Consider the following 63536-nt stretch of genomic DNA (forward strand, 5'->3'; position numbering starts at 1 on the left):
CTGATGCTCAGCTCCTCACAGGCTCTGCTGTAAACCTGCCCTCTCCCCTGAGGACATTGTGAACTCAATTCTCCCTCTGTGATAAAGGTACCTGGCATGGGGTCAACAGGACGGCCCTTCCCAGGTGTTGGACCTGTGTCTGAGTTGGGTGCCTGGTCTGGATGCCCTGGGCTGTGTTCCCCTTCCCTACCCTGCCCCGTGGGGGTGGGAGGAGGGGAGATAGGCTTTCAGCTTCATAGACAAGTTTGCTCTCCATGCCAGTTTTCTTGCCCTGCTGTGACCCTCGGCTCTGGCTGAAGTTTCATTCCTGCTTCTATTTCTAGGAGGAGGGCCATGCTCCTTGAGAAATAAAACAGGCAGTGGAAGGGGTGCCCTCCACTACCTCCAGTTACCACCCTCTAGCCTGCCACCACCAGCTTAAACAATGGGTTTTAGGGAGTTCCCCAGCGGCACAGTGGGCTAAGGATGCTTAGGTTTCACTGCTATGGCACAGGTTCAATTCCTGGTCCAGGAACTTCCGAAAGCCATGGGTTCAGCCAAAGTGGGGGGAAATGCATTTTAATAACCGGTCAGCACAGATTTTGACCTGGTGGCGCCACCTGCACTCTGGGGTTCTGGGCTGATGCTCTGAGCTGCTCTGTGCCTTGCACTGAACTCTAACCCTCGAGGTCTCCCCCATCAGTTTTGTGTTTAACCACGACAGCCAAGTCTGTTTAGCAATAGACGTGTACAATCCTAAACGACCAAGTCCTCACATGCAGCACACTTTCTGTGTATGTGTGTGTGGGTGGGTGGGGAGCATCCACTTGTGTGGACACTGTGTGTGTACACACACGCACACATACGTGTAAAATATTTTCAGTTAGGAATTTTCTGCCCCTTTTATATTTTTGCATTCATAAAAGTCACAAACTCCTTAATAATGTCCTAATTACAGGCGCTCAGTTGACCGATTCATGTAGCAGCTTTGTCAGTTCTGAAATTCTGCCCTGGTTTCAGAATTCAGTTGACACCTTTTTGCAATTTTACTGACATAACGGCGGATTGACATCGTTGTGTTAATTTCTGCTGTACAGCAAAGTGACTCTGTTCTCATATATATCTTCTTTTCCATACTCTTTTCTATTATGATTTATCTCAGGATTCTGAACCTAGTTCCCTGTGCTCTGCAGTAGGACCTGCTGGTTACAGAATTCTCTTTACTATTATTTCTTGATTGTTTCCAAGCACTTAAAATTCTCTGTGGAGTTCCCATCGTGGCTCAGTGGTTAACAAATCCGACTGGGAATCATGAGGTTGTGGGTTCAATCCCTGGCCTTGCTCAGTGGGTTAAGGATCCGGCGTTGCTGTGAGCTGTGACGTAGATCAAAGATGCGGCTCGGATCCCACATTGCTGTGGCTCTGGTGTAGGCCGGTGGCTATGGCTCTGATGAGACCCCTAGCCTGGGAACCTCCATATGCCATGGGAGCGGCTCCAGAAATGGCAAAAACACACACACACACAAAAAAAAATCTCTGTAATTCCAAAATAAATATCACCAGGATGCAAAACAGAAAGAAAAAAAAAATCAGAACATTCCCTAATTAAATTGCTTGTCCATGGGCATGTCCTTGGCTTTCCTTTCTTTGCGCTGAGTGGCTAAGGGTACACCAGGCACGGGTCAGTTTCTGACTGCCAGCTGGTACTTATTGGCGCTGTGCTGTGTTCCTGGACATTCCGATGAACTGTCCAATCTTGCTGCAGTGGTGCTCTGTCTCCCCGGGGGTCAAGGGCTCGGGAGGAGAACGGTGGGAAGGAAGGGAGGGGGGTGGGAGGGAGTCAGAGGGAGGAGGAGCTTGGACGCCAGCCAGAAGGACTTGGATGGTGGTCGCTGTCAACAAGGAGCTGTTGACGCTTCTGAGCAGGGAAACATCAAAGAAAGAGGGAAATAATACCCTATAAATAGTCCCTGCTCTCAATCAGAGAGCTCCTGAGTGATGGGGTCCTAGCATAAGGGCAGCCAATTCAGAAGCGGCTACTGTAATCAGAGCGGAGGTGATGGAGTCCTGAGTTGGCATGGCAGCAGAAGGATAGGACATTGTGATGGAAAAATAGGAGTTCTCTATGGCTCAGTGGGTTAAGAATCCAGCATTGTCACTGCAGTGGCACGGGTCCATCACTGGCCGGGAAGTTCCACATGCTATGGGCTCAACCTAACTCACCCCCCACTCCCACCCCCACCCCCTACCCCCGCCAAAAAAAACAAAAACAAACAAACAAACAAAAACAGAGGACTTGGTGACCTTGGCCATATGGAGAATAGAGAGAAAGAAACTAGCCTTTGATGTCCGCCCATCCCCTGACCCCCAACAGCCGATCTTGAGCAGGACTGGGGAGTGACCCCACCACCAGCAACAAGGAAGCTGGAAAGAGGGAAACCAGTTTTTTGTAATGAAGCTGATCCCTTTGGCTCTAGAAGGTTGAATCTGAGCCAAAGGCTAGGTGGAGAATTGAAGATCTGTAACTAGGGAGCAAATCAAGTGACAAGATTAGATTTATACATATAATGTATATATAATTATGGAACACAGTATTTCAAATACATCACATGTAGACCAAATAATAATAAATTTCCATGTACAACAGGACTTGACTTGGAGAATAATCGGCTCCTGGCCTAGTTTCCTTTGGACTCCCTCACCCTGTACTATTCTGAAGCATATTCCAGACAGGGAGAGATTTAAAAGGATGAAGCACAGAATGGCTTCAGATTTGGGACGACCTCAGAGACGGTGAAAGCAAAACGTCTCATCTAACAGATGAGAAAAGCTAAAGATTAGAGATAGTGATTAATTTCCTCTAATTAAAAAAAATTTCCAAAAGGCCTTGCCAAGTTTTCCTCTTTCTGAGATGCAGTGAGAAAATGGATATGCCAGGTTTTCAGAAAGCGAAGATGGAAATTTTAAAATCACTGTAAACATTTTACAAATGACTGTAAACACACTCTCAAAAAGCAAACATTTGTTTTATCTGGACTTCATTTGTCATTCTGTCAGATAACACCATGCTTGCCATTATAAAACAGGCGCTCACACCCAGAGCAGAACAAGAGAACTGTGTTCCCTTAATGATTGTTGGTCGTTTTCCCGCTGTGGCCCTGGAACCTCTGGGGTCACATTACGTGTGCCTGGGAGACAGCAGAACAGTCCTGTCTGTCTGGAATCAGCTTACGTACGTGTGGCTCCCAGGAAAGTCACCTTGAATGACACATCACCTCTTGACCATGGAGCAAATTCGTGTTGATGTGGGAGCAGAAACTATAGCAAAGCGGAATTCACGTCGTGGCTCAACAGAAACGACTCTGAGGATGCAGGTTCAATCCCTGGCCTCGCTCAGTGGGTTAAGGATCTGGCGTTGCTATGAGCTGTGGTGTAGGTCTCAGACATGGCTTGGATCTGGTGTGGCTGTGGCTGTGGTGCAGGCTGGCAGCTGTAGCTCTGACTTGACCCCTAGCCTGGGAACCTCCATATGCCATGGGTACAGCCCTAAAAAGCAAAAAATAAACAAATATATATATGTATATATACATTAAAAACAAGGAAGTAAGGTTTCCGTTGATATTAATTTCACAGAAGGAAACAACTGGAATAATACTCAGCCGGCCCCCTCAAATAGTATTGTTTTATAGAAATACGACAGTTCATGAAGCCAACTTAGATTTATTAAAGTGAATTAATCGGTGTGAGTTATGGTTAAATATGTAGGAATGTTCTTCATGAAGATGCGATGAAACCACATACATATACACACTGTCTTTTTGAAAAGAAATCTGATTTTAAAAATATGCTTGGGATTAGAAATACAAATAGGGAGTTCCTGTTGTGGTGCCACGGAAACGAACCCAACTGGGAACCATGAGGTTGAGAGTTCGATCCCTGGCCTCGCTCAGTGGGTTAAGGATCCGGCATTGCCGTGAGCTGTGGTGTAGGTCGCAGATGTGGCTCGGATCTGGTGTGGCTGTGGCTGTGGTGTAGGTCGGCAGCTGTAGCTCTGATTAGACCCCTAGCCTGGGAACCTCCATATGCCACAGGTGCAGCCTTAAAAAGACCAAAAAAAAAAAAATTTACAAACAGTATTCAAAGTATCTTATCAAAAAATCTGATTTAAAAAAATGTGCTTGGGATTAGAAATACAAATAGAATAGCACTGAAAATATCTTAATGACTATCCATAGCATTGCATAAGAATGTGTATATAGGCATAACTGAGTCATTTTGCCCTGCAAAAGAAAATGACACAACCCTGTAAATCAACCATACTTTAACTAAAAAAAAGAGAATACAAATGTAAAGATAGCACTGCATATTGCAGTCTTATAAAACCACTTGCAAGTTCATTAAGGGGTACGACGTGGAAAAGAAGCTTGCTTCAATCTGGCAATAAGGCAGTTAAAAGGTGAAATCAGGAGTTCCTGCTGTGGGCAGTAGGCTAAGAATTCAGTTGAAGGAGTTCCCGTCGTGGTGCAGTGGAAACATATCCAACTAGGAACCATGAGGATGTGGGTTTGATCCCTGGCCTCGCTCAGTGGGTTAAGGATCCGGCGTTGCTGTGAGTTATGGTGTAGGTTGCAGATGCGGCACAGATGCTGTGTTGCTGTGGCTGTGGTGTAGGCTGGGGGCTGTAGCTCTGATTCAACCCCTAGCCTGGGAACCTCCATATGCCGCAAGTGTGGCCCTAAAACGCAAAAAAAGAGAGAGCGTGCCCCTCCTTCTTGTTCTCTATTTTTGTTCTTCCTTTCATGAGCTGATAGATAGATAGTCTTCAAAAAGGTAACACCTTCAATTGGGAAAAAGATATTAGCAACACCAGGGCCAGTGAAAACAAGCTTCCATGACTGGTCAGTAAATTGCATTCAAAGTATCTTATCAAAAATTCTGATTTAAAAAAATGTGCTTGGGATTAGAAATACAAATAGAATAGCACACCACCGACCAGCACTGGAGGGCAGGTGTGAGAAGGAAGGTGTTACCAGGATCGAGAAGCTGAGATTTAGAGAAGCAGCGAGAACCAGGAAGGAGGGAGGAAGAGCAGGAGCCCTGGAGGCTCCCCTCCAGCCCCGTGCTGGCCTGGGAAGGTCCATATGCCACAAGCGCAACGGTTAAAAAAAAAAGAAAGACCACCAACCACGTTCTCATTTACTTTCTTCCTAACAGTCATTGATTTGACAATAATCCCGATACCAATGTGCACACAGCAGTAGACATGAAACAGAAGAAACTCCACCTTCTTAAAAAAAAAAAAAAAAAAAAAGGGAGTTCCCTTCATGGCTCAGCAGAAACAAATCTGACTAGTATCCATGAGGATGCAGGTTCAATCCCCGGCCTTGCTCAGTGGGTTAAGGATCCGGTGTGGCTGTGAGCTGTGGTATAGGCTGGTGGCTGTAGCTGATTCGACCCCTAGCCTGGAAACCTCCATAGGGGTCTGAACAACCTCTAGCCTAGAACCTGCTAATCCCAACCTCCACCTCCTTGAGAGTATGGCCCTAAAAGACAAAAAAAAAAAAAAAAAAAAAATTCATCTGAGTGGGGCTCCTGGCTGCGCAGGTTTCTGGTTCTGACAGTGACTACAAGGAATATTAGTTGGGGAAAAAAAAGGCTTTTCCCAGAGAAAAGAATTTTTATTTTATTTAGTAGTTCATTTTCTGATGTCTTTACGAAAATTAAAAAGGAAAATAAATACAAGACTGCTGTATAAATGTGACAGTCTATTAAAATTGTTTACATCATGTTAACTTTTTGTTTCCTGTACATGGTCTCATTGACTCAAACCAAATGGTAATAATATACAGAAATTTCACTGATGGTGCACAGTACAAATTAGGCAAAGTGGTATCACAAGTCATTTTTGAGAATTACTTTTATCATGCTTTCTAATGATGTCCATAAGATTAGCCCCTGTAACCAGGTCATTCTGCATCTGTTTATCTTTCTGCTGCTCCTTTCTCTTCTGCTCATGCAGGTAGGGGGAATTTAACAACTGAGGCGGAAGAAGGGATCCGGTGGGTTTCACCCGTTTTGCAATATCCCAGAAGAGTCTCTTGGAGTTGTTATTGATGAATGTAATCGCTGTTCCATTTTGACCTAATCTGCCCACTCTTCCAACCTGCAAGCAAATGCAAAAGATGTTTTTTAAATGTTCAAAGAAGTTTTTTTTTGGATTATCATTTTATTTTAAAAAATTTTTTATTTTTTCCATTATAGCTAGTTTACAGTGTTGCGTCAATTTTCTACTGTACAGCAAAGTGACCCAGTCACACATACACATATACATTCTTTTTCTCATTTTACCCTCCATCATGCTCCATCCCAAGTGACTAGATATATAGTTCCCAATGCTATATGGCAGGATCTCACTGCTTATCCATTCCAAAGGCAATAGTTTGCATCTACCAATCCCAAACTCCCAGTCTATCCCATTCCCTGCCCCTCCTCCTTGGCAACCACAAGTCTGTTCTCCAAGTCCACGATTTTCTTTTCTGTGGAAACGTTCATCTGTGCCATGTATTAGTTTTCAGAGATAAGTGATATCATATAGTATTTGTCTTCCTCTTTCTGACTTCACTTAGTATGAGAGTCTCTAGTTCCATCCATGTTGCTGCACATGGCATTATTTTGTTCTTTTTTATGGCTGAGTAGTATTCTATTATGTATATATACCACATCTTCTTAATCCATTCATCTGTCGATGGACATTTAGGTTGTTTCCATGTCTTGGCTATTGTGAATAGTGCTGCAATGAACACACGGGTGCATGTGTTTTTTTCACGGAAAGTTTTGTCTGGATATATGCCCAAGAGTATAAAATCTTAATGTCTCTTCAGAGAAAGTGAAGACTAGTGTTTAAAGAGGAGAACATTTGTTCAGATAGCATTTTTTGAATTGCTCATCTCCGTTTACTTGTGAAATCATTTAGTGGGCTGCCACTAGTGTATTTTTAAGGAAACAGCCCAAAATAGAAAATAAGAAAATGATCACATATAATAAAAGTGCGTATTGTTTGGGAAACGTGTGTTTCAGTTGTGCACGTGTGTGTGTAGGGGGTTAATGACACAAAGATGTGGGTTAAGATAAAAACGTTGCGAAAACTACTGCATTAAGAACAAAAGTACTAGCCACTTTATGGCGCCTAAGTGCCCTGAAATGTGAGACTGAAGCAAATTTATTTGTGCGTAAAGTTATGTCTCATTTGACAGAATTGCACAGACACATATTTGTGGAGACCAGTGATAAAGAACAAAATTTACAGGTCTCCAAATATACTGAGAACTTCTTCAGATGGGGGGAAATACACAATCACCATCAATTTCTCCTCCTTAATCAAAATGTAGAACTCAAAGTCAATATTCAGATTATTTAAATGAATAGATGGTTCCTGCCAATATACAGAATGTTTTTAATGTAAAAGAAGAAACCTCTAAAACAGTTGAAAGGGGTACCCTGTAGGAAATGAACCTGGGGAGAAGTTAGGGAGGGGAAGGCTGTTTGTTTGGTATCCGCTTTTATTTTCACCTGATTTGTTTATGGTATTGAGTTGTTCCCCCCAATACAAAAATTAATATAAAAAATAGCTGCGAGAGACAAGATGGCGGAGGAGTAGGGGGACACGCTCACCCTCTCCCACAAACACAACAACAAAAAAGCACATCTACAGAATAAATGACTCGCACAGAACAGCAACCAATCGCTGGCAGAAGAACCTAAACTCCAATAACGGCAAGAAGTTCGTGACATTACGGGGCAGAACAGGAGAAAAGAGGAGAGTGAGAGAAGGTGAATCCGAGCGGGACGGGCGCTCCCGAAAGGGAACTGCGGAGGAGAAAGGGATCCCGCACCCTGGAAAGTCACCTACACGGGGGAAAGATCAAACGAACTGGAGGAATCTCCAGATGCAGAGAAGAGCGTAGCAGTAAGTCGGAGTACTGAAAAGCCGATCAAGAACCGAACGGACCATCTGAACTACGGGCACAGTCACCAAAAATTGAGACGCCTGGGTGGGGGCTGGGCACCGAGTCCTCGGCTCCAGAGGTTAGTCCCCGGGCTGGGGGGCGGGGCGGAGCGGAAACTGCTTGGGAGGTCTAGAAACCTTTTGACGGGGCAGAGACTGCCTGGGAGACTAGAAAACAAAGCTGTCGCAGAGGAAGGGAGCAATACTCTAGGGGCAGGGAAGTGGAAAGCCGCATCAGAGGGAACCTGGGAAAAGAGCCTGGTCTGCGCCCGTGCTGGGGAGGGGAGAGAAGAAGGGGTGGGTCCCCATAGAATACCCCCCACGCCACAGCAAGCTTACAGGCCCGCTAGCTAGCTGAAAGCTGTGCTTCCCAGTGCATCCCCTCCCCCCACCCCCGCCACCCCCTACGCTCTCGCCGAACCTGGGGCTGCCTCCCATCCAGGAGGGCTGGCCTCAACAATTGCCTGAAGCCTACCACCGCAGGGGCTGTTCCTGCACAGGCCTGCTTGCCCTTTGGAGGGGCTACACTTCCTCAGAGCAGCACCAAACACCACCAGCCCCCGAGAAAAGGCCTGCAGCCCAGAAAAGCTAGAACAAGCCTAGCCAGGCCGTGAATAGATCTGCCTAATTCTCGGATGGTTTTTCTGAGTCCGGCTGCCCCGGGGAGGAGCCTCTTGGATTTCCAGCAGCCCTGCTACCCGCCCAAGCCCCCAGGGGGTGCCAAGCTCTAGAGGATCAGCTGCATAGGACTGTCAGCTCCAGGCAGGACCCCCTACAGCCCAGAAAAGCCGCAACAAGCCTGACCGAGTCGGGAAAAGATCTCAGACGGTTTTTCTGAGTCAGGCTGCCCTGGGGAGGAGCCTCTTGGGTTTCCAACGGCCCTGCTACCTGCCCAAGCCCCCAGGGGGTGCCCCACTCCCTCGGAATAGCTGCTCAGCACCACCAGCCCCCTGGAGGAGCCCCTGCAGCCCAGAAAAGCTGCAACAAGCTTGGCCAGACTGTGAAAAGATCCGCCTACATTCGCAGGCCAGCCTTCTGAGTTGGGCTGCCCTAGGGAAGAGCCTCTTAGGTTCTCAGTGACCCAGATAGCTGCTCCAGCCCCCAGGGGGTGCTGCACTCCTGAGGAACAGCTGCCCAACACCACCAACCCCCTGCAAGAACCCCACAGCCTAAAAACACCAGAGCAAGCTCTGCATGACCAAGTGAAATCTGCTACCACCGTGGTGTGGACCTCCCAGTCCTGTCTGCCCTCAGGAAGTCCTCCTTTGCTTCAAAGAAACACTGTTAGCCCCATCAACACTCCAGAAAAGCCACACTGCCTCAAAAAAGACTGACCAACAACACCAGCCCTCAGGAAATATTCCACGGCAGTGACAAGGCAAACACTGCCCGATAACGGAGAGTACAACTCCCGCAGGAGAAAGAAAACAACAAGCAAGATGAAGAAGCTGAGAAACCACCCCCAGTCAAACCAACAGGAGAACTCACCTAAAACAGTCAACAATGAAACAGATCTCTGCAGTCTGACAGACCTGGAGTTCAAAAGAGAAATAGGGAAAATACTGAAGGAATTAAGAGAAGATATGAACAGTAATGCAGATACCCTCAGAAAGGAACTAGAAAATATAAGGAGGAGCCAAGAAAAACTAGAACATTCATTGGCAGAGATGCAAACTGAACTACGGGCAGTAAAAACCAGAATGAATAATGCAGAAGATCGAATCCGTGATATGGAAGATAGAATAATGGAAATCACTCAATCCGGTCAACAGACAGAAAACCGAATCAAAAAACTGGAAAGCAATATAAGAGACCTATGGGATAATATAAAGCAGGCCAATCTATGCATAATAGGAATTCCAGAAGGAGTAGAAAAAGATAAGGGGATGGAGAATATATTTGAAGAAATTATCGATGGAAACTTCCCAAATTTAAAGGATACTGGGTTTAAGATACAAGAAGCACAGAGGGCCCCAAACAAACTGAACCCAAATAGACCCACACCAAGACACATCATAATAAAAATGGCAAAAGTTAGTGATAAAGAGAGGATCCTAAAGGCAGCAAGAGAAAAACAGAATGTTACCTACAAGGGAACCCCCGTAAGAATATCAGCTGATTTCTCTACAGAAACACTACAGGCCAGGAGGGAATGGCAAGAGATATTTAAAGTGCTCAAAGGAAAAAATATGCAACCTAGAATACTCTATCCAGCAAGAATATCATTTAAAATAGAAGGGGAAATAAAAATTTTTTCCAACAAACAAAAACTTAAAGAATACAGCAACACAAAACCCAGGTTAAAGGAAATATTGAAAGGGCTTCTCTAAACCAAAAAGAAAGGAAGGAAAGGGAAGAAAAAAGAAAAGAAAAAAAAAAGAGGAAGAACTAGGACTGAGGAAACTGCAATCAGAGAGCAGTCACTCAAATAAGCCAGCATACAGATTTAATCATGAACATGCTTCAAACAAAATAAAATTAAAAAGAAAAAAATTAAAAAGAGTCATCAGGAGTTCCCGTCGTGGCGCAGTGGTTAACGAATCTGACTAGGAAACATAAGGTTGCGGGTTCGGTCCCTTCCCTTGCTCAGTGGGTTAACGATCCGGCGTTGCCGTGAGCTGTGGTGTAGGTTGCAGATGCGGCTCGGATCCCGCGTTGCTGTGGCTCTGGTGTAGGCCAGTGGCTACAGCTCCGATTCGACCCCTAGCCTGGGAACCTCCATATGCCGCGGGAGCGGCCCAAGAAATGGCAAAAAGACAAAAACAAACAAACAACAACAACAAAAAAGTCATCAAAACCATAAAATGTGGGCAAGGGATGTTAGGAAATAAATAACCCTTTTTGTTTTTTCTTTGTATGTTTCTCTTATTAATTTTAATATAGTGATGAAGTGTTTGAACTTACAGGACCATCAGGCTAAAACACACAATTATGGGAAGGGGTTAGCATACTTAAAAAACAGGGCAACCACAAGCCAAAACCAAATACTGCATTTGCAAAAAATGAAAAAAAAAATACACTCAAGCAGATAATAACAGGAGACCATCCAACCAAAAAAAAAAAAAAAAGGAAGAATGGAGAACCATAGAATCAACTGGAACACGAGGTTCAAATGGAAATAAATAATCATCTATCAATTATCACCTTAAATGTCAATGGACTGAATGCCCTAATCAAAAGACACAGAGTGGCTGAGTGGATAAAAAGGCAAAAACCTTCAATACGCTGCCTACAAGAAACTCACCTTAGGACAAAAGATACATATAGATTGAAAGTGAAAGGGTGGGGAAAAATATTTCACGCCGACAGACATGACAGAAAAGCAGGAGTCGCAACGCTCATATCAGACAAAATAGACTTTAAAACAAAAGACATAAAGAAAGACAAAGAAGGACACTACTTAATGATTAAGGGATCCATCCAAGGAGAGGATGTTACTATCGTCAACATATATGCCCCAAATACAGGGAGCACCCAGATACATACAACAAATATTAACAGACATAAAGGGAGATATTGATGAGAATACAATCATAGTAGGAGACCTTAATACCCCCCTCACATCAATGGACAGATCCTCTAGACAGAAAACCAATAAAGCAACAGAGATCCTAAAGGAAACAATAGAAAAGTTAGACTTAACTGATATCTTCAGGACACTACATCCAAAAAAAGCAGAATACACATTCTTCTCAAATGCTCATGGAACATTCTCAAGAATCGACGACATATTGGGACACAAAGCTAATCTCAATAAATTTAGGAGCATAGAAATTATCTCAAGTATCTTCTCTGACCACAATGCCATGAAATTAGAAACCAACCATGGGAAAAGGAAAGAGAAAAAACCTACTACATGGAGACTAAACAACATGCTACTAAAAAACCAATGGGTCAATGAGGAAATCAAGAAGGAAATGAAAAACTACCTTGAAACAAATGATAATGAAGACACAACCTCTCAAAATCTATGGGATGCTGCGAAAGCAGTGCTCAGAGGGAAATTTATAGCAATACACGCATTTCTCAAAAAAGAAGAAAGAGCCCAAATTGACAACTTAACCCTCCACCTAAATGAATTAGAAAAAGAACAAAAAAGTCCTAAAGTCAGCAGAAGGAAGGAAATTATAAAGATCAAAGAAGAAGTCAATAAAATAGAGATTCAAAACACAATAGAGAAAATTAATAAAACCAAGAGCTGGTTCTTTGAAAAGGTCAACAAAATTGAAAACCCCTGGCCAGACTCACTAAAAAGAGGAGAGAAAGAACCCAAATAACCAAAATTATAAATGAAAAAGGAGAAATCACAACAGATACAGCAGAAATACAAAAAAACCATAAGAGAATACTATGAACAACTATACGGCAACAAGTTTGACAATCTGGAAGAAATGGACAATTTTCTAGAATCTTACAGCCTGCCAAAACTGAATCAAGTAGAAACAGATCAACTGAACAGACCGATCACTAGAAATGAAATTGAAGAGGTCATAAAATCACTCCCTACAAATAAAAGTCCAGGACCAGATGGCTTCACAGGTGAATTTTATCAAACATATAAAGAGGAATTGGTGCCCATCCTCCTTAAACTCTTTCAAAAGGTTGAAGAAGAAGGAATACTCCCAAAGACATTCTATGATGCCACCATCACCCTCATTCCAAAACCAGACAGAGATACCACCCAAAAAGAAAACTATCGGCCAATATCATTGATGAATATAGATGCAAAAATTCTCAACAAAATCTCAGCCAACCGAATCCAACAACATAACAAAAAAATTATACACCATGACCAGGTTGGGTTCATCCCAGGTTCACAAGGATGGTTCAACATACTCAAATCAATCAGCATCATACACCACATTAACAAAAAAAAAGTCAAAAATCATATGATCATCTCAATAGATGCAGAAAAAGCATTTGACAAAGTCCAACATCCATTCATGATCAAGACCCTCGCCAAAGTGGGTATAGAGGGAACACTCCTGAATATAATCAAAGCCATTTATGATAAACCCACAGCAAATATAATCCTCAATGGGGAAAAACTGAAAGCCTTCTCACTCAAATCTGGAACAAGACAGGGATGCCCACTCTCACCACTGCTCTTCAACAGAGTTTTGGAAGTCCTAGCCACAGCAATTAGACAAACAAAAGAAATAAAAGGCATCCATATAGGAAGAGAAGAGATCAAACTGTCACTGTATGCAGATGACATGATACTATACATAGAAAACCCTAAGGACTCAACCCCAAAACTCCTTGAACTGATTAATAAATTCAGCAAAGTAGCAGGATATAAGATTAACATTCAGAAGTCAGTTGCATTTCTGTATACCAGCAATGAAATATTAGAAAAGGAATACAAAAATACGATACCTTTTAAAATTGCACCTCACAAAATCAAATACCTCGGAATACACCTGACCAAAGAGGTAAAGGACCTATATGCCGAGAACTATAAAACTTTAATCAAAGAAATCAAAGAAAATGTAAAGAAATGGAAAGATATTCCATGTTCCTGGATTGGGAAAATCAATATTGTAAAAATGTCCATACTACCCAAAGCAATCTACAGATTCAATGCAATCCCTATCAAATTACCCATGATATTTTTCACAGAACTAGAACAAACAATCCAAACATTTATATGGAACAACAAAAGATCCAGAATCGCCAAAGCAATCCTGAGAAACAAAAACCAAGCAGGAGGCATAACTCTCCCAGACTTCAAGAAATACTACAAAGCCACAGTCATCCAAACAGTGTGGTACTGGTATCAAAACAGACAGACAGACCAATGGAACAGAATAGAGAATCCGGAAATAAACCCTGACACCTATGGTCAATTCATCTTTGACAAGGGAGGCAAGAACATCAAATGGGAAAAAGAAAGTCTATTCAGCAAGCATTGCTGGGAAACCTGGACAACTGCATGCAAAGCAATGAAACTAGAACACACCCTCACACCATGCACAAAAATAAACTCCAAATGGCTGAAAGACTTAAATATACGACAGGACACCATCAAACTCCTAGAAGAAAACATAGGCAAAACACTCTCTGACATCAACATCATGAATATTTTCTCAGGTCAGTCTCCCAAAGCAATAGAAATTAGAGCAAAAATAAATGCATGGGACCTCATCAAACTGAAAAGCTTTTGCACAGCAAAGGAAACCCAAAAGAAAACAAAAAGACAACTTACAGAATGGGAAAAAATAGTTTCAAATGATGCAACTGACAAGGGCTTAATCTCTAGAATATATAAACAACTTACACAACCCAACACCAAAAAAGCCAATCAATCAATGGAAAAATGGGCAAAAGACCTGAATAGACATTTCTCCAAAGAAGATATACAGATGGCCAGCAAACACATGAAAAAATGCTCAACATCGCTGGTTATAAGAGAAATGCAGATCAAAACTACCATGAGATATCACCTCACACCAGTCAGAATGGCCATCATTAATAAATCCACAAATAACAAGTGCTGGAGGGGCTGTGGAGAAAAGGGAACCCTCCTGCACTGTTGGTGGGAATGTAAACTCGTACAGCCACTATGGAGAACAGTTTGGAGATACCTTAGAAATCTATACATAGAACTTCCATATGACCCCGCAATCCCACTCTTGGGCATCTATCCGGACAAAACTCTACTTAAAAGACACATGCACCCGCATGTTCATTGCAGCACTATTCACAATAGCCAGGACATGGAAACAACCTGAATGTCCATCGACAGAGGATTGGATTTGGAAGAGGTGGTATATATACACAATGGAATACTACTCAGCCATAAAAAAGAATGACATAATGCCATTTGCAGCAACATGGATGGAACTAGAGAATCTCATACTGAGTGAAATGAGCCAGAAAGACAAAGACAAATACCATATGATATCACTTATAACTGGAATCTACTATCCAGCACAAATGAACATCTCCACAGAAAAGAAAATCATGGACTTGGAGAAGAGACTTGTGGCTGCCTGATGGGAGGGGGAGGGAGTGGGAGGGATCGGGAGCTTGGGCTTATCAGATACAACTAAGAATAATAGATTTACAAGGAGATCCCGCTGAATAGCATTGAGAACTTTGTCTAGATACTCATGTTGCAACAGAAGAAAGGGTGGGGGAAAAAATGTAATTGTAATGTATACATGTAAGGATAACCTGACCCCCTTGCTGTACAGTAAGAAAATAAAAAAAATTATTTAAAAAAAAAAAATAGCTGCACCTCACCGAATGGGAGAAACTATTTTACAAATCATGTATCTGAGAAGGGTCTTGTAGAACATAAAAAGAACTATTACAAGTCAAAAGGACAACCCCATTTAAAAAATGGGTGGAAGAGTTAAACAGACATTTCTCCAAAGAGATCAAATGACCGGAGTTCCCGTTGTGGCGCAGTGGTTAACGAACCCCACTAGTATCCGTGGGGATGCAGGTGTGATCCCTGGCCCTACTCAGCGGGTTAAGGTTCTGGTGTTGCCGTGAGCTGTGGTGTAGGTCGCAGATGTGGCTTAGATCCCATGTTGCTCTGGCTGTGGTGCAGGCTGGCAGCTGTAGCTCCGATTCGACCCCTAGCCTGGGAATCTCCATATGCCGTGGGCGTAGCCCTAAAAAGACAAATAACAAAAATAAAGTAAAAATAATTCCTCCAGAAGATCACCACCTCTAAAATTAAAAAGCAGATATATGGGAAAACTTCTTATCATTTAAAATACCCGTATCATTTGACCTAGCAGTTCTCCCATTAGGAATCTCTCTTACAGATATCCCTGCATGAGAGGTACCAGATCTGTGCAAGGGGGTGTTCACTGCAGCATTATTTAATAGCAAAATATTGGAAACATGGGGATTGTCCAGCAGCAAAGGATTTGTTAAACAAATCATAGGCCACCCACACAATGCACGACCATGCAGCTCTGAAAACAGAACAAGCCATATTCAATAAGGAAACACACTTAAGAAACTTAGAACCGTGCCTGGCCACAGACGAAGCACTCAATACACAGCAACACTTATTAAATGGCACTTAGTATGGGTGCTGGTGAGGAATGATATCTAAGATCTATTTAATAAAAAAAGACGGCCCAGAACGGTGAGTATAATACAGTCCCACTTACATGAAAAGTGTGACAGGGCGCGTATGTTATGTCTGTGAATACACACACATACACCTTCAGAGTTTCTGCCACATTAACTGGGGTAACCACTCAAAGGTAGGAAGGCTTCCCTGCGAAGACTTATTTTTCATTTTATAGCTTCTGTTATTTGCATGATTTATTACTGTGTATATGTGTACTTCAGTTGTTGAAGTGAACAAACAAAAAAACACTCAAAAACAAAACTAGAAAAGCAGAAGGATCTGGGAGTTCCCATCGTGGCTCAGTGGTTAACGAATCTGACTGGGAACCATGAGGTTGCGGGTTCGATCCCTGCCCTTGCTCAGTAGGTTAAGGATCTGGCATTGCCGTGAGCTGTGGTGCAGGTTGCAGAAAAGGCTCGGATCCTGCGTTGCTGTGGCTCTGGTGTAGGCTGGCGGCTACAGCTCTGATTCAACCCCTAGCCTGGGAACCTCCATATGCCGTGGGAGCAGCACAAGAAATGGCAAAAAGACAAAAAAAAAAAAAAAAAGAAAGAAAGAAAGAAAAAGAAAAGCAGAAGGATCTGGGGCCACTCTGAGCAGAGGCAAGAAACACTGTACACTTGAGCATCCCTGAGGCCACTGCTATATAGCAGCAGGTGCATCGTGAAAAACTGTCAGCCACAGGGTGACCTTGGGAGAGCAAGAAACGGGTAAGAAGTTATAAACACACACTCTATGTAAGAAGCAAAGGAGCTTCTTAAGTATTTGAATAGTTTAGAAAGATTCCCATGCAAAATTATTCCATTGAAAGTTTAGAAAACAATAAACTTCTGTTACTTGAACAATCAGCTCCTGTGGAAATACCCAAATCTCTGGTGCACAGGTAAATACGGTGGTACCAAAAAAAAAAAAAAAAAAAAGAGAGGGAGGGAGGGAGCGAGAACCGAGTGCCAGATTATTGAGGGTTAGTAAAAATAAGGCATCAACTTGGTAAAGCCACTAAAGGCGTTTCAGCAGGTGATCCCAGTAAATGTGACATTCAGAGGTGATTCTAAGAAAACCAGAGAAAGGCTTTACTTGAAGAGTCTGTAAGCGATGCCTGAGAAGGAAGACAGGTAGCAGCCGTGAGATAACACAGGACTCAGAGAAAGCTCTATTTCTGCTAGAAAGAAGAGCTGCTGTTATCTCTGGCAGCCAATGAGAGGAACAAAACTTTAAAAGGCGAAAGACTAGAGCAAATAAGGATATGGAGAGGCGATGAAGACACGATTCCTAAAAAAACAAATACTTTAACAGACCGACTTTATTTTGGCCAGATGTATCAACTTAAAACAACCTTTTTTAAACAAAGCCCTCTTTTTCTGATTATAAAAGCCATTTAATATGTTCATTGAAGAAAAGAAACAAAAAAAAAAAAGAAAAGAAACCACTTACATTTTAATTCACTTAAAATTTTTCAATGAACATGTTATTATTCCCAACGAATTTTCTTTTTTTTTTTTAGGGCCGCACCCTCGGCATATGGAGGTTCCCAGGCCCGAAGTCTAATCAGAGCTGTAGCCGCCAGCCTACACCACAGCCACAGCAACGTCAGATCCGAGCTGTGTCTGCGACCTACACCACAACTCACGGCAACGCCAGATCCTTAATCCACTGCGCAAGGCCAGGGATTGAACCCACATCCTCATGGTTCCTAGTCAGATTCATTTCCACTGCACCACAACAGAAACTCCCCAACGAATTTTTAATGCAAGCTAGGCATCCACAGAGTTTTGAAAAACATAATTTAGTTCATATATTTTTTTTTTAAAGAAAAATATATGCAGTTTACACAAAATCATATTTTGCTGGTTCACCTTGTTGGAGGTATACTTTTCATTTTTATCTGCTGCAGTTATAAATGCTCACTTAATAAACTGTAATATTTTTATATTAATATATATATATGCAGTTGTATGTCCTGCTTTTTTTTTTTTTTTTTAACTTACCACTGAATCAACAACACCTTGGGTAAGAAAATTCATAAGCAAAACGGTGGTGACGTGTAAAGTCCCTTTACCTGGTGCACGTACTCATCCATACTCGAAGGCATGTCAAAATTGACAACGAGCTTGACACTGACCAAGTCCAGGCCTCTTCCCAGGACCCCCGTGCTCACGACGACGTCATAGTCACCTTCAAGTAACCCCTTTCCAAAACATCAACAAAATTCATTATTCAGAACGTGCGGTTTGACGGTATTCACATCATCCCTTCCTTTCTCAACACTTTCTTCAATATTGTTGTAATATCTTTGCAGTACGTAAAGCTCTTAGGATACCTGAGAAACGTCTGTGGCCAAGTCCCTTCTGACCCCCACCCAGAGCTTTTTCCCATGAATTTGTTCAGGCAAAGCTCATCTACAGGTGAACTACTGCTTTGTCCCAGTCCGACTGCCCTGATTCCAGAAATGGTGAATTCTCCACTACTACGAATCTACTGAGCAGATAATCCACCAGGGAACAAACAGGCTTATTGCTCCTAAAACACAGGTGCCTGAGCTCGGCAACAATGAACTTGACAGCCACGGCGTGCCTGACACTCTCACCATCACTAAAAAAAAAACGTCAGCTTTTAAAAAACCGCTGGCGAGACAGTATCTCTTGAAAAGGAGGCAAAACACATTTACAGGGAAAAGAAGAGAACAGAATGCTGAGTGTCAAACCTCCAGGATGGTTTTCCTTTCTATCTGGGACTTCTCTGAGTGCATAGATGTGCTTTTTAGACCCGTGATCTTCTCAACTGCCTCGCTCAACAGATCTGCTCCTAGTTTGCAGTCCACAAATACTAACACTGGAGGCTTAAAGAGCTTCTTATCCTGAAAATTAAAAACATATATTTAAAAATATTCATATAACAATTCACAAGGGGACGTTCTTCTGAAAGTATGAGTATGAGCTGGTTAGCAGTAGGTTTATAAACACTGTTAAGAAGGGGAAATGGCACAGTCTGCTAAAAAGAGTGTTTTCTTTAAAATATGCACAACTTGGAGTTCCCATCGTGGCGCAGTGGTTAGCGAATCCGACTAGGAACCATGAGGTTGAGGGTTTGGTCCCTTCCCTTGCTCAGTGGGTTAACGATCCAGAGTTGCCGTGAGCTGTGGTGTAGGTTGCAGACGCGGCTCGGATCCCGCGTTGCTGTGGCTCTGGTGTAGGCTAGGGGCTACAGCTCCGATTCGACCCCTAGCCTGGGAATCTCCATATGCCGCGGGAGTGGCCCAAAGAAATAGCAAAAAGACAAAAATAAATAAATTAATTAATTAAATAAAATATGCACAACTGCAAAAATAATCTCAAAACTTTAAGTGGAATAATACTGTTCATAAGTCAATACAAACCATGTCTAACTTAACACTGTATTTCTAAGTAACTAGACCTGTGTATACCACCCACATAAATGCCTGCTTAAGCCAGATATTGTTAAAAAATTATTTTGCTCAAGAACAGAACAGCCAAGGGAAGAGCTAGTCTTTACCTTATACACAAACCTCCTAAAATTTTCTGAAAGAAATTATTTAAGTATAACCTTAGGGAGTTTCTGTTGTGGCTCAGCAATAATGAACCCAACTAGGATCTATGAGGAGGTGGGTTCGATCCCTGGCCTCGCTCAGTGGGTTAAGGATCCAGTGTTGCCGTGAGCTGTGGTGTAGGTCACAGACAGGGCTTGGATCCCGCATGGCTGTGGCTGTGGTGTAGGCCGGCAGGAAGCTACAGCTCCAATTTGACCCCTGGCCTGGGAATATCCATATGCTGCAGGTGCGGCCCTAAAAAGACAGAAAAAAAAAAAAAGAATAACCTTGGATATTTAAATATATATTAAGTATATTGAAATATTTGATATTTAAATAGCTTTCTAGCATAAGAAAAAGAAAACCAACCTTGCATCTATACTGCATATTTTCACAAATCATTTATTTGAAGCCCACAGAATTCTGAAGTAAAGCAATTCAATATTAAATACCTACAGCAGGTCTCCCCAAAGGTACATCAACAAAGCCCTCTCTCAAGAGCTGTGAAAAATGCACAGTCCGCAAAGCAGGGCTGACGGCTTTACCCACTCACATTCAAGATTTCAAATAACTTTTTCTTTTTGGCTGGTTCTTCCACCCACAAAACGATCTGGCGCACGCTGGGGCAGGGCAGGTTCTTCTCCCCGGCAAGGACCCTCACGGGGTCGTGCAGGAGCCGGCTCGCCAACTGTTCTATGCGGGTTGGAATCGTGGCTGACACCAAAATGGTCTGGCAATCCTGAGGCACGTTCTCCAAGACGTCATGCACTTGCTGCTGAAAGCCCATCTTTAACATGGTGTCAGCCTGAAATAACATCATTTGGAAGTTAGTCCTACATGAAAACCCAGGGACACCCTAGAAAAAAAAAGATACCATTACGAACTGGGAGTTCCCTGGTGACGCAGTGGGTTAAGGATCCGGTGTTGGCACTGCAGTGGCTCAGGGTTCAATCCCTGGCCTGGGAGCTTCCGCATGCTGCAGATGCAACCAAAAACATTACATTAAAAATGTAAAACCCTTTACGTGGAAAAAAAAAAAACCCATAATATCAAAAGACGAGGGACTAAGTGGAATTTACATATCTTTATATGAAATTATATATTGTGTGGTGTTCCTGCTGTGGCACAGTGGGTTAAGGAGCTGGCATTGCTGCAGCTGTGGTGTAGGTCTCAGCTGTGGCTTGGATTCCAGCACTGGCCCAGGAACTTCCATATACTGTGGGTGTGGCCATAAAAAAGATAATACATTGTGTGACTATATGTTTACAATAATACACACGGATTTTTATTATGGCATTATTAATAGTGGCAAAAAACCCTACATCTGTCCTGAATCTCCACTGGTAGGAGATCTGAAATGAAATTATTGTAGAGCCATACAATATGATATTATGCTAGCATGAAAAATGACCAGAAAGTTCTCTATTAAATGAATTATTGTAGAGCCATACAATATGATATTATGCATGAAAAATGACCAGAAAGTTCTCTATTAAATGAATTATTGTAGAGCCATACAATATGATATTATGCTAGCATGAAAAATGACCAGAAAGTTCTCTATTAAATGAGAGCAGATCACTGCTAGGAAGAAAAAAGCAAAATACAGAACACTGTGCATAAAAGGATACCATCTGTGTCCACAGTCAGGAATCCTAGCAGCTAACTCTGAGGAGAAGACTTGGGAGCTGAGAAGGAACAAGTTAATTCTTCATTTTATAGCTTTCTGCATTTTTTTTAACCATGAATATATACTTACAATAAAATATTTTAAATCCATAAAAAATTTAATTTGGGGGCTGTCTACCTCTGCATTGCAGGTTTTTAAAAACAATGACTCTATTACTGAAGAAATTGGGAAAAAAAAAAAGGTTTTTTTTGTTTTGTTTTGCTTTCGCTCTTAGGGCCGCATCCGTGGCATAAGGAAGTTCCCAGGCTAAGGGTCAAATTGGAGCTGTAGCCACTGGCCTCCACCGCAACCACATCAACACAGGATCCAAGCCATAGCTGTGACCTACATCACAGCTCATGGCAATGCTGGATCCCCAACCCACTGAGCAAGGCCAGGGATTGAACCCTGGTCCTCAAGATACCGGTCAGGTTTGTTACCCCTGAGCCACGATGGGAACTCCTGGAAAAAATTTAAGTTTTTAATTTTAAAATAATGAAACACTGGTGTTCCTGCCACAGTACAGTATGTTAAGAACCTGACTGCAGTGGCTCCTTTTACTGCTGAGGTGAGGGTTCAATCCCTGGCCCAGTGCAGCTGTAGCGTAGGTCACAGCTGCAGCTCAGCTTCAATCCCTGGTCCCAGAACTTCCAAAGTCTGTAGGTGCAGCCACAAAAAAAAAAATTTTTTTTTTTAAATAATGGAAGATTGACTATCTTGATTTTCAAATATAATCTAGGTGTCTATTATTTTGGAAAATAAGTTAATTGTTTTAAACTATTTCAACTAAGGCATTGTATTTCTTTTCTTTTTTTCTTGCCTTTTCTAGGGCCGTTCCTGTGGCATATGGAGGTTTCCAGGCTAGGGGTCTAATTGGAGTTGTAGCCACTGGCCTACACCATAGCCACAGCCACACTAGATCCGAGCCACATCTGCGACCTACACCACAGCTCACGGCAACACCAGATCCTTAACCCACCGAGCAAGGCCAGGGATCGAACCCACAACCTTATGGTTCCTAGTCGGATTCGTTAACCACTGTGCCATGACGGGAACTCCAAAGGCATTGTATTTCTTTTTAAGTATCCACTAATGTGCTGTCAGTCAGGCTGAACTTGAGCACTTGTTTTAATATTAGTAATTCCATGACATTTGATCCTGCATTTGATCTTGGCTCTACCAAGAAACTCAAGTGGGTTATTTAATGGCTCTAAGCGTAGTTTTTCCCTCCACAAAAGGGAATGGTAATAGTAGCTGCCTCTGAAGGCTGTCACGAGGATTAAAGAGTTAAAGTGTATAAATCAGGGGGTAGTCTCAGTGCTTCAGTTAAGGATGCTGTGTCTGCAGGCACCCCCACATTTCAGATCACCCCACTAAGCCTCACTCGTCTCAGTAGGTGGCCTTGCTTCTCCTGGTTCAGAAAATACAAGAGCCTTATAAACAAGTGCCTTGTCTCCTCTCATCCCAGCTCCCTCAGCCCGGCTGTCCCCTCCTCCGCCCCCTCATCCCCCTCAATCAGGTCCAGGTCCACCTGTCGCACCTCACCGACTCCCCAGGTGCCAAATTCAACAACCACGTATGAGTTTCCACCTTACTCTTTTTTTTTTTTTTGGCTGTGCCTGCAGCCTGTGGACGTTCTCGGGCCAGGGAGAGAACCCTCCCCATGGCAACAACCCAAGCTGCTGCAGGGACACCCCCAGATCCTTAACCCGCTGCTCCTCAAGAGAACTCTTAGTCTGGAGTTCCCGTCATGGCACAGTGGTTAGTGAATCCAACTAGGAACCATGAGGTTGCGGGTTCGATCCCTGCCCTTGCTCAGTGGGTTAACGATCCAGTGTTGCCGTGAGCTGTGGTGTAGGTTGCAGACACGGCTCAGATCCCGAGTTGCTGGGGCTCTGGCGTAGGCTGTCAGTTACACCTCCAATTAGACCCCTAGCCTGGGAAGCTCCATGTGCCGTGAGAGCGGCCCTAGAAAAGGCAAAAAGACTAAAAAAGAAAAAAAAAAAAGAGAGAACGCCTAGTCTTTGTCATTTTTTAAGCTGCAATCTTATTTTTTTAACAACAGAAATAAGGTGCTTAACGTAGAAAACTTGGTAAACACAACCAAGGATGGAACACGAAACTCATCCATCATCCCACAGCCCAGATGTCACCACGGCTTCACTCACTTCCCATCTCCCGACTCTGTCTGTACCCCCTCCTCCCCTTCCTACAGCCCCCACCCCGCCCCCGATGGGGCTCGGAACCCCCCTCCTTCCCGGGAACCTGCCTTCTCGCTGAAAGGCTCTTTTCCACGTGGAGAACATAAGTCTGATTATAAGACTCCCACCGAGAATTCTGTAAAGTTTCCCAACCTCTGCAGAATAAAGTCTGACTTCTCAAGACCCCTTAGGAATTAGTGGAGGAGAAAACAAAAATACAACACAAAAGAAACACAGTAAGTATGGTTATTTTAAGATGGGAACATGGGTATTTTTCCCCTAGTTCCAACTTGTCTTTAATGGACATGGATTACGCATATAGTTACCATTCAAACTGCAGAAAGGACCGTGAACAGCATTTTTTTAAAGTCACAAAATGGGACAGAATATAATAAAAAAAAATACCAGGAGAGAAAAATCACATATAACAAGGATAAGTATTGTTTCATGAACGCTCTCCGGAGGGTCCCCAGGCTAAACCTTCACTGGCTCGCTCAGCAAACCTTAGCTCATGGTCAGCGGCAGCTGACGGTCCCCACTCGCTGGGCGTTTACCAGACACCAAGGCACCTTTTGAAGGCTGCACCAACAGGACCCCGTCACAGATGCAGAAACAGAGGCCTAAGACGCGGCGCCCCATGAAGCTGTGGAGCTGGGCCACGTGGCTGCAAAGCCGCATCACAAACATCAAGGGGAGGGGTGTGCGCTGAGCTGAGGACTCACGGCAAGGGGCCCCGACCTTTTAAGAACCTATGGTCCCGGAGGGAAACTTACAATATTCATATACTTGAAACAGGCTACATTAGACCAACAGCAGGTGACATCCCGACCGTCCCCGCCACCTGCCTCCAACACTGACTTTCCTTCCTTCCCTGGTGCCCCCCCCCCAGACCATCTCTGTGTGTGGGTGACCCGGAGGGCTGGGTCCCAGGCCCCCCATACCCCTGCATCCTCTGTCCAAGCAGCTCACCAGGTTGCAGGGCTCTGCACCCCATGGATATAGACGCCCCACAGCTCATCTCTGGTCATAACGCCCCCCCGAAACTCAAGTGCTGGAGCCTCACTGCTGACTTGGTGCCCCGCTTGGACCTCAAGGCTCAAGTTCAACGTGTTCACAACAGGTGCTGTTGCTCTTGCTGCCAGACCCAGTCCTACCCCGGCACACAGTTCAAGAGCTGGCCTGGTCTCCTCCTCACCCCGCATCTAACCTGTCAACAGTGCGGGGACCCTGCTCTGTCTCCGCAGCCCCATCCGTGAGACTCCTCCCACTGCCTCTGCCACCAGCTTCCTGGAGAGCCTGCAGTCTGGTCCTCCCTGCTCAGACCCCACCCAGACCTCCCGTCACACTCAGAATGAAAGGCTCCTCCAGCCCAACCCTCATGCCCTCCGCCACCTCATCTCCCACGACCTCATCTCCCACCCTCACCCTCTCCCGTGACCTGCCCCACCTGCCTCACCTGTTCCAGGTGTGCTCTGCCAAGTCCTTCCTCCAGGTGGGTTTTTGCATGGCCGCCCCTGCTCCTTCAGCTCTCAGCCTAGGTCACCCCAGAGGGCCCGCCCCCAGCTGAGATGCCACCGGGAGCCTCTGTCCTGTCACCTGGCATACGTGCCACTTCCCATAGCAGCCTCCCAACCCAGAACAGAGTCTAGCAAGAGAACAGCTCTAAGGTGTATCTGATAGAAAGCTAAGCCTTCATGCTACTCCAAGCACGGAAGAAACACGAATGGTGCGTCGGGCAGCTTGCTGGTCGGTGCCCCAAACCTCCCTAAAGATAAGAAGTTCTCTATACCGGCTCAGACCCGATGAACCTGGATGGGAAGGAGCACGGTCTGGTTCTCCATTCTGACCTCTGGGGAAACAGGAAAGCACTGCGCTCAGTGGCTGGGATAGAGCAGGTGACACAGAATAGGAGAAATGACCTTGTACCTGGGTCCAGGGGGCAGGTTCCGGAGTCATGGACACAGGGAAGGAGGAGCAGGTGGATGGGGTGGCAGAGAATTCCCAGGACACATGAGACACAGAGGGGGACAGAGCAGACTTTCCTAGTTCCAAAGGAATTTTCCTCTCTGACCACTCCCGCGTCCCTGCTCCTCCTAGGACACTGGCCTCTCTCCCCAGGGACGTTATTCCTCCCCAGTTCCCTCTCCTTTGTTTCCTGACTCATCTTCAAACTCCACAAGGCAGACCCTTGGCCCCAAGGCTCATCTCTCTCCTAAACTCCCTCCCTGAGAGAAAGCAGCAGGTCTCGCAGATTCTGACCCGTTCCTCATGGCGACACCCCTTCATCCATCATCCACATGAAAGCCAGCACTTCTGGAACCAACTGCAGGACTGGTACCACACCCCCACCCAGGCCTGTACGCCCTGTGCTAAAGTCAAAGGCACAGCCTCGCCCACCTTCGTCCTCTCTCGTACCCGGTCATCAGCGGGTTCATCAGGATTTACTGACTCTCAGGTGAACCCCAACACCTGCCTCCACCTGGACCCCACCCTCCCCCCACCTTCTGTCCAGGCTACTCTTCCTCTTCCTTCTTGAATTTCTCTTGCGTGGAGCAGAACGACCTTCCCCATGGCACACCCGACCCGGTCACCCAGAAACCCTCCCTGCTTCCCACCTCAGGGCTAAACCCCTCCGCCCCTCAGGCCAAGCCCACCCAGACTGCCCAGCCCCACTTCCAGAACTTTGCAGAGGGAAGCTCCAGGCTGGCCGGCCTTTCCTGCCTGTTCTGCGTGTGTGCTTAGACTTTCCGAGTCTGCTCTCCGTGGTCCCCGCACCTGCAACCTTGCATCCACCCTCTGGTTTCCTAAATGCTCCTCCCTCTTGCGAGGCTCAGGTCAGGCAGGTCCCAGGGACTCCGAGAAGCCAACCCGCTCATCCTCTCACTTCTCCTGAGCACATCACGCATTGCACGGTCCTACCAACAGCTTGTGGCAGAGGTTCTCACAGCAAATGAAGACCTTACCAGTATTTTTTTTTTTTTTTTGGCTTTGCCCGCAGCATCCAGACATTCCTGGGCCAGGGATCAAACCTGTGCCACAGCAGTGATCCTTGCCATAGCAGGGTTGCTTTAATCACCAGGCCACCAGAGAACTCCCTGGACCTTACCTATCTTTGTAAACAGGATCATAACACACTGCAAATAGGGTCATAAACAGTCACGCCTGGTCCTTTACAACTTTTTTTTTGTCTTTTTGCCTTTTCTAGGGCCGCTCCTGCAGCATATGGAGGGTCCCAGGCTAGGGGCAAATCGGAGCTGTAGCCACTGGCCTACACCAGAGCCACAACAACACAGGATCTGAGCCATGTCTGCAACCTACACCACAGCTCATGGCAACGCCAGATCCTTAACCCACTGAGCAAGGGCAGGGATCGAACCCACAACCTCATGGTTCCTAGTCGGATTCGTTAACCACTGCGCCACAACGGGAACTCTATGGTCCTTTACATCTTATCTATGGCTAAACTGAGTGGTTGCAACAGAGACCACGCAGCTCCCAAATATTTACTAGAATAGAGATGACCCTTGGGGCCAAGAATATTTACTAGCTGGACCTTCACAGAAAGAGCCTGCTGCTCCTGTGCCTTTGTCTTCAGCACATATGATGCCATTCTTGCCTTTATTTCAAGTTCATGTGCTTTCTCCTCCAACTAGATCTCCGCATCTTAGGCCTGAGCAGCGTTAAAGCCTCTTTGTGATGCCCCCACATCTTCCAGGGCTCGTAACCTGCCCCCCACCCAAGAGCACCTCTATACTGGCTTTGGTTTCACTAAGTGACAGATTGTGCCGTTCAGCAACCCCTCGCCCCTCAAGACCACACAGAAGCCAGGTCCCCAAAGGCCAAGGAGTGGGGCATCGGTGCACATCTGCTGGGCGACTCTCTTTTGCACCATCAGCCTGAGCGCTGCCCCAAGGGGCCCCCGGAACCCTTGTGAACATAAGGACACAGCCACGCTGGGACGAGAGGGGCAGAGTGAGTTCTCCAGAGGGTCACCCCCAGACACACAAGATGGGGAGGAGTTAAGGACATGGGCTTATCCACCTGCAGGGTGGCAGCAGTGGTGATAATGCCAAACAACAGGTTGGTTCCACCAAGGCCAGGCTGGAAAACACTGGCTTAGCAGCACCTTTTAAAGGACCAAATGATGGAGTTCCCGTCATGGCGCAGCAGTTAACGAATCTGACTAGGAACCTTGAGGTTGCGGGTTCGATCCCTGGCCTTGCTCAGTGGGTTAAAGATCTGGTGTTGCCATGAGCTGTGGTGTAGGTTGCAGACGCGGCTTGGATCCCGCGTTGCTGTGGCTGTGGTGTAGGCCGGTGGCTACAGCTCCGGTTAGACCCCTAGCCTGGGAACCTCCATATGCCGCGGGAGCAGCCCTAGGAAAGGCAAAAAAAATAAGTAAAGGACCCAATGATGTTATTTACATGACACGGGACTTTTCTGTCCGAGTCATCACTGCATCCTCGCCACAGCTCTGGGGGAGGAAAGACTTGCTCAAAGCCTGCTGGCAGGGGTATAAAGGCTCACACCCCCGGCCTGGGTCTCGGCTGTGTTCCCTCCACATGTTCTGCTGTCCCGTGCGACTTCCTGGGGCAGCACCTAGCACACGTTTCTGATCACTGCTGGGAACCACAAGCCTCTGCCCCACCAATGTCAGCGGGACAAGCATGCAGGGGGGACAGCCGGGCCAGGATTGGCTGGCATGTGATTTTGTGTTCTCGTGCGTGTCCACATGATGGAACACCATCAAATAATAACACGTTTACTTTCTCTTATTAAACAGGCCCAGAGTATAAAAATGCCTATGTGCTCTACGTAACAGAAAAATCACCACCATAGGTGCCTATGTCCACGCAGAAAAGAATAAAAAAGGTCATTCCAACTAAGCACTACCAGCTACTGCCAAAATTCCTGCTAACAGTCACTTGCCACTGATTCCTCTTTTTTTCTTATAGACAAATGACAGCAAACATGCTTAAAAAACTTCTCATTGGGAATACAACATACCTGCTCAGCTTCTGTTTTCTGTCAATGAGGAAAAGAAAACTGTGGTTTAATTTTAGATCAGCCAGGGCGTTCCCATCATGGCTCGGATGTAACGAACCTAACTAGCATCCATGAAGACGCAAGTTCGATCCCTGGCCTCGCTCAGTGGGTTAAGGATCCAGTGTTGCTATGAGCTGTGGTGTAGGATGCAGGATCAGCTCGGATCCCAAGTTGCTGTGGCTGTGGTGTAGCCCAGCAGCTACAGATCCAATTTGACCCTGGGAACTTCCATATGCCACAGGTGCTGCCCCACCCCCACCAAAAAAAAAGAAAAAAAACCCTTAGATCAGATGCAATGCAGCAACACAAGAACCAACTTACTGCCAATTAAAAAAAAAAAAAAATCCTTGAGGAGTTCCCACTGTGGCACAGCAGGTTAGGACCCCAAATTCAGTGACTCGGGTTGCTGTGAAGATGTAGGTTTGATCCCTGGTCCAGCACAGCAGGTTAAAAGGATCCAGGGTTGCTGCCGCTGTGGTGTAGGTCGCAGCTGTGGCTGGGATTCAATCCTTGGCCCGAGAACTTCCAAATACCATGGGTGCGGCCATCAAAAAAAAAAAAGAAAAAAAATATCTCCAAATTGCTTTCCTTGGGGGAGAAAATGCCTGAATACACAATGCAATTACATAACTACAAAATGCTTTTCATAAATTATATAAAGTCATGTTATGAAATACCACTACTTACTTCATCCACTACTACAATTTTGATATTGCCCAGATCCACAGAGCTCTGCTTCATTATATCCAGAAGTCGCCCAGGAGTTGCTATGATTACCTGAGTAAAAGAGAAAAAGCCAGTCAGAAAATTAGATAACATTCGTTAATTCATTTATTTACTCATTCTACACTCAATGCACGGCTGACACCTGCCAGACCCTGTGTTAAATTCAACGATGACTAAGTCAGACTTAGGCTCTGCTCTCCAGAAAGTCACGACACAAAGGAAGAAACGGATCAGACAAGAACCTGCTCTTGAGATCAGGACAGGGTGCGCCCGTCCTGCTAAAATAGGATGTGGAGCAAGGGAGACAGGAGGCTGAGAACCAGGCACGGGCCAGACCAGGAAGGCATGCAGCATGCTGATGGCTTTTTGGCGCCATGAACAAGTGCAGGTTCCCGGACAAGGCTGTGCACAAGGAATTCTAAGGCAGCTTAAGGCTCTTAATGGTTGTGTATTAGCTGAAGTCGAAGTTAAAAGGGGAGCTCTTTGGTCAAACTTCAGCAGGCATCATGGCACCAGCATTTAATAAACAGAGTGTGTCTCAGAGTCCCCGCTGTGGTGCAGTGGGTTAAGAATCTGACAGCAGCAGCTAGGGTTGCTGCAGTGGTGCTGGTTCAATCCCCAGTCTTGCTGCTGAGGGTTAAAGGATACGGCCAATGCCACGGGTCCCTAGCCCGGGACTTCCATATGCCTCTCTCTTGGTAAAACGGAAACACTAACTACAGTGAGAATGAGGTGAGACAGCTGGGGGACAAGTCTGGGGCGTTACAAATGACCCAATATGTTCGGCTGTGCCCACTTTTCCAGCGCACACCCCACAATGCAACACTGCTGCCCTGGGCATGACGAAAGGTGTGTAGCCCTAGCACGTAGGGTTCTGCAGGGGTACCTCAGAAATCCACTGACATTAAGTGAATTTTCATTACTTTTCTTTGGCTCCACCCACAGCATGCCGATGTTCCCCAGCCAGGGACTGAACCTGTGCCACAGCAGTGACAATGCCAAGTCCTTAACCACTAGGCCACCAGGGAACTCGTGGACAAATGCCATGCATTCAGGCCTTCTCTTCCGTTTTTCCCCTCCGATGGTTTGGGAGTTATACATTTTTTCCATTCTTTGATGCTTCTCCTTAAATTTCAACAAACACGTAACTTAAAGAGAGGCTTGTTCTTGAATAATTGGGAACAATGCTTCCTTGCAATCCTAGCTTACCTGCACTTACACGCCGTTGTCGACAGCATGTACACTGTTTTTTATGTATTTTTTTTGGTTTTTTGTTTTTTTTTTGTCTCTTTGCCTCTTCTTGAGCTGCTCCCACAGCATATGGAGGTTCCGAGGCTAGGGGTCAAATCAGAGCAGTAGCCGCCAGCCTACACCACAGCCACAGCAATGCGGGATCCGAGCCACGTCTGTGACCCACACCACAGCTCATGGCAACGCCAGATCCTTAATCCACTGAGCAAGGGCAGGGATCGAACCCGCAACCTCATGGTTCCTAGTCGGATTCATTAACCACGACGGGAACTCCATGTATGCCATTTTTTAAATGACCACAGCTTGTTCCTTGTCGCAGCTCACTCAGCCTGTGTTTGTTTAGCTTTGCCCGCATGCCTACGGCCGTCTTTACACCAGTTTCCTTCCACCTCCCCCACCCCATTCCCCCACTGTCCACTCTGGAATCTTCTTTATCTGCAGAACAGCTTACTCTGAAAGTTCCTTTACATGGTCTACTGGTAATCAACTCTCTGTTTTGTTGATCTGAGTAGCTCTTTGTTCGGTCCTTGCAGAGCAGGAGAGGGTTCTGCTACTTTTCTTCCAGGAGAGTGGGCGTCTGTGAAGCCGAGGGAGGAGGGGGAGGCGGTGCAGGTGGAGCGGGGTGGCGGGGGGGGAGGAAGGCATGGCCCTGGGGAGGACCCCTGGGACACAGGAGGGCTGGACAAATAACTACCTATGCAAAGGGTAAGGGCAGCAGGTTTCTCACGGTCAATTACAAACGTGGACACAGAAAACCTAAGATGCATCTGGTGATGAAACAGAACTGACAGCGTCAACATGACTCGGTCTCGGATAAACTCAGATCAACCTCGGTGTATCTGCTCGACAGCAAGGAGCCCAAGCAGAGCCCAGGCCTCGGTTCCTGAACACTCCTCTTGCCACCAAAAGGAGCCGGGGATCTGCGGAGAGATACAGGGCAAGATCGAGGCAAGTACAGAGCATCTTTAGACAGAAAGTAAGAACGGGAGTTCCCGTCGGGGCACAGTAGAAATTAATCCAACCAGGAACCATGGGGTTGCGGGTTCGATTCCTGGCCTCGCTCAGTGGGTCAAGGATCTGGTGATGCCGTGAGCTGTGGTGTAGGTCGAAGACGCAGCTCAGATCTGGCGTTGCTGTGGCTGTGGTGTAGGCCGGCAGCTGTAGACCACAGCCACAGTACATACACTCTGATTTGAACCCTAGCCTGGGAACTTCCATATGCCACAGGTGCAGCCCTCAAAAGCACAAAAAGACCAAAAAAATTTTTTTAAAAAAAGAAAGCAAGAACGTACTCGAAGCAAGACCAGGATATGAAAACAGGGCACAGAGACCAACCAGAAGGTGTTTCCACAAGTCAAAGAGATTATAATGCTGCAGGTAAAACAGGGACCCATGAGTCCTCACTAATAGAAAACAAGAAATTAGTGGAAAGTCTGGTGAAGCTCGATAATTTTACAACCTGAAAGTATGCAAATCGCGCCTCCATAATTATTCACACAAAGGGTAAAAATAAACTTTACGATAAACCGATAGACAAAAGCCCCTGCAAAAAGACAGACTGAAAACTGTGTGCCACCTGAAAGGATGTGATGAAACGAACAAAACTTCTCTGTGACAGTCCTGCCAAAGACACGACACTGAATCTAATCGACGGAAGGATATTCCTCCAAATAAGTGGCTTATAATCCTTAAAAGTGCCAAGAACACGAGAAGGTTGAGATGCATGCCAAACTGAAGGTGATGAGATGTATGACAGCTAAAGGCAGAGGATGACTCTGAACCTGCTTCTTGTGCCCTGAGAAAAAGCTGACGGGACAAATGAGCAGAACCTACATGGGGTCTGCGGAGGCGACAGCAAGGTTGAGGCCTGATGCATCCTGAGTCTGTCACTGGACTGTGAAAAGGAAGAACGTCCTTAATCGCAGGAACCACATTCTAAAATGTATCAGCCGCGGAGTTCCCCGGTGGCTCAGTGGGTTAAGGATCTGGCACTGGCACTGCTGTGGCACAGGTTCAATCTCTCTCTGGTCAGGGAACTTTCACGTGCCCAGGGCCGAGCCAAAAAATAAACTGTTATCAGCTGTGATCTTTAGCTAAAGCCCCACTTACAGAAATTCACCTTCTCGACCACGAAAGAGGGGACACACCAACCCACTTCCAAGAGCAAACAATGATGATCAAAGGTGATGATGGCTGTGACAACATCCAAAAAGTGTCTGGCAAATGAAAGGCACTTCCTGAACTGTGCTCCTGTCCTTTCCCACATAAAACACACTTGAAAAATCATGGCTCACGTGGCAGGAGTTAAAGACCACCTAAAACCACACTCGGGGCGTAACCTTAGCCCTGCACGGCTCAGCTCTGCTTCAAAGGCATGCTGTGCTGGGGAGCCCACCTGGACCCGCTGGCGCAGGCGATGGAGCTGCGGGGGGGCGGGCAGGCCCCCCACCAGGAGCGCAGTCCTCATGCGGGGCAGACCGCCCATCAGCTCCTTGGCCTGGCGCTCTATCTGGATGGCCAGCTCCCTCGTGGGCGTGAGGATGAGCGCAGATGGCGCTTTGCTCTGCAAAGACACGAGAAACACAGTCGTCAGTTCCTGCTGCTACGGACTCAAGCCTCGGAGAGAATCCAGGAGCAGCTCCCTCTTCAAGTGGTCCCATCAGCCCACGGCCGTCGGCTCCCGGCAGCTTTCTCCTCCCAAACCTCACGAGTGGCATCCATTTCTCATACAACACAGACATACAATGAAGATCAAAGTCAGGACCAGGGAGTGGCGTCTGTGCTAACCAAGGGGCCAGAACTGAAGCTTGGCTCCTATTGCTGGACTGGGCGATTGCCAGCTGCCCTGCAGATCTGGGTGAAGCTGGCAGGCTGCCCCCGATTGCCCCTGGGTGCTCCATTGATTCACTTCTTTCTTCCTCCAAAGAGCCTATTTATATAAATATTCCATCTCCTGCCCTATATTCTATTTTGGTCTTCCAGTGAGTTTCATCAAGATTTTCTCTTTCTCTCTCTTTTTTTTTTTGGGTCTTTTTTAGGGGCGCACCTGCAGCATATGGAGGTTCCCAGGCTAGGGGTCGAATCAAAGCTGCAGCTGCTGGCCTACACCACAGCCACAGCAACGGGGGATCCGAGCCACATCTTCGACCTGCACCACAGCTCACGGCAACACCGGATCCTTGACCCACTGAGCGAGGCCAGGGATTGAACCTGCAACCTCATGGTTCCTAGTCGGATTTGTTTCTGCTGCACCATGACAGGAACTCCCTCGTCAGGATTTTGAACATCTAGTGCTTTCTTTTCTTTCTTCCTTTCTCACCTCTTTGACTACTTTTTCATTTCCCCCAGTGTCCTCCTTTCTCTCTTCTCCCTTTGCCTGTATTTTGCATGTTTCCCTTCTCTTCATTTTCATACCCCACAAACTCACCAGTACTTAGCAAGTAATTACTCAAAATGTCTGTTAAATTAATTATACGTGGGACTGCCTTATGCACTGTAAACCAATCGGTAAGGCAAGGGAGAAGCATTTTAAGATGGATCCCACTTACCCATGCGTTTTGAAACTCTACGATAGTGTTCTGACTTTGGTGTCGGATTTTTCAAAACACAAAACTGAAGGCAGCTGACACAAAAAATGACAGCTCGTCTGGTCAGCAGGATATTTCTGCCCAAAGCCAAAAGCCTAGCCCTTGGATAGAACATTTGTTAAAGTGAAAACTCCTTGTAAGAAAGGAATCTTTTAGGCCTTCGGTGAAGAGGTTGGTTCAAGGCAGCAAAAGAAAAATTCCCTAAAATTGTGTTTTTTCATACAAACTACTGCCTAGAAGCAAAATCACCAGGCGCACCAGTGATCAAAGGCCTAAGTATTTAGCTTCAGTTTGCAATTGTAACATAGTCGAGGGGGACACTTGGTAAACACCTTGCTTGTTTCTGAGAATAACACTGGTGAGCTCTCACGTACCTGAACCAGAGCTCGCGTGATAACCGGAAGCAGGAAGGCGGCCGTCTTTCCTGAGCCGGTGTCAGCGCTGGCCAGGAGGTCCCTGCCCAGAAGCCCCACGGGGATCATCTGCATCTGGATGGGCGTGGGAACTTCGTAGCCTGCGGTCTTCAAGTTGAAGTTTAAGGTCTCAGGGAAGCCGCAATGCCCAAAGTCAATGATGGGCCTGGGGACACCTCGCCCTTCCACCACGATTCCCAGCTGCCCTCTAAGGTTTGCAATCTGGTCCTCCCGGAGGTTCGAGATGAAGGCGTGCTCGGTGTAGACGTAGGAAGCAGGGCGTGGAGCCCCCGGCTCAGAACTCCCTTCCTGGGGTGGCTCTCTCTGCTCCTCAGCTGCCCTAACCTGCAGAAGGTGTTTTGCTTTACACTCCAGGCTACACACATCTTCATCCGTCTCATCACAGATGTATTCTCCAAACCGCCCGCACACCACGCACACCGGCTCCCCGGGCTCTGCCCAGCGCTGGGTTTTGGAAAAGGACTTCACAGGTTCCTCCGGGAGATTGTCCTGTGCCTCCTGCTTGGGTCCAGCCAGAACCCCCTCGGCCACCGGGCCAGCTGGATGGGGATGCGCTGCTGGTGCAGGTTCTCTGGGGTCTGAGGTGACAGCTGGACCAAACCCACCAGCGTCCAGCCCAGGATTTTCACCTTCTGGCTTGATTTTCTTGGCCACACAACTTCTACCATCATCACTAGCGTTCCGCTTGATTTTCAGGGATCTTGGAACAAACATCCTTCAATATTCTGTGTAGGAAATTATACGGTGAGATTGATTTTACCGTCAAGAAAGCCACATATAAAGTACATGTATGAACTACCTGAGGTTACTGTGGAGTCAGCCTTGTCCCTGGGCTTTGCCTCCAGAGGACAGAGAAGGCAGCGCTTAGACCAAGTCCCCTCCCCACCACCCCCGCCCATTTCCTGTGAAAACAGTCCTGTCCTGTCCTCCATGCACACAGCTTCCCACCATTGACCTCTGCTTATTGCCTGACTTGCGCTCTGAAATACCAGCCATCAGAGATATTCCGGAGTAAACTCTTCCGTTACACTGTCAAAAATGGAAACACAAAGAGGGCTATTGCACAAGGGGAGTCTTTACCAGCAGCCACAGTAAGTAACACCTGGACAGTGGACAGAGGTGCCAAGCTCAGCCCTGAGCGCCTGTGCCATAGCGTAGCATCGCCCCACACACGCACACGCATGTTTTATCTTGTTCCATCACGGACTGAGCCCCCAGAAGCTAAGTGACTTGGAGCTCACAGCCTCTTGGAGGCAGAACCAGGCACGGGTACCAGCTCCCAACCAAGGCTCTTCTCATTTACAGCAAAAACAAGTTTTTGCAAAATGACCTCGATTGGGAAACAGGCTTTGAAGCTAATTTGGGGACTGCCAAATATGCTAATAAACACTTTTCTCCCAACATTTCCTTGGGATACATTGCCAGATTCCATTTTTCCGGAAAGATTCCAACAAAAATGGACGTGACAGTGGTGAGTTACAACCTTAAGGCTCAGAAATGGTCAAGGGCGTGGGGGAGGGGCAGCCGCACGCGAGCGGGAAGAGCCGGGAACGCAGGGCTTCACGGTGAAACCGAACCGAACCCGCACGGGCTAGACGGCCACCGCGCGCTCCAGTTCCCGCAACGCCCCGTCCTATCCCCTCCCCCACGGGCGTCGCCCCCATCCCTCCCCCCAACACAGCCCCCCTCCCCCCGACGTCGCCCCCCCCCACCGCGGCACTGCACGCAGATGCGCGTGACGTCACGGCGCTGCCTGGAGACCGGCAGGGTGCGCCGGGCGGGAGGCGGCGGAGGAGAGAGGGAGGCAAGGGGGAGGGGACAGCGCAGGGCCTGTCCCGCCGCCAACGCCAGGCGCCCGGGTCGCGCTCGAGAGGAGCAGGACGCGAGGCAGGCCTGAGCCGCGGGACGGGGGCATGCTCACTCACGCAGACTGCGGCCACGTCCTCTCCCGCTCGGGGCCGGCTCCCCCTTGAGGCGCTGGACCGGGCTTCCGGCTGATGATTCTGGGCCGCACGCCCGCCCTGCGGCCGGGGGAGCAGTGCGGAGCGCAGAATCCACTTCTCCTGGTTTTGGGAGGCGCCGATGCGCGCGGGAGGCGGGGCCACTGCGGGAGGCGGGGCTCGGCTGGGCGGGCGGAAGGGAGCGTTTGCCACGCCCCCCTTCTTGGCCCCCTGCTTGAGGGCGATAAATGCCAGAGCTTGGCTGGAGCCGGCGGGCTCCAATCCCAGGGGCAAAAGCGGGGATTCTCTTGGAAGAATTTACGTAATCGGGTGGGCGGGGCGGGAGGACCCGAGGCGGGGCGCCCGGGAAGTCGCGGGAGTGGGGTGGCCGGCACCCTTGGAGGGGCGGTTAAATGGGAGCGAGGGCGGGGAGGGCGAGGCCCCTTGGGTTCGGAGACCTGTTCCGCTTTTAGACGGCGAATAACTGAGGAATGAACCGAGCGGATTTAATGTGCCCGTAAGATAGATACCCTGGGTATCCCCACCACACCCCACCCGGACGGGAGGAGAAAGTCACCGTCACGTGCTAGGGCCCCGTGTGGGTCGCACTTCCCTGGAGCTGGTGGGGACGTGATGGTGGAAAGTGCGGGGACCGGAAGGAGGGAAGCAGAGCGTGATGACCTCAATACTTTCGAGTCTAATATTTTATGCATATGTGGAACAGATAACTTCTAAAGGATACTAGTAAAACGGAGGGAAGTCTGTGGCTCCACAATAGCCATATTGAGCAAATATACGTGCACCCCGGGATTCTGCCCCTTGCTGCTCCTTCAACCACTAGGATCCTAACCTTGGTGTCTCCTTGCCATTTTTAGTGGTTTTGTCATAGTTGGAGGCATTCCTAAAAGATACATTGTTTCATTTTTCTCTTTTTGAGGTTTATAAAGATAATGTGTAGCCTTGTGGGAACATGTTTTTTTAAATTCATCCAAGTTGTTAAGTGTAAGCAAGCAGTAGAACATTTATTTTCACTGCTGTAATAGTGTGTGTCTGGGAAGTAGTTTATGTATAGTTGTTGATCCCTTTTTCTGCGGATGTTTGTGTCGTCTCTAGTATTTTCTTATTATTAGAGGCAAAGTGACCATGAAGCTAATGAAATTTGAATTTCCAGACCCCTCACTCTCATGGGCCTCTTCCATGGCCCTGAAAGAGAAGCCTTGGCATTTCCATACACATTCTTTTCTTTTTCAGGGCCTCACTGGAGGCATATGGAAGTTCCTGGGCTAGGGGTCCAATTGGAGCCGCAGCTGCCCGGCCTACACTGCAGCCACAGCAACACCAGACCAGAGCCAGGTATGTGACCTAGGTGGTAGCTTGCAGCAATGCCGGATCCTTAACCCACGAAGGAAGTCAGGGTTTGAACCTGCATCCTCATGGACACTATGTCAGGTCCTTAACCTGTTGAGCTACAGTGGGAGCTCCTCAACAAATATTCTTAAGACAAACCATGGTGGAGATCTCAGGATGCCCTGCAGAACTTTCCAGAAGTGCTTCAGGGCCCCAATTATTGCTACCTCTAATGCATGCTGGAGAATAAGGGATTCTGTGTGGTAATAATTGGCCTCCTCAAACATGTAGAAAGGTGTAGGGACTAATACAGTAAACTCCTGTATGCCCTTCACACAGATTCACCATTTGCAGTATTTGTGTGTAAGAGCCAATGTGTATATATTATTTTTGCTGAACCATTTGAGAGTAAGTTGCAGGGTACATCTTCGAAAACAAAGATAATCCCTGTTTCTGCAGAACAATTTTCAAATGTAGGTAATTTGGTGCTGATGTAATACTGATGTCTTAAGTACAGTCCACATTAAAATTTCATCAGTTGTTCCAATAATGTTTTTTAGAGCAGTTATTTCACCCCCAGGCCAGGATCCAGTCCAAGATATTTTCACTGTCTGTTTCTATCCTAACTTTTGATAATAAATACTCAAGTTTAGGGTAGTTAAATATGTCTTTATCTTTTGTAGTTAACTTTAATTAATTAATTAATTGGGGGGGGGGCGCACACAGCACATAGAGGTTCCAAGGCTAAGGATTGAATTGGAGCTGTAGTTACCGGCCTACACCACAGCCACAGCAACGCCAGCTCCTTTACCCATCTGAGCGAGGCCAGGGATCGAACCTGTGTCCTCATGGATGCTGGTCAGATTCGTTTCCACCGAGCCACGATGGGAGCTCCCCATAGTTAACAACTTTGATGTCTTAAAAACTCCTTGTCTTGCCAGGGGCTGGGGGAGGGAGGGATGAGTGGGCAGAGCACAGAGGGTGTTTGGGGCAGTGAAACTACTCTGTGATACTGTGACCGTGGGTACCTGTCATTACACATTTGTCCAAGCCTGGAGAATGTCCACCACCATGAGTCAACTGATGGGAACTATGGACCCTGAAGGATGCTGGGATGTTGATGTAGGTTCATTGTAGCAAACATACCATCTAGGGGAGAGGGGTGTTACCAAAGGGGGAGGGGGCCGCTGAATATGTGGGGATGGGGCAGATGGGGCATCTCTATACTTTCTGCTCAATTTTGCTCTGAACCTAAAACTGCTCTAGAAGTAAAATTTTATTTAACTGCTCTGTTAAATAAAAAATAATCTTTACCTACCCTAAAGTCAAAAAGGTATTTCTCAGAATTGGGAAGGGGGAAATTTTAAAGTTTGCCTTTCACATTTAAATCATTAACCCATCTGGAATTGGGCTATGAAGTGGGAACCCATTTCATTTTCTTAACTGTTTTCCAAATAGCTAGCCAGTAGTCCAAATACCATTCATTGACTGGCATCCTCTCTCCGGTGACCTGCAATGCCATATCTGGCCCTACATCAGGGCTCCAAAATGCACAAGCCTGCTCTGGACTCCCTGTTCTCTTCCTAGGTGTCCAGGTCTGTGTCAACACCCCTCAGTCTTAATGACTGTACATTCATACATTTTGCTGTCTGGTTGAGCAAGTTTGCATCAGGATCATCTTGGCTATTCTTGGCCCTTTTTCCTTGCATATACATTTTAGGAACAGCTTGTTAATTTCCACCAAAAAAATGTCCTGATGTGATTACAACTGGAAATGCATTTATTCTGTGGGTCAGCTGGGGGGAAATGGGAGAATTGACATTTCTATAGTAATATTTTACTATATATCTCTAGTTATTTAGTTTTTCTTTAATGATGTCTACAGAATTTCTAGTTTTCTCTGGAGAGCCTTGCTCATCTTTGGTCAGATTTATTTTAGAGTCATTATGGTTTATTATCATAAATGTTTTTTAACATATTTTTGAAATGATGTGCTGGTTTACAAAAATGAAATTGATTTTCATATATTAATATTTTAGCCACATTCCTAAATGCTCTTCATATTTCCAATAATATATAGATTATTTTCAGTCGTGTATTCAGAGGGTCATATCTTAAGTAATGACAGTTGTTTTGTTTTTCTCCTTTCTTTTTCTTTCTCCTACCTTATCACGCTGGCTGCAGTCTCCAGTACAGGGCTGAATGCATGGGATGATAGCAGAATTCTTGTCTACTTCCTGGTTTTAAAATACCTTAATTAACACGTTTCCTCATTGGGAAGGACATGCATTGAGTTTTATCAAATGCTTTTTTTCCCCCGCCCTCTTTTTAATCTGTTGAGATCAGCAAAAGCATTCCCACCCTTATCTATCAATTATATATAATTGATATAGATAATTATTTATATGTAATTATATTATTATATAACATTTAATATAATTATATATAATTGATAGGTAAAGGGGGAAATCCTTTTATAGGTATAGGTCTTTCAGATTATATTTATAGATCTTTGAATTGTTAAACACCTTTGCATTTCTGAGATAAACCTAATTTGGCCATGATATTTTTATGTTTTATATATCTGGTATTTCATTTTATTTTATTTTATTTGTCTTTTTGCCTTTTCTAGGGTAGCTCGCACAGCACATGGAGGTTCCCCAGCTAGGGGCCTAATAAGAGCTGTAGCTGACGGCCTACACCACAGACACAGCAAAGTGGGATCCGAGCCACAGCTGTGACCTACACCACAGCTCACGGCAACGCCGGATCCTTAACCTACTGAGCAAGGCCAGGGATCGAATCCGAGACCTCATGGTTCCTAGTTGGATTCGTTAACCACTGCGCCCCGATGTGAACTCCATATCTGGTATTTTATGTTAACATTTCGTTCAGGATTTTTAAGTTTATAAGTAAGATTAACCAGTAATTTCTTCATACTACCCATGGTTATGCAGGCATCAAAGGATAAGTTGGGGAATATTTCTTTCTTTTCCCTCCCTTTATTCTCTGGAATAATTTATGCAAATTGCAATGATCTGTCCACTGAAAATTTGGCAGAACTCCCTATAAAATTATCTGGGTTTGAAGTTTTTTTAATGTGGGTGGAAAGATTTTTATCTTTAGATTTATTGTTTTTAATAGTCATAGGACTAGTTAGGCTTTCTCAAGGAATTCTTTTTTTTTTTTTTCTCTCTCTCTCTTTACAGCCACACTGCAACATTTGGAAGTTCCCAGGCCAGGGGTGGAAGCAGAGCTACAGCTGTAGGCCTGTCCCACAGCCATAGCAACACTGGATCCAAGCTGCATCTGCTACTTATGCAGCTTTCGCCAATGCTGGATCCTTGGCCTGGGATCAGGTCCACAACCGCACAGAGATAATGCCAGCCTTAACCCAATGAACCACAACAGGAATTCCCTCAAGGGATTCTTGAGTCAGTGTTGCTAAGTGATAATTTTTAATGTTTTTTACGACTGTTTTCAGATTTACATTCAGGAAGTTGTTCATTTCATCTTTAAAAACATGTTTTATATGTAATTGTACCTCTTTTTCATTAATAATAACTTGATCTTTCTCTCATTTTTTTTCTTAGTCAATCTCACCAGAAAGTTTGTCTTATTGTATGATTTTCAAGAATCAACTTTTGGAGCTCCTGTTGTGGCCCAGTGGTTGACAAATCCGACCAGGAACCATGAGGTTGCAGGTTCGATCCCTGGCCTTGCTCAGTGGATTAATGATCCGGCATTGCCATGAGCTGTGGTGTAGGTCACAGACGCGGCTCGGATCCCGCATTGCTGTGGCTCTGGCGTAGGCTGGTGGCTACAGCTCTGATTCGACCCCTAGCCTGGGAACCTCCATATGCCGAGGGAGCAGCCCAAGAAATGGCAAAAAGACAAAAAAAAAAAAAAAGAATCAACTTTTGACCTTATTGATCCTCTTTATTGCCTTTTTTTTTTTTTTTTGCTTTTTAGGACTGTACCCATGACATATGACGTTCCCAGGCTAGGGGTTGAATCAGAGCTGCAGCTGCTGGCCTACACCACAGCCACAGCAACACAGGATCTGAGCCGTGTCTGTGACCTACACCACAGTTCATGGCAACAGCAGATCCTTAACTCACTGAGCAAGACCAGGGATTGAACCTGTGTCCTCATGGATACTAGTTGGATTCACTTCCACTGTGCCACAGCGGGAACTCCAGCATGTTTGTTTTCTGATTCATGGTTTTATGTTCTTTCTCTCTGCTGTTCTCTTCAGATTATTCTATTGCTGAATTAATGAGCTTAGCATATTCATTTTTAATATTTTCATTTTTCTAATATAAGCCCCTAAGGCTACTAATTTTCCTCAAATTACTACTTTTTCTGCATCCCACATATTTTGATGCATGGTATTTTTTATTCAGTTCTGGTATTTTAAAATGTCCATTATTATTTCTTCTTGACACCATGAGCTATTTAAAAATTTTTTAATTCAAAATTTATTTGTATTTTGTACATAAATGTTACATTGTGGCCAGAGAATCATAGATCCTTGAGACTTGCTGTATGAGCTAGTCCATGGGCAATTTTTAGAAATATTCTAAGCCAAAGAAGAGTGTTGATTTCACCAGCCAGTAGATAGGTGCAGTGATAGATATCAAATAAGTCAGGCTTGGTAGTCAAATTTTCTAGTCTTTACTGATGCTTATGTTCAGATTTGCCCATCCATATGCCCCTCGCCCATTAATAGACTAAATAGAGCCACAGTCAGTCTCCTACTCATGTTGTGGATTTGTCTATTTTTTCCCTGTAGTTCCAGCTATTTTAGTTTTGTGTGTTTGGGGGCTATTTTATTTTAGAATCAGTGTCTGCACAGCATTGTCAGCATTATGTCTTAGAACCTTAAACCTAGTACATTCAGCAGAGTCCAGCACAGTCCTGGCCATGCTCCATACCCAGACAAGAGGGAGGTTCTACAGCATCCTGCTACGTGGCCAATTGACTTATCGAGCATTTTTAGAGGCAGTGAACTTCTTACCTTACAGGGCAGCCCACTTCTTCACTGGAGATCTCGGCTTGACTATAATTTTACCATTTAATCAGACTCTAAAGCTAGCATTATGCAAAGCATTTTACATGCATTATCATGTTTAATGTTTGGTACAGTCTCTTGATGTGGGTATTTTATCCCATTGGCACTAAGGAAGAAACAGGTAATTAAGCAACTTGCCCAAGGTCGCAGAGGTAGTAGTGGAGCAGCAGGAACTGAAGCCCAGATCTGTCTTCTCAACCCACTTGACTCCACACCCAAGCTCTTCTTTTTTTTTTTCTTTCTGCCATTTCTTGGGCTGCTCCCACAGCATATGGAGGTTCCCAGGCTAGGGGTCGAATCGGAGTTGTAGCTGCCAGCCTACGCCAGAGCCACAGCAACGCGGAATCTGAGTCGCGTCTGCAACCAACACCACAGCTCACAGCAATGCTGGATCCTTAACCCACTGAGCAAGGCCAGGGATCGAACCCACAACCTCATGGTTCCTAGTCGGATTCGTTAACCACTGAGCCATGGCAAGAACTCCCCAAGTTCTTCTTAATATTGGGTACAAACCCACATCCTTTTAACTTTCCATCAAGCGGCCTGGTTCTCACCACCATATTTAGGGTTCCCAGCACTTCCTAATCCTTTGGAAACCTCAGAAATAGTTCAAGCTAGTACATGTTACTCGACTCTGCCCAACTCTCATCAGTTTTCTCATAGAGGCTTTGGACCCTTGCCACATATGTGCTATTCTTACTCTTACATTTGGAAAACTAGTCCATCTTTACTGAGGAGAGACTTCACTCTTAATGTACAGCCTAGTGAGTTACAACTCATTTCTCTCTTTTTTTTTTTTTTTTTGCTTTTTAGGGCCACACTCGTGGCATATGGAGGTTCCCAGGCTAGGGGTCCAATTGGAGCTACAGCTGCCAACCTACACCACAGCCACAGCAATGCAGGATCCGAGCTTCGTCTGCTCCCTACACAGCTCACAGCAACGCTGGGATCCTTAACCCACTGAGCAAGGCCAGGGATCGAACCCGCAATCTCATGGTTCCTAGTCAGATTCATTTCTGCTGCACCACAACGGGAACTCCTACAGTTCATTGCTGCCCATGACTTAGGCATGCTGTGTAAAGCCTAATACTTAACATCAAGCCCTTCATCTTTCAAGGTTAATACATCAACCTCAGATTGACTCAGGTCACACAGATGGCTCTACTCCACCATCCACGCTTTACTATGAGCCCAGATTCAGGTTTTAGGTCTCACCAAGGCACAGTCTAATTAACCCAAGCTGCTATGCCTGCTTTCTTCCCAAAAAGTCTTCACCAACATGGCTTTAGGCTGGTCTTTTAATTCTGGGGCCACAGAAAACCCAATGGGCAGTAGTTCACGTGGGCATCACAGATGACATTATGGAATACATTGTCATGACGCTTTATGGCAGGGAGGGACAGGAAAATGTCCCAGGTGACTCACTTAGACAAGAGTTGTGGAATCCTGCAAAACCATTGTACGGGTTGGCCTGAGGCTGTGTCTTAGAACCGGAAGTGCTGCAAGAATGTGAGCTGATCTGTATGTTATCCTCATGTGCTGTTGAGACACGTCCAGAAATAATAATGCCTCTTGTTCTGTTCATCCCAGGAACCTCCAGTCTCACACCTATTCCTGTATAGCCACTCCTTACTCTTTTAATACGGGGGAGGCTTGGAAAACCCATATAAATGAGCATCCAGGTAAGGACAGGAACACACAGGTTGGTAGCATTTGGCTGGCATGGACCCTTTTTTTTTCCTTTTTTGTCTTTTGTCTGTAGGGCCACACTTGCGGCACATGGAGGTTCCCAGGCTAGGGATCCAATCAGAGCTGTACCTGCTCGCCTACACCACAGCCACAGCCACACCGGATCTGAGCTGCATCTGCGATCTACACCACAGCTCACGGCAACGCCGGATCCTTAACCCGCTGATCGAGGCCAGGGACGGACTCTGCATCCTCATGGATACTAGTCAGGTTCATTAACCGCTGAGCCACCATGGGAACTCTGGACATTTTTTTCCATGTGTATCATCATAATAAATCAGATCACAACTTGGACTCAGTTACTTTCTGCCTTCAGTGACTTTTCCTGATAAATGGTATAACAAACCCTTCAAGTTCTCAAAACTGATTTATTTATTCAGTCAAGTGACTAATGGCATCTACCATGTGACAAGCCTGTGCATACAATGAAGAACAAGAAAGACGTGGTCTCTGCCTTCATTTTAGTTCATTTCACTAGTTACTCTTTCTGAGGCTGGAAGTGCCCCATTTTTGACAATGGGAACCTCTTCAAGCTGGCTCCTGGGTCCTTCAGACACAATCCCAGTAGTCTTTAATAGTTCCCTTGCTTTCTGCCTGATCCAGGCTCATCTTATGTAATTTTTGCCCCAGTCCAGGAATCAGTCATCCCACCAGGAGCCTAGTTTCCGGGGGTTCCCTTCAATGAAAAGAGTATTTACAGGTCACATTTTGGACATTTGAGATGTTAATTGCTACTAAAGCAGTTATTGCATCCAAGCCATTTTAGCAGACAGAGCTGACATTCTTCTTCTCTTCTTTGCCTTCTCTGCTCCTTCTTTGACTTCTTCTTTCTCTTCCTTTCCCTTTTTTATTTTTTTTTTGTCCTTTTTGGGGCCGCACCCACGGCACATGGAGGTTCCCAGCCCAGGTATCCAATCAGAGCTGTAGCCGCCTGCCTACACCACAGCCACAGCAACACCAGATCCAAGCCACATCTGCAACCTACACCACAGCTCACGGCAATGCCGGATCCTTAACCCAATGAGCGAGACCAGGGATCGAACCCGGATCCTCGCGTGTCCTAGTCAGGTTCGTTAACTTCTGAGCTACCAAGGGAACGCCTGCTTTTCTTTTTCATTGTGATATAGTATTGTTTTATAATTATATAAAGCATTTACACAGTTTGAAATCAAATCTAAGAAACTCTATGTTCTGAAAAGGTCAGCTTTTCTTCCTGGTCCATCTGTCCTATTCCTGCCCTCACAGGGTATCTCTCTTACGATTTAAAAAGTTGGGTCTATCCTTTTATTTCTGAAAATACAAGCAAACGTTTTACAGCTGTGCACAAGTATATCAACGTGCCTGGTAGAGAATGAGATGCATATAATTTCTCCACTTAGGAAAGTGTCCTGGCGATGGCTTCACAACCAAACACAGAAATAGTCTTCAACCCGCCCCAGCACACCCTTGGACATTTGTACTATTATAGCTCCGTCTCCTGTTGCTAAATAGTTGAGTCTTTTCCAGGTCTTTGGTGTTGGAAATCGCACAGCAACATATAGCCTTCCGGCCCCTTAATTAAACTTTTACCAATATGATCATATTTCAGTGAGTCTGTACCTCCATTGATGGTGGGTCTATTGCGCTGTGTAATGCTAAGAAAGAAAATCACGCCATCAATTAATTGTAAGAGGCACCTCAGTTTCAGAGGTTTAAAATGTGAAAAATGTCACCTCACCCTTGGTGACCACGGTGATGTAAAGTAATCAAGGGAGGCCCTGCTGTTGTGGTCACCGTCTCATAAGTCTCAGTCTCGTTGGTGGCTATGTTAGGTTACTTTGCTTGAAACGAATTTTTTTTTTTTTGGCCACACTTAGCACATGTGGCAAACATGTGCCACGGCAGTGACAACATGGATCCTTAACTGCTGGGCCACCACTAGGCCACCAAGGGAACTCCCCAAATGTTCTCTCTCTCTCTTTTTTTTTTTGTCATTTCTTGGGCCAGTCCCGCAGCATATGGAGGTTCCCAGGGTAGGGGTCCAATCGGAGCTGTAGCCACCAGCCTATGCCAGAGCCACAGCAACGGGGGATATGAACCGTGTCTGCGACCTACACCACAGCTCACGGCAACGCCGGATCATTAATCCACTGATCACTGAGCAAGGGCAGGGATCGAACCTGCAACCTCATGGTTCCTAGTCAGATTCGTTAACCACTGCGCCATGATGGGAACTCCGCAAATGTTTTCTTTCTTTCTTTCTTTCTTTTTTTGGTCTTTTTGCCATTTCTTGGGCCGCTCCCTCGGCATATGGGAGGTTCCCAGGCTAGGGGTCGAATCGGAGCTGTAGCCACCGGCCTACGCCAGAGCCACAGCAACGCGGGATCCGAGCCGCGTCTGCGACCTACACCACAGCTCATGGCAATGCCGGATCATTAGCCCACTGAGCAAGGCCAGGGATCGAACCCGCAACCTCATGGTTCCTAGTCGGATTCGTTAACCACTGCGCCACGACGGGAACTCCCCAAATGTTCTCTTTCAATGGTAGTTTACCTTGTGAAATGAAACAAATCAGTACTTCACCTAGGAAATGAAAATAACGTTTCAACTTTGAGGAGGTTATTTTAAGACATTAAAAAAAAGTTGGTTATTTGACTTTAAGTCAGTCTATCAAAAACTATTAGTTTTGAGAGGCCCCTCTTTGAATAAGCTCATGATAAAATGTGAATTCAAAATTGGTCAAGATTTCACAGTGATAGGGGGTTCCTGTCGTGGCGCAGTGGTTAACGAATCCAACTAAGAACCATGAGGTTGCAGGTTTGATCCCTGGCCTCACTCAGTGGGTTAAGGATCCGGCGTTGCCGTGAGCTGTGGTGTAGGTCGCAGATGTGGCTCAGATCTGGCGTTGCTGTGGCTGTGGTGTAGGCTGGTGGCTACAGCTCCGATTCGACCCCTAGCCTGGGAACCTCCCATATGCCGAGGGAGCGGCCCAAGAAATGGCAAAAAGACAAAATAAAAAATAAAAAAATAAAATAAAATAAAAAGTTAAAAACCGTATACTTGGTATGCTCCAATCACTGTATATACTTGGTGTGCTCCAATCATTTTGAAAAAATAATAAATACACAAGATAAAAGATGAGAAAAGAAGTCATGGAAAATATGAATAGTAGTTGCATGGGACAGACATTTAGATCAGTAGAATAAAATCGAAAGTCCAGAAATAAAACCCTTATATTTATGGTCAATTGCTCTTTTCATAAGAGTGCCAAGAAAATTCAATAAGGGAAAGAATACTCTTTTTACCCAACAGCATTGGGACTAGACATCCACATGCAAAAGCATGAACATGGATCCCTGCCTCACACCATGCACAAAAATTCACTCAAAATGGATAGACTCGGAATTCCCATTGTGGCTCAGCAGAAATGAACCCGACTATTATCCATGAGGATCCAGGTTTGATCCCTGGCCTCACTCAGTGGGTTAAGGATCCAGCATTGCCATGAGCTGTGGTGTAGGTAGAAGACGTGGCTCCAATCTGGCATTGCTGTGGCTGTGGTGTAGGTTAGCAGCTGTAGGCCCAATTTGTCCCCTAGCCTGGGAACCTCCATATGCCGTGGGTGTGGCCCTAAGAAGACAAAAATAAATAAATAAATTAATTAATTAATTAATTTTTAAAAAGACAGTAAGAAGTGTTATATGGAGAAACTGGAGGCTTCCTACATCGCCGATGGGAATATAAAGTGGTGCACAGCCATTCTGGAAAATAGTCCAACAGTTCCTCAACATGTTAAGTGTAGAGTCCCCATGTAACCCAGAAATTCCACTTCCGGACTCCATGAGACTCGAACATGAGTGTTCAAACAAAAACTTGTACGGGAATGTTCGTAGCAGCATTGTTCACCATAGGATGTAGCAACAATGCAATGGCCACTATCAATGGACAAACAAAATATGGTCTATTGTTTACCACATTGGAATATTACTCAGCAACAAAAAATTAAGTACTGGTACCCACCACAACTTGGACGAATCTTGAAAACATTAAGCAAAAAAAGGTCAGTCACAAAAAACCACGTATTATGATTCCACGTACATGAAAGATCCAGAATAGGAGTTCCCATCATGGCTCAGTGGTTAACGAATCCAACTAGGAACCAATAGGTTGCAGGTTCAATCCCTGGCCTTGCTCAGTGGGTTAAGCATCCGGCGTGGTCATGAGCTGTGGGGTAGGTTGCAGACATGGCTCGGATCTGGCGTTGCTGTGGCTGTGGTGTAGGCTGGTGGCTACAGCTCCGATTAGACCCCTAGTCTGGGAACCTCCATATGCCGAGGGAGTGGCCCTAGAAAAAGACAAAAAAGAAAAGAAAAGAAAGATCCAGAATAAGCAAATGTATAGAGATGAAAAGCATATTAGTGGTTGTGCTAATGGTTTCTTTTTGGGATAATAAAATGTTCTACAATTATATTGTGATGATTGTACAACTAGTAAATGTATTTTTAAATATTTAATTGTACCCTCAAAATTGGTGAATCATATGGTATGTGAATCTCAATAAAGCTTTTAAAAGTGTAATACTGGCTATTTTTGGATGGTGAGCTTATTCTCATTTCTATCTTTTTTTTCATCTATATCTTCTACAGTGAAAGTGTTTCTAGTTGTAAGAATAAAGAAACAAAAGTATTTGCCTAAATGGTTTGTCTCAGGGAAATAACTTCTTAGAATTAAGGACAGAAGTTCATGGGTTTAAGACGATTCTGGAGTTCCCATCGTGGCACAGTGGTTAACAAATCTGACTAGGAACCATGAGGTTTCAGGTTCGATCCCTGGCCTTGCTCAGCGGGTTAAGGATCCGGCGTTGCTGTGAGCTGTGGTGTAGGCTGGCAGCTGCAGCTCCCATTAGGACCCCTAGCCTGGGAACCTCCATATGCCAAGGGAGCAGCCCTAGAAAAGGCAAAAAGACAAAAAAGACCAAAAAAAAAAAAAAAAGACCGTTCTTAAATAACTGTCTTCAGGAGAAAAGGCCATTCTGTCAAGCCATGCCCCCCATCTTACTGTCCTCTCCTGTAAAATAGAGGAAGTTTCTTTGTTTTTTTCCCATCAAATAATACAATCTGGTGGGTGTTTCTACTTTTTCAATTTTGCATGGTGATTCATTCCAGGCTGAATTTCCATTTTTGGCTTTTCATTGTTTGCTGCATCACAAGAAGCTTCCACACTTCAAACTCTCACTTTGGATGGTGATACGTTCAGTGTGGTTTCACAAATTGGGTTTAATACCTTCATCTCCTTTAGCACATCCTCCCCTTACCCCACGACCGGTTAGCATTTGGTGATAATCTCTTCACGGGGATAAATACAAGCCACTGTGAAAGCCTTGTGCAGAAAAAAGTCTTAAATTTTAATTTGACAGCATAATAATACACTGTGGGAATTTAAATGATTGTGTTAGAATAGATTAGAGCCTGAAAGATTATATAAAAGTATTTTGAAGAATTGAGGATCTTCTATTAGAGCACACATTAATATGATGATTAGGAGTTCCCACTGCAGTGCAGTGGGTTAAGAATCCACCTTCAGCACCTCGAGACGCTGTAGCGGTGTGGGTTCCAGGCCCGGGTGTTGCCGGAGCTGTGGCTCAGATTCAATATCTGGCCCAGGAACGTCCATATGCCTTGGATGCAGCCATTTAAAAGAAAAAGATTAATTTTTTTTTTTTGTCTTTTTGCCGTTTCTCGGTATTGGAGGTTCCCAGGCTAGGGGTCTAATCGGAGCTGTAGCCACCGGTCTATGCCACAGCCACAGCAATGCAGGATCGGAGCCTCATCTGCAACCTACACTACAGCTCACGGCAACGCCGGATCTTTAACCCACTGAGCAAGGCCAGGGATCGAACCCGCAACCTCATAGTTCCTAGTTGGATTCATTAACTACTGAGCCACGACGGCAACTCCAAGATTAATTCTTTATTGCAGTATCAGATGATAAAAGAACTTAAGGAAAATAACTGTCAATTCATACTTGTATAAAATAGATCCACTTAGCCGAAAATCTACATGACTTAGATGGTGAGAAAAATCCATGGATGGGTTATAATATCACATTTTCCTCTTAAACATAGATCATGAAATTTAAAATGACTACGTTAAAATTGGAGGGGACATAGACCACAAAATCTGATATAATTCCTGAAGGATTAAGGATGAGCAAAGGATCAAGCTAAGGAGAGGTTTGCGGGGATCCCCAATTTATAGCAGGTTGGGCAGACGTACAGGTACCTGGGATTTGCAGCTGGCACCACGACTGGGGACAGTCTTTTTGAGTCTGAGCCCCTAACCTGTTTGCACTAACTCTGGGTAGTTAGTGTCAGAATTACTTCATGGGACAGAAAAATCCCACTCATCTGGCTTGAGACGTTGTGCGCTGAAAGAGCCATATTTTTCTTTTAGGAGCCAACTCGTAATCCTAACGATTTACAAATAAAAAGAAAGAATCTAACGATTGTCTTTCCTGTCCAAATGGAACTTGAGGGTAAACCTTTAGGGGATGAACTGGTTTCCCTTTGTAGAGATATTCCAGTTAGGAGTTGAAGCAGGCACAATAGAACCAGGATGTCACAGCGCTGTGACTTCCTGTGAAAGAGTGGCTGTAAGCAAAGATCGCTAATGGCTGCAAAAAGCATTAGATGGAGCCCTGGCAGAATTTTATAGGGTATGAGTCAGCCTGGCAGCAGCGCCTGAACCCACGGAACAATCCCAGCCTGACAGAAAGAGACAGACAGATATTCTGTGCTCCCTGACAGAAGTATGCGAACCCCTTACACAGTATTCACACCCCCAAATTGAACCTAAATCTGATTGAGCCTCTAGAGGTATCAACTTACAGACAGTATAACAGCCAGGAGAATCTTTTAAGCAACTGCACCCGAGACGTGCAATTAGTAAAATGCCGACGGAAAAACTTACAGGAAAAAAATGACAAATACATCTCAAGGAAAAGAAATGCACTATCATTCTGAGAGGGGCAGAAACAGAGGAGGAACCCATGGTTTAGAGGAGACATGCAAACTAAATGTAACACGTGACCCTTATTTGGCTGATGACTTGAAAAAACTGGTCATAAAAAAAAAAAAAATTAAAGAGCTGCCAAGAAGATTCTCTCCACTAAAGGCAAAAACAGCATCACCAACCCCACCCACACTCTGATTTTTTTTGGGGGGGGTAAATCCCGTAATTAAATAGATGTACCTTTTAGTTAAACCTTGTGCAGGGTTGACACCCTTTAAAAGTCAGCCCGTTAAACCTCACCCATCACTGATTCTTAGACTCAGCCAAGGTCATGAGCTTGTTCCCCAAGGGCAGGCCTCAGGGCAACACCTAAAGCTTGAAGATGATGGGGTTTTTTTGGCCTCACCCGCAGCACGTGCAAGTTCCCTGGCCAGGAATCAAACCCGTGCCACAGCAGTGACAATGACGAATCCTTGGAGTTCCCATCGTGGCTCAGTGGTAATGAATCCAACTAGTATCCTTGAGGACTCAGGTTCAATCCTTGGCCTCGATCAGTGGGTTAAGGATCTGGTATTGCCGTGAGCTGTGATGCAGGTCACAGACATGGCTTAGATCCTGCGTTGCTGTGGCTGTGCCGTAGGCTGGCAGCTACAGCTCCGATTGGACCCCTAGCCTGGGAATGTCCATAAGCCACAGGTGGGGCCCTAAAAAAACAAAAGAAAAAAAAAAGACAAAAAAAATGTTGAATCCTTGAGCACTAGGCCACCAGGGAACTCCAAGATGATTTTTTTGTTTTGTTTTAATCCCTGGAAAAGGAGAAATAATACCAAAAACATGAAAACCCAGAAATGAAACATCACGGACTCCATGGATCACTGACCTCCCTGATCTTCGTGCATTTGCTTTTTCAGAGTCAATTGCAGATAACATGCTGGTGAGGGAATGGAGCAGGGTTGGTGAAGATGCTGATGTTTCAGGGTTTTGTTTGTTTCATCTTTGAAATTTCTTTTTTTTTTGTCTTTTTTTTTTTTTTTTTTTAGAGCTGCACTTGCGGCATATGGAGGTTCCCAGGCTAGGGGTCCAATCAGAGCTGTAGCCGCCAGCCTACACCACAGCCATAGCAACGCCAGACCGGAGCCATGTCTGCGAACTACACCACAGCTCATGGCAACACTGGATGCTTAATCCACTGAGCAAGGTCAGAGATCGAACCCACAACCTCATGGTTCCTAGTTGGATTCGTTTCCACTGTGCCACAACGGGAACTCCATCTTTGGAATTTTTTTTTCTGTATGTTTTAGTAGGACTGACCTAGAGTTTAGATGCCCATACATTTCAAAATTAAACAATGAATGCATTTGGTGCAGTTCTAACTCCATAGCAATAAGACAACCTCCGGGCGGCCCAGCTCCCTATGCCCCAGAGTCTCTTTTCAAGTGACCTTGAAGTGTCAACCTTGAAAGCCAAGTGGAGGTGGGACAGTGTCAGGCCCTTCAAAAGCACCCCAGTGGGTAAACATCCACTCTCCTTAAATGCCTCCAAGAATAGGAAATCTCTGCCAGGTTCCATATTTGGCCAGGTGTAGTGGTTTTGCAGTTTCATTGCCTCTCACCTCCCATCTCCCAGGGAAGTGAACCAGTCTGCCACATCTCCCAGGGACAGTGAGGGGACAGGCCTCCTATGGGGTTTTGTGGGCACCTTGGAGCAGGACAGCCTCTTCCTGCGATGCTGTGATGCTCCGATGAGGTTAAAAAATTATTTCAGGAGCTCCCTGGTGGCCTAGTGGTTAAGGATCTGGCATTGTCACTGCTGTACCAAGCGTTCGGACCCTGGTTCAGGAACTTCCATCAGCCGTGGGTGTGGCCAAAAAAAAAGTTATTTCAGTGGTTAAAAATGAGAACTAATGCTAAAATATTTTTTAAAGCTTAAAAACCACTATCTTAAGTCTTCCCTTCCCCAGGTTAAACATTGCTTGTTCTTTGAAATATTGGTTAAAAAATACATATATTTTATATATATATAAAATATATATAATAAAGCATATTACACACTTTATTTAAATGTTACATATACTAAAGTCCATATTCTATTAAAAATAGATGTGCATATTAATATCAAAGAGTAGCCTAACCCCCTCCCACTTTGAAGACAGGACCTGGATGCTGTATATGCATCACTTCTACTCGCATCTCATTGGCTACAGGGGGACCACCCAGCTGCACCTGCCAGTCGGGGAGCCAGGAGGTGTGGTGTTGATCTGGGAGCCACTGCCTTTCTTCTGGAAGCTGGGGAGAATGAGGGGGCTAAGGGGAACCACTGGCCTCTCTGCCAGATAGCTTGTGTCATAATGACATGTGTCTTGTTTTGTCACCAGGCAACAATCCCAGGACTGGAGGGAGACACACGGAATGGAGGAGCATCCCGTTCAGGAATCCCAAGCTTAGTGCCCACGGAGCACCCACGGCAGCAGGGCAAGCCCAGAGGGGATACTAACCATGGCAAGGAGAAGGCTGGAAGGGGGCCTCTGGCCACCAGCAGGGTCCCCGATTGGACTGTCTCAGGACACAGGTGATCGAGACTCGCTCTCAGCTCTGCCAGGGCCTCCAGCAGCGTCTGCATTAGGCAGCATGGGGCAGGTCCTCCAGCCAAGAGCCTTCGGTGTCTCACTCTGAGGAGTATGTCCGAGGCGGCTGGGGACGCCCCAGGACAGTTTGTCTGCAGGAGTTACTCTGTGCAGGGCAGCGTCCCCTGATGTTACAAAACAAAGTCCTCATCTAACAGAATGCTTTTTTTTTTTTTTTTTTTTTTGCTTTTTAGGGCTGCACCTGAGGCATATGGAGGTGCCCAGGCTAGGGGTCCAATTGGAGCTACAGCTTCAGGCCTACACCACAGCCACAGCAATGCGGGATCCAGCTGCGTCAGTGACCTGCAGCACAGCTCATGGCAACACAGGATCCTTTACCCACTGAGCCAGGCCAGGGATCAAACCTGCAGCCTCATGGCTACTGGTCACGTTTGTTTCTGCCTCGCCACAACTGGGAACTCCCCAGAGTGTTCTTAATCCACCGCCAGGAGACACTTGCAATGCCCCAATGTTCATTGCAGTGCTGTATACAGTAGCCAAGGCATGGAACCAACCTAACAGAGGACATTTACAATGGAATACTACTCAGCCATAAAAAATGAAACAATGCCATTTGTAGCAACATGAATGGACCTAGAGATTATTATACGAAGTCAAGTTCGAGAAAAACAGACATCAAATGACATCATTACATGTGGAATCTAAAAAAATGGTACAAATGAGCTTATTTACAAAACAGAAACAGACTCACAGACATAGAAAACAAACCTGTGGTTACCAAAGGGGAACGGTTGGGAAAGGGATGGAGTGGGGTTTTGGGATTGGCATGTGCGTACTTTTGTATATGGAATGACTGGCCATCAGGAACCTGCTGTACAGCACAGAGAACTCTACGCAATATTCTGTGATAACCTATATGGGAATGGATGTCTGAACATGTATAAGTGAATCTCTTTGCTGTACAGCAGAAATTAACACACTGTTGTAAGTCACCTAGACTTCAATGCAATTAATTTTTTTTTAAGTATCAAGCCATTTCTCCCTCTTTCTAATAGCTTCTTTTCCAGGAAGTCAAACTCACAGACTCCATACTCGCCTCCTCTTAAAAAGCACCAACAATATGTCTCACCACTTAGAGTGAATAAATAATTTAGACTGAGACAAAGCCACAGGGAACAGAGGATGAAGCAAAGTCTTCCAAGTCCCTTAGGAAGAATCTTCAAATGAAAACACTGGAGGATAATTTTATGGTTTCCGGTACTGTTTCTAATAATGTCAAAATAATAAGAACCCTTAGACTTCACGTTGTCTGTTTGGAAAAGTCCCATTTGACTGAATGGGTGGAGCTGGCATGGGACACTCAAACCCTAGAAGGCTCCTGCCTGGCGTTCCTGTTGTGGTGCAGAGGGAATGAATCCGACTAGGAACCATGAGGTTGTGGGTTCGATCTCTGACCTTGCTCAGTGGGTTAAGGATCTGATGTTGCCGTGAGCTGTGGTGTAGGTCACAGACGTGGGTCGGATCTGAAGTTGTGATGAGCTGTGGTATAGGTCGCAGGAGTGGCTTGGATCTGATGTTGCTGTGGCTGACAGCTGTAGCTCTGATTCGACCCCTCGCCTGGAAACTTTCATATGCCGCAGGTGCGGGCCTAAAAAGCAAAAAATAATAAAATAAAATAAAATAAAGGCTCCTGCCTTATGCCAGAAGAAAGGATGTAGATGAGGGGAGCTGATGGGTCTTCTACCACTTCTCTAAGTAATGACTGTGTCAGAATTACCTTAGCAACAAGGGGCTTACCTCATTTTAAAGAGGGGCAGAGAAGGGAATTCCATTCTTTTTTAGTGACTCGTGTAGGTATGTGACAAGCATCATAAGAAATTAATCAGCTATGTTTTATCCAAATCCTTTGGGCTGAAAAGCCTCTGTCCTCAGTGGAAAGAGAAAGCTGCTGATGGTCACGGGTATGAGGGCCCTTCATGTGTTTGGACTCTGGAATTAAAAGCTCTGCATTGCACCAAATGTCTTTTTTATGATTTCTTTTTAACCCCCCCCCTTTTTTTTTGTCTTTTTGCCTTTTTCTAGGGCCGCTCCCTCGGCATATGGAGGTTCCCAGGCTAGGGGTCTAATTGGAGCTGTAGCTGCCAGGTGCAGCCCTAAAAAGACACACACACAAAAAGATATTGAATGTAGCTCCCTGTGCTAGTTCCTTGTGTAGGTCCTTGTTGTTTACTTATTTTATACGTGGTAGTGTAACTTCTCTTTCCCCCTGTGCTGACTATCTGAACTCTTTCTTTTGGCCACGCCCACAGCATGTGGAAGTTCCCCAGCCAGGAACTGAACCCACACTGCAGCAGTGACAATACTGGTTCTTTAACCACTGGGCCACCAGGGAACTCCCTGAATTTTTTTTTTTTTGGTCTTTTTGCCATTTCTTGGGCCCCTCCTGTGGCATATGGAGGTTCCCAGGCTAGGGGTCGAATTGGAGCTGTAGCTGCCAGCCTACACCACAGACACAGCAACACGGGATCCGAGCCGCGTCCGCAACCTACACCACAGCTCACGGCAACACTGGATCCTTAACCCACTGAGCAAGGGCAGGGACCGAACCCGCAACCTCATGGTTCCTGGTCGGATTCGTTAGCCACTGCGCCATGACGGGAACTCCGTCCGTGAATATCTTAAACTTCTTCAACCCAGTCATTCTCAACCAGGGTGATTATGCCCCCAGGGGACCTTTGGAAATGTCTGCAGATTTTTTTGGTTGTCACAGCTGGAGACGAATTGCTACTGGTGTCTAATGGGCAAAGGTCAGGGATGCTGGTCAATACCCTACAATGCACAGGATGAGATTACACACACACACACACACACACACATGCTCGCACACTGCGTTCCAAAGAATCACCCCAAAATGCTAAAGTGACTTGTCCTGGATGGAGGTTATGGACACAGAACGTCTCTGGGGATGTAAATGATCCACTGCAAATGCCCACAGGCACTGGGCACCCAGAGATCTACTCTGATATTATCAGAATGTCGGAGCCTGATGGAAAAGGAGAGGAGCTGAAGGTGGGGCAGGGACAGGCGGTCTCCCCGAGCTGTAGCCACGGGAATAAGAGAGATAGAAACTGAAAGGGGGAGGCAGAGTTCCCATCGTGGCTCAAAGATTAACGAATCTGACTAGGAACCATGAGGATGCAGGTTCGATCCCTGGCCTCGCTCAGTGCGTTAAGGATCCGGCATTGCCATGAGCTGTGTGGGGTAGGCCACAGAGGCAGCTCGGATCTGGCGTTGCTGTGGCTGTGGTGTAGGCTGGCAGCTGTAGCTCTGATTGGACCCCTAGCCTGGGAATCTCCGTATACCACAGGTGTGGCCCTAAAAAAACAAAACAAAACAAAAAAAAAGAAAAAGAAAAGGGGGAGGCCCCTCTACTCTAAACAACCAAAGAAAGGGACTTGGATGATGCCTCCCAGCCTTGGCTACGTTTTCCTGCAGTCTAGAAACATGCATTTAAGATAACTTTTGGTGTCTATCAACTCACGTCGATAAATTAAAGAAAAAAAAAGGAAGGATAACTTTTGACACATTCTTAAACTTCCGTAGCTTTTCCAACATTTGTTTGCTTTTATTTCCCCATTTCTCAATCATGTGGAGCAGTGAACGCCCCTAAAATGGAAAGCCTTGTATCTGGCTTCAGAAATGGCTGGAATCGCCCCTTTGAGGTTAACCTTGGAAAAAGGGATTTCTGGAAGGACAATCAGACTGGCCACAGCCAAGGAGAGGAACAAGCTGGGGAAATCCTGAGACGAGCAAAAGGAAACTTGGGATGGACGGAAGGCTAATGCCAGGGTTGGAAAAAGTGCTTCAAGTCTTCAGAGAAGGATGCTGAATTTTGTTTTACGTAGTGCCTCACTCACGAGAGGATTTAATACTTGGTTTTCTGATTTTGATCAGCATTTTGCTCCTAACTACCGTTCTTAAATTCAAATTATAGCTTTCCAGAGGGGAAAAAAGAAAGGAAGAAGAAATATGCTGAGGTTTGCACAGAGATCAAATAACCATTCCATTCTAAAGCCATAGTTTCTGCCATTTGCTGGGTTTTTATGCCAGGTCTGACATTTCTCATGCTTGATGTCTCCATGTAAACATTCGCGTTGGAGAGGCTGAACAAAAATCATTTGGGTGGCTCAAGTTCTGTCAGGAGTATATAAAATGTTCCTTGGAATTTCAGTTCCAAGTATGTTTTTCAGTTTACATGCCTCAACAAAGCCTTTATTTGCACACTAGTCTTTTTGCAGGAATTATGATCCAGATGAATGTGAAAGAAGAATTTCAAATTTATGCAAGAGGAAGGTTGCCACTTACTGTCTCTCACAGTCCTTCCACTTCCAAATCCACCTGCTGGGGCCACTCGTAGGCAAGGGTATGGAAACCACAGGCTTGCTGTGATGACTTTTTCACTGTGGGCAAGACAGCGACTGGAGGGCAGGGTGGGATAGAACTGATGCAAAGACCTGAAAATGGTGGTACCAGTACGTGGGTCACTGATGGTGCCATGCTAGCTGGTTTCCTGGCAAGTTGATGCCTGCCTTGTGTACATGGGTATATTCTTGTGGATCCCAAAGAGTTGAGGAACAACCATATTGAGGCCAGGAGAATTTAAGGAGATCGGGGAGCAAAAGAACTTCCTTCCTTCCTCAGGACCTGGCTGCTGCTATGCCATCAGACAATCAGACACCATTGTCCTTCTGCCCTCTCTCTGGCCCACTGATACTTAAGCTACCCCCAGGGATTCCAACCAGAAAGAGAAGGTAAAAACCAAACAAGATGAAGTCCCTTAGGAAATAGAGCTGCTGGAAGACACAGATGACAACTTGTATAGTAAGAAAAAATAAGAACACTAAAGGGATCTAAATGCAATATATAAGAGGCTCTTGATTTTTTTTTTGTCTTTTGTCTTTTGAGGACTGCACTCGCAGCATATGGAAGTTCCCAGGCTAGGGGTCTACTTGGAGCTGTAGCCGCCAGCCTACGTATGCCACAGCCACAGCAACATAGGATCCGAGCTGCGTCTGCAACCTATACCACAGCTCACAGCAACGCCGGATCCTTAACCCACTGAGCAAGGCCAGGGATTGAACCCGGAACCTCATGATTCTTAGTCAGATTCGTTTCCCCTATGCCACGACAGGAACGCCATTTGAGGCTCTTGAGATAAATCAAACCTTTATTTTCAGACCGAAAATGTAATAAAATGAAAACCATTGTTGAGACTCAAATTACCGGCCTGGAAAATTTAATAGAATAAAATCTCAAATGGTAGAGCAAAAAATACAAAGAGATAGAAATTACACAAACACACAAAATTAAAAAAATAAGAGATTGGGAAGATAGACCCTGGAGGATTGATTCTAGAAGGAGGGAAAAGAGCAGATGGAGGAGAGATAAAAATAGAAGAAAATATTTTTGTGTTGAAGACCAGAGTCTGCAAATTCAAAAGGCTGACAAAGGTCCAGGCATAATTAATGAGAACCGTATCTAGGCAGATATGCGTTAAATTCTACTTAAAGATAAATAAAACATCTTACGAGTTTCCAGGAAAATAAATGAATAAAGTACAAAGAAAAGGAATCAGACAGGCTTGTGATTGCTCTTCAGTTCTGGAGGCTAAAAGACAGCAGAGCAAACTCTGCCAAGTACTAAGAGGAAAGGACTGAAATTCAAGATTTCTATACCCAGATGAGTTATTCTAGTTACCGTGACTAAGAGGATGTAGAATTGGAGGCAGGAAAAACAAGAAGTTCAACTGCTTAGAATAAGAACCTAGCTATAGACCCACACCGAGAAGCTCAAGCAGTTTTTGACAAAAATTTGAAAGTGATTCAGTGGAAGAGGAACAGCTTTTTCAATGAATGGATCTCAAACAAATGGACTTGTGTAAGAAAGAAATCTGACCCTAAGTCTTGCCCCTTACTTCAGTATCAGACTTAAGTGTAAAATGTAAAACTATAGGAGTTCCTGTCATGGCTCAGCGGAAACGAATCTGACTAGGATCCTTGAGGATGCAGGTTCGATCCCTGCCCTTGCTCAGTGGGTTAAGGATCTGGAGTTGCCGTGAGCTGTGGTGTAGGTCACAGATGCAGCTTGGATCTGGTGTTGCTCTGGCTCTGGTGTAGGCTGGCAGCTGTAGCTCTGATGAGACCCCTAGGCTGGGAACCTCCATTTGCTACGGGAGCAGCCCTATAAAGACATAAAATAATAATAAATAATAATAATAATAATAATAAAATGTAAAACTATAAAACTTTTTGGAAAAAACCTTTGGGACTTTAAGGATAAGTAGCAGCCTTACATTTGACATCCAAAGTATAAACCATAAAAAGCAAAATTAGTGAACTAGACCTTATCAAAATTCAAACACTTTTGCTCTCCCAAAGCCCACGTGAAGAGGATGAAAAGATAAACTACAGACCGGGGGAAATATTTCAAAACCACATATCTGATAAAGGCTTAACATCCAGAAGGTATAAAATCCTCTTGAATTCAACAGTTAAAAGAAAAAAAATTAAACGATCCAATTAGAAAATGGGCAGAGACATGAACAAACATTTCACATAAGAGGCTCTATCGGTGTCAGAGAAGCACATGAAAAGATGTTCTGCATCATTAGTGATCAGAGAAATGCAAACGAACCCTGTGTTAAAACTTCCCAGCACACCTATCAGCATTGTGAAAATCAAAATCAGTGACAAGCGCAAATGCTGGCAAGGATGCCGAGAAACCGGATCATCGTGCATTGATGGCAGGAATAGAAAATGGTACAGCCACTGTGGAAACCAGTCTGGGACTTTCTTATTTAAAAAACCTACACAGGGAGTTCCTGTCGTGGCGCAGTGGTTAACGCATCCAATTAGAACATGAGGTTGCGGGTTCGATCCCTGGCCTTGATCAGTGGGTTTAGGATCCAGCATTGCTGTGAGCTGTGGTGTAGGTCACAGACGTGGCTTGGATCCCGCGTTGCTGTGGCCCTCGTGTAGGCTGGCGTCTATAGGTCTGACTCGATCCCTAGCCTGGGAACCTCCATATACCGTGGGAGCGGCCCTAGAAAAGGCAAAAAGACAAAACAAACAACAAAAAACTAACCTACACATGCAATTACTACACAGCCCAGTAATTGCACTCTTGTGTATCCATCCGAGAGAAAGGAAAGCGGCTTGGATCTGTTGTGACTGTGGCTGTGGTGTAGGCTAGCGGTTGCAGCTCCGATTCGACACCTAGCCTGGGAAATTCCAGATGCCACAGGTGTGGCCCTAAAAAGGAAAAAAAGGAAAAGAAAGAAAAGAAAAAATTCTAAAAAAAGTTGGGCTGAAGGTACTTCAGAGAAAGCTGGGATACAGTATTGAATCTTTGAAAATCTGAAACTATATGAAGTATGGTAACAGATAAACCCCTGATGTATCTGAATGTATATTTGCATATGTGTGAAAAAAATGCTAATAGGTTATCTTAGGGGAGTAGCAGTGAATGGATGGCCTTGGGGCAGAGGTGGGAAAAAGAGGAGATAATTAGCTTTGTTTTTATGTATGCTCATCCCATGTTATTTCACTTGTTATTGGAAGCATGGGCCACTGCTATCATGTTCAAAAAAATCAAATAGGGAGTTCCTGTTGTGGCTCAGCGGAAACGAATCTGACTAGCATCCATGAGGACGCAGGTTGGATCCCTGGCCTCGCTCAGTGGGTTAAGGATCCGGTGTTGCCCTGAGGTGTGGTGTAGGTCGCAGATGTGGCTCAGATCTGATGTTGCCATGGCTGTGGCGTAGGCTGGCAATTTGCAGCTCGGATGCAACGCCTAGCCTGGGAACTTCCATATGCTGCAGGAACTTCCATAGGCTGTAGCATCTGCAGCCTATGGAAAATAAAAGACAAAATAAAAGACAAATAAAAGACAAAAGACAAAAAAATCCAATAAAAAATTTTCATGGAGTTCCCATTGTGGCTCAGCGGGTTAGGTGGTAGCCGTCTGCTATCCTGGCATGCCCCCATCCAGTCTGGAGTGAGGATGTGCAAAGTCTCCTGGGGACAAAGTGGATACCATGGCGAGCAGCTAGGAGAGGACAGCCTGGAGAGAACCCCACCTAAGAGGACTGTTTGCCTGGATCCCGAAGAAGGAGGCTGTGGGTGACCCAGCAGAGGATGGAGCTGATAAAGGCGGGGGACAGTGCTGGGTCAGGACATCCCATGGGAGCCCCGAAGAGCTGGCTCCCGGGCCCAGTGAAAGTGCCAGCATCTGGGTGTCCGCCTCGCCTTGGGTCACCCAACAAGAAATACAAAGTCTGCAGATGTGAGAAAGCATTTGCCTCTTTCCCTCTAATCCCTTCCCAGGCACCGTCTCCAGCGCCAAAGAAGCCTGAGCCACAGTGGGAGGAGATGGAGCAGAAATGGACCAGCCCTCACCCGCGGCCACCTCCCAGCCTGAGCTGAGGGCAGCAGAGGAGCTCTGAGCTGGTCGAGGGCTTGGCATGTTTATTTGGATCTAGCAAAACCCGAAGTCTGTCCTGAAAACTAGGGACTCTGCTCAAAAAGTAACTCCGAGAAATCCCATGGGGAGCATGTTTGGAGGTAATGATGGTAAATAAATAATTTCCATCCAAGTTCAGCCCCTTTGACACCCATAAGGTCCTACGCCCTTAGCTGGCATTCAAGGTCCTCTGCCACTTGGCCCTTACGGGCTCTTCAAATTTATTTCCTTTTTTGTTTGTTTGTTTTTGTCTTTTGAGGGCCACACCCACGGCATATGGAGGTTCCCAGGCTAGGGGTCCAATCAGAGCTGTAGCCACTGGCCTACACCACAGCCACAGCAACGCCAGATCCAAGCCGAATCTTCGACCTACACCACAGCTCACGGCAACACTGGATCCTTAACCCACTGAGCGAGGCCAGGGATTGAACCTGCGTCCTCATGGATGCCAGTCAGATTCGTTTCCACTGAGCCACGATGGGAACTCCCCAAGTTTATCTCTTTTCTTTTTCTTTCTTTTTTTTTTTCTTTTTGTCATTTTAGGGCCATACCTGCAGCATATGGAAGTTCCCAGGCTAGGGGCCAAATCAGAGCTACACCACACCACAGCCATAGCAACACGGGCTCTGAGCCTCATCTTTGACCTACATCACAGCTCACGGCAACACTGGATCCTTAACCCACTGAGCAAGGCCAGGGATCGAACCCGTGTCCTCATGGATCCTAATCGGATTCCTTTTTGCTGCGCTATGAAGGGAACTCCCCCTTGTCTTCTTTCTCCTTGGCTCCA

General features: G+C 45.6%; 1 protein-coding gene across 7 annotated transcripts; it reads right to left on the minus strand.

The window, feature by feature from the left end:
• Positions 1-5641: 5641 nt before the first annotated feature.
• Positions 5642-36682, minus strand: DDX59 (DEAD-box helicase 59). 7 transcript variants are annotated; one of them, XM_047755161.1, is made up of 9 exons: positions 36469-36682; positions 35499-35572; positions 34484-35268; positions 32918-33085; positions 29233-29322; positions 20183-20434; positions 18787-18939; positions 18142-18270; positions 5642-6142 (listed from the first exon to the last, which is right to left on the minus strand). In XM_047755161.1, exons 3-9 carry the CDS (start codon positions 35255-35257, stop codon positions 5879-5881), a joined length of 1830 nt encoding a protein of 609 aa, XP_047611117.1. In that variant the 5' UTR covers positions 35258-35268; positions 35499-35572; positions 36469-36682; the 3' UTR covers positions 5642-5878. The 7 variants fall into 7 exon arrangements, with proteins under 7 accessions (XP_047611117.1, XP_047611118.1, XP_047611116.1 ...); XM_047755162.1 differs by lacking the exon at positions 36469-36682 and adding an exon at positions 36256-36282; XM_047755160.1 differs by lacking the exon at positions 36469-36682 and adding an exon at positions 36027-36191.
• Between the last annotated feature and the right edge of the window lie 26854 nt (positions 36683-63536).

The sequence above is a fragment of the Phacochoerus africanus genome, chromosome 12 (assembly GCF_016906955.1).
Source record: "Phacochoerus africanus isolate WHEZ1 chromosome 12, ROS_Pafr_v1, whole genome shotgun sequence".
In the NCBI taxonomy this organism is placed as follows: Eukaryota; Metazoa; Chordata; class Mammalia; order Artiodactyla; family Suidae; genus Phacochoerus; species Phacochoerus africanus.

Bases quoted from the DNA above. Each gene is read 5' to 3' on its own strand.
- DDX59 (XM_047755161.1), bottom strand. From the start codon at position 35,257: ATGTTTGTTCCAAGATCCCTGAAAATCAAGCGGAACGCTAGTGATGAT. The intron at 29,323-32,917 runs GTGGGCTCCCCA...TCTTTTACTCAG, and splicing joins GCCTGCGCCAGCGGGTCCAG to GTAATCATAGCAACTCCTGG. The intron at 18,271-18,786 runs GTTTGACACTCA...TGTTTTGGAAAG, and splicing joins AAAGGAAAACCATCCTGGAG to GGGTTACTTGAAGGTGACTA.